The sequence below is a fragment of the Schistocerca serialis genome, chromosome 4 (genome assembly GCF_023864345.2).
Source record: "Schistocerca serialis cubense isolate TAMUIC-IGC-003099 chromosome 4, iqSchSeri2.2, whole genome shotgun sequence".
Taxonomy (NCBI): Eukaryota; Metazoa; Arthropoda; class Insecta; order Orthoptera; family Acrididae; genus Schistocerca; species Schistocerca serialis.
The window spans coordinates 858,113,620-858,185,708 of NC_064641.1; positions in this window are offsets into that span (position 1 = coordinate 858,113,620).

Genomic DNA, 72,089 nt, shown 5'->3' on the forward strand with positions numbered 1-72,089 from the left:
CGGACTTCTACCTATCATACACTGTCAGAGCAATTCAATGCCCAACCATGTTAGAGCCGATGCCAGAATTGGCAGCTCTACATACTAGTTCAGCACCCTGCACCCCCTTCCCCCCCCCCCCCCCAATCAATTGCAAATCAACTCATATTTTCTTCCTACGGTACTGTATAATCAAAACAAGAAAAATTTAATTATTTGCTGTACTTCCTGGTGTCGCATTTCTATTGACTACCAGTGTATTTTTACTCCATAACATCTGGTCAAATACACACTCTGTGTGCCGACTACTGTGGGTGTCAGCACGGGCAAAAACAAAGAAGGGTAAAAGTTGCGATGGCCAGTGGCAGAAATCCAAAATGATCCATACATAACACTTTTAGATTAGTAGAACACTTTATTTCTAAGAAGGAAAGAAACATAACTTCTTGTCATGAAGTGGCTTGATGTGCTTCCTGTGCCTGCTACATGAAATTACATTTACTCTCTATTACTACTCGCAGTAACGTCTCCCTATTACTCAGTACTGACGCTCTCGAAGTCTGTGACCGAAGTGGGCCCAACTAGCTATGGGCGGCTGGTTAAGTCAGTGTTGAAGGAAGCGCTGAACTCTATCTTCCTGGAGGTGTGGCACTGCCCATGCTTTCCATTGGTGTGTGGGTCAGCACCTCCCTGATGACATTTCACAGAGCTACACTGGTCGGTGTGCAGGTGATACTTTAGGACTGCACACACTCTACAATCAGATGTATACGGATATGACTGCGTAGTGCGGTATGGGCCACTAGATGTCATGAAAGGTGGATTGACCATTATAAATGGAGGTGGGGCGTGTTATTTTAGTACAGAAGCAGCAGCAGCAGAATGCGAGAGATCAGTGATCTCGAACATGGAGACCAGTCATTGGTTGTCACCAGAGTCGCAAATCCGCCAATGATATTTCCAGCCTTCTAAAGCTACCAAAGTCGACTATTGGTAGCGTAATTGTGGAGTGGAAACATGAAGGGTCAACCACAGTTAAACCAAGACCAGAAATATCTCATGTACTGATGGACAGGGACCATTGAGCATTATGCAGGGTTATTGGAAGGGATCGCATGAAATCAGTGGAAAGAATCACTCATCAGTTCCAAGTGCTTCCAGCAGCCCAGCTGGTTCACTGAAAAGAAGGTTGAGTAGCAACTCGTAAGCCACACGTTTCTGTGGTCATCGATAAGCGGCAGTTGAGGAGGTGTAAAGAGCGACGCCAATGGACAGTGGACGACTGAAAACGAGTGATTAACATTGAATCACGCTGTATCTCGTGGCAACCTCAAGGAACAGTTTGGGGTTGGCGAATGATCAGAAAACAGCGGCTACTTTCATGTGCGGTGCCAACAGTGAACTGCAGAGTGGGTGTTCTTTTGTGGTCAGGATGTGCTCACTTTACTGTGCTTAATAAAATTTTAGATGTGGAAGGATATGAACACATTTTACTGCATTATGTACTGCGGGCAGCAGAGGAACAGTTCTGGGATAGTAAATGTATAAGCATGGCAATGTAGCCTGTAACAAAGCCTCATGTATGAGACAATGGTTTATGGACGATACCATTCCTCAAATGTATTTGGCTTGCCCAGGGTCCCGATCTGAACCAAATTGGAACACCTTTGCGATGAGTCAGAACATCGTCTTCGCTGCAGACTCCAGTGCCCAATATCAGTGCTCTCTCTGTTTTCGGCCTTTGAGGAATAATGGGTTGTCATTGCTCCACAGGGATGTCGGGACTGCAGCCGGTCTTTGTAAGCTTCATTCCACGATATTTAGACTGGACACCTGGCAGTCGTCTTTAGGTGAGCCATCGAAGACTAACCAAGGCGTTTTTTTCTTTTTCTTTATAGTAATTTCATTCCCCGGCCCCATATGGCCAGGGGAGGGCTGTCAGTGGGACAGTCTGTCACTCTTCAGCTGAGTGGCAGTACAAATAAAAAGATGAAAATCGTGGGAGATGATGGGATTAAAATATACACTTACTCGGAGATTTTCATTGTAGAATAGATAAAAAAAGTCCACAAAAAGATAAAAATCACATTTGGCGGTATGTGTAGCACATAAAAATTCACAGAAGTCACACACACAAGTTAAAAGTAGGTCACAGTACTAAAACACACCAAAACGACGACACTTTAAAAACCACTGCACCAGACAGAGCACACATGATGAAGAGTTAAAACTGCCAGGAGGGACCTGCCAAGGTAGGGGAGGCCTGAGAGGAGGGAAAAGAGAGGTGAGGAGGGGGTGGTGGGGAAGGGGGGCTCGAAAGTGTGAGATGAAAAGAAAGGGGACAGCAGCCTCACCAAGAGGCAGGAGATGGGCAGGGTCGGAGATGGAGAGGGAAGGCAAGTCAGGAGTGAGTGCTGGGACACTGAAGGGGTGCACTGGAAAGGGAGGGGAGTGGAGGTGGGAGGAAAAAACCACTCAGGGGAAGGGAAGAGGAGGGGAGTGGGAGCTGTGAGGAGTGAGAGGGGGGAGAAATTGGGATTAGAGTTGGCAGGAGGGGATCAGGGTGAAGTTCATCATCCGGGAGCGGTAGGTGCTGGAAGTTGTGATTGGAAAGGAGGTGGAGGGTGTTGAGATGGAGGCATGGCAATGGGCTGAGTGTAGGAATGAGAAAAGACACCAGGGGATGGGGGGGCATCGATTCTGCGGACAAAGTACAGGGGGGAGATGTGTTGGAGGGAAAAACCACTCAGGGGAAGATGTGGGAAGGCGAAGAGGTCGTAGAGCATCTGCATGGGGGATGGGAGGCAGATACAGAAAGCGAGGCAGAGTGCATGGCGTTCAAGGATTTGGAGGGCTTTATAGAGCCTGGGAGGTCGGAACACATGCACACACACACACACACACAATCCAGGCCACACTGGCATAACAAAGAATTGGGTGGATCAAGGATTTGTAGCTGTGAATGATGGTGGGAGAATGCAGTCGCCATGTCCAGCTGGAGACGAGTTTCAGGAATCAGGTAGCAGAGTCGATTGTGGGCTTTGTGCTGGAGTGTAAGGGAATGGGGAGTCCAGGTGAGGTGACGGTCGAGGGTGAGGCCAAGGTATCTCAGGGTAGGAGTGAGGTGGATAGGACCACCATAAATGGTGAGTTAAAATTGAGGAGCCAGAAGGAGCGGGTGGTACAACTTATGATGATTACCTGGGTCTTTGAAGAGTTGATGCGAAGGAGTTATCATTCGCACTAGACACTGAATTGGTCCAGGTGGTTGTAAGGGTAACGAAGACTTTTTTTCCTTTCCTGTAATTTCATGCCCCTGTCGCATATGGGCAGGGGAGGACTGGCAGCAGCACAGGCCGCAGCTCTTCAGCTGAGCAGCTTTACAAAAAATATAAAAAGGGGAACTCATACATAAAAAGTGCGAAAAAAGGGGATATAAAAACATAGTAAATGGAGAAAGTGGAAGTTAAAATATACACTAACATGGAGACAATCACTGGGAGTCAGTTAAAAAAGTCAACATAAGGCTTAAAGACAACAGCTGTTAATTTGTGGGCCACTTAAAATAATCTGGAGTCACACACAAGTTAAAAGCTGGTCACAGTATAAAAACACACAGAGCAAGAGACACTTAAAAAACCACTGTAAATGATGGAGCACACAAAAAGAGCAAAAACCGCTGGTAGAGATCTGCCGATGGACAGGAGGCCAGAGAGGAGGAAAAAAGAGGGGAAAGGTCCAGTGGGGTGGGGGCTGGGGGGAGGAAGAGGAAAAAGGCCGACAGGGGGCGCACCAAGAGGCAGGAGATGAAGAGGGAAGACAAGGCAGGAGGGAGTGCAAAGATACAGAAAGGGTGTAAGAGAATGGGAGGGGATTATAGGAGGGAGGAAAACCGCTCAAGGGAAGCGGAGGGGAGGGGAGAAGGAGCCCTGAGGAATGGAGGGGAAGTTGGGGTTAGAGTTGGTAGGAGGAGTGGATGTCAGGGGTAGCTGCTTGGAGTTGCATTGAGAAAGGAGGTGGAGGGTGAGGAGATGGAGAGAGTGTGGGATACAACAGTAAAGGCGTGGAAATGGGGTGTAGATGAAGGGGAACACAAGGGGTTGGGGATGATCGAGTCAGCGGCTGATCTACAGGAGGCAGATGTGTTCAAGGAAAAGAAGAAGGTGTGGGATGTAGAGGATGTACGTGGGGGATGGTAGGCGGATATGGAAGGTGAGGTGGAGTGCATGGCGTTCCAGGATTTGGAAAGCGATGCTGTTTAGCTGATACCACGGCGACGTCTTGCTCTCACGCGTTGTTGAATATTTTTCGGAACTACTGAATGGTGAAGATATCCCACGTGTGAAGCAAATAAAGGCATTTGCGCCGTACTAAGGTACCTTTTTATTCTGCTTAAATCTGTGTCAGTTATATGTGCATTTACATGCCCTTCTTTAGTTGTAGAAGTTATAGGAGTGTGTAAGCAGAGAGCTATGTGGAAAGGGATGTAAAGTTGAAACCCCTCCAATAAGTGAATACACTCGAACTCTGTATTACTAAAGGTGCCTTTCGATACCAGCACCTACCTTGGGTAATAAGTGTTATTCCGAGGTTGTGATGGTACTGTAAGTAATTATTATACACAAAATTGTTTATTCTGATTATACTAAATTGGAGATGTAAGGCCGGTTGTGTGCCGCTATAAATTGCTATTGTCTCCTCTGTGTGGCAACCTAGCATTGTCAGTGGTTTCAATCATTATTCCTGTCATATTTCGAGTTTTGTATTCGCGGGTTTGCTTAAGCTGACACTGTTAAGTTGAGTTGTAAGACCTATAAACAGGCAAGTCAGACTGAGTATTCCATCAGCTCAAGGCGATATTCTACTACGTGGTACCTTAGTTTATTATAGGTTAGAAGTATTTTACGTGTTATTAATAGTCTGCTGTTTGCTTTGTCTAAAGAGGAGCTAGTTCTGAGATTAGTCGTTTATATTTTATTAGTGTGTTACGCGTTGGGCCTTTTCATGTTTATTGTTTTCAAGAAGCTACAAATGACTCTGTGTATGTTCCAGGTAGCTGAAACTGGCGTGTTCACGGGGGTCGCGTCCTGACGGGGTTGATAGTGGCCCTTTCAACTACGGCACATCCGGCTATCCTCCTTCAGTACATTTGTGCCGCTTATATCGTTACTAAGTTTGTCGAGTGGAATTAGGGCTTACTGTAATCACCTTATATGTTGAAGTTAAGTATCTCTCTTGCGAGGGCGCGAACCTTCGTGGGTATAGTCGTATTCTCATCTGCAAAGATTGATAGTGTTACTCATTTGTTCTCGTCACATGTATGATTATTTATCTTGTTATATTTAATGTCAGTAAAATGTAAATGTTAGCGAGGTCCGAATTGGGACGTTATATTCTCCTCTTGTGGAAACAAATTTAAGTGATTCTATTCCTTTTTTAAGTAGTCTTTAGATGCGTACATTTTGCCTCGATGATTGGTGTTTTTATGGCTTCCAGGTTAATTAAAATTACAATAAAGGTAAATTTGGCAACGGAGGGTTTCGTGTATTTATTAGTTGCTAAGTGGATACTAAGTTACGTCCAGGAACCCTACCACACATATTACGCTGGATTAAGTGCGTGTGTGCACCAACTAATTTTTTTGCCTTTTGTATACGCTAATGTCACCTGTGTTTTACTATTTGACAAGGGATGTTTGTTTCCCCCTACCCTATATGCCAGAGGTTATTTACTAATAACATTATATTTCAATATAACATTATGGTTACCGCAGACATTATTTCATCCGCCCATGACGTGACCGTCCAGACAGGGGTTTTATCTGTTCTTTAGTAGCATAGTGTCATTAATTTTACGCTCATGATAGCCATCAGGTTGCATTATACGAGTATGAGGGCAAACAACCGTAACGGTAGTACAGCTCTTACTTCATAAATTTCTGTAACATTGCACTACTGATATCGCATTCTGGATGTGACATTAATTTTGACGAGATGTCTTTTAATTAAAATTTTAATGGTAACAGTAACTTACGAGCATACCACTTACCCGTACCATGTACTGATCGACCTTTGTTGGGTCTCCCTGGCAACCTTAGAGCGACCAGGACGCTTTCCCCACAGATAGCCTCTTTGGCCCTTGTAAGACGAGTAAGTAGCCATGGTTACTAGAGTGGCGTCCTTGTTATCATCTTTGCTTTGGTCGATAACAGTACGTGATGAAGGGCCACACTATTTATGTGGCAGTAATGACCTTTTCTCACTATATTTTATAAGCTATAAGATTTTAACGTGTTTTATAAGTTCTGCAGATGGTAATAATGACTTAATAGCAACTACCACGTTACTTTCTTCAGCGGCACCTGCTTGGTTATCCATGAAGCTATGCAGAGGACAGTGGGCGGGGCTTCAAGTATTTAATTACCAGCTGCAGTACACCACCAGCCACAAGCTAGAGGGTAGCCATGCACCACCGCCACCGGCAGACGTATATGGTATATCAGCGTTATTTACTGTTCTATCAATATACGATCTCGTCCTTTATACGTTTATGAGGATTCTCGTTCACTGTAGGTCTGGAGATGATCTTATAATAAGATCGAAACCGGTCACCACATTAAACATTTTTGCGATCCAGTTTATTTATAATAATTATAGATCGCTGTTTCCTATAATAAGAACGATGTTCTTTAAAATGTCAAATTTAAAGAGATGCAAAATCCCAAGATTGGCGATCTTTTATAGAAGCTCGAAATTTAGCGCGGACTTCAGTGTAAGATGCTTATAACAGTTTCCACAACGAGACTTTGTCTCGAAACCTGGCAGAAAATCCCAAGAGATTCTGGTCGTATGCAAAATACGTTAGCGGCAAGAAACAGTCAATGTGTTATCGGCGCGATAGCAATGGAGATACTATCGAAGACAGTGCTGCCAAAGCAGAGTTACAAAACACAGCCTTCCGAAATGCCTTCACAAAAGAAGACGAAGAAAATATTCCAGAATTCGAATCAAGAACAAGTGCCAACATGAGTAACGTAGAAGTAAATATACTGGGAGCAGTGAAACAACTTAAATCAATAAAAGCAAGTCTTCTGGTCCAGACTGTATACCAATTTGGTTCCTTTCCGAGTATGCTGACGCACTAGCTCCATACTTAAAAATCATATACAACCGTTCGCTCGACGAAAGATCCGTAAGCAAAGACTGGAAAGTTGCACAGGTCACACCAATATTCAAGAAAGGTAGTGGGAGTAATGCACTAAATTAACGTGGATATGCAACAGGATTTTAGAACATCTATTGTGTTCGGACATTATGAAATACCTGTAAGAAAACGGTATACTGACACACAGTCAACATGGTTCAAATGGCTCTAAACACTACGGGACTTAACATCTGAGGTCATCAGTCCCCTAGACTTAGAACAACTTATACCTAACTAACCTAAGGGCATCACACACCGCCATGCCCGAGGCAGGATTCGAACCTACGACCGAAGCAGCAGTGCGGTTCCGAGCTGAAGCGCCTAGAACCGCTCGGCCACAGCGGCCGGCGCAGTCAACATGGGTTTACAAAACAGCGTTCTTGTGGAATACAACTAGCTCTGTATTCGCATGAAGTGTAGAGTGCTATTGGCAAGGGATTTCAGATCTGTTCTGTATTTCTGGATGTCCAGAAGACTTTTGACACTGTACCACACAAGCGGCTTGTAGTGAAATTGCGTGCTTATGGAATATCGTCTCAGTTATGTGACTGGATTAGTGATTTCCTGTCAGAGAGGTCACAGTTCGTAGTAATTGACGGAAAGTCATCGAGTAAAGCAGAAGTGATTTCTGCCCTTTGGTGTTTCTTATCTATATAAACGATTTGGGAGACAATCTGAGCAGCCGTCTTAGGATGTTTACAGATGACGCTGTCGGTTATCGACTAATAAAGTCATCAGAAGACCAAAACAAACTACAAAACGATTCAGAAAAGATATGTGAATGGTGTGAAAATTGGCTGTTGAGCTTAAATAACGAAAAGTGTGACGTCATCCACATGAGTGCTAGAAGGGATCCGTTAAACTTCTGTTACACGATAAGTCAGTCAAAATGAAGGCCGTAAATTCAACTAAATACCTAGAATTAAAATTACGATTAACTTAAATTGGAATCAAAACATAGGAAATGTTGTGGGGAAGGCTAACCAAAGACTGCATTTTATTGGCAGGACACTTAGAAAATGTAACAGATTTACTAAGGAGACTGCCTACACTAGGCTTGTCCGTCCTCTTTTAGAATACTGCTGCGCGGTGTGGGATCCTTACCAGATAGGACTGACGGAGTACATCGAAAATGTTCAAAGAAGGCCAGCACGTTTTGTATTATCGCGAAATATGGGAGAGAGTGTCACTGAAATGATACAGTATTTGGGCTGGACATCATTAAAAGAAAGGCGTTTTTCGTTGCGACAGAATTCCAATCACCAACTTTCTCCTCCGAATGCGAAAATATTTTGTTGACACCGACCTACGTAGGGAGAAACGATGACCACGATAAATAAGATGTTCGTTCTTTCCGCACCCTATACGAGATTAGAATAACAGAGAATTGTGGAGGTGGTGCGATGAACCCTCTGCCAGGCACTTGAATGTGATTTGCAGAGTATCCACGTAGATGTAGATGCTTGTACGTGGTGGACAGTTGATCACTGGTCCTTGGTAGTTGCTTTTATAACTTAGAACAGTGGAAATGGGCGGGACATGTAGCCTGGTGGAAGAGTGAGAGGTGGACCAAAGGAGTTCTCTACTGGATTCAAATAGGTACGGAAGGATGAAGGTGGCTACTTACTAGCAATTGAGCAGACAACACTTGAAAACTTGGAGGGAAACGTGGATCCGTATAGTTGAAGTATTGATTGGAGAAGTCTGCAAGAGACTTTTGCTTGTCAGTGGACGGGAAATAGCCGACGATGATTGTCGCTATATTGTACAAAGTACTGGACAGTTAGAGAAAACGACAGAGGATTGTTTTGCTCCGTCCATATAGTCCATGGGAACGTAACTTGGTAACGTGTTGTGTTCAGCCTGTTCACTTGCCATGATTCACTTCCGACGGGCACTTTGACTGTTCAACAAACGACTAGAGTTAACGAAGCAGATAGTTCATTATTCTGTAACGTAAACGGAACTTGCTGTATACTAATGGGGTTTTAATGAGAAGCATATATTTGCCTGGCTAATTGTCGATGCATCCAATGAGAACCTCTGCTGCTCTGTTCTGCGCCTGCCTATGCAGCTAAGCAAATACAGCTGTTTCCCCCTGCAGGGCGCAAGTTAAGTCAGCGAGCCGCTACTGCTGATAAACACTAGTATGTATTAAACAATAAGACTATGTTTCTAACAGTTACTAGAACACTGCACACAAACGCTTTCATTCGTTTCACTTAGCATTTTCGTTTTAAGATTAAAAACGTATCTCATTGTACAAGGAATAACGCCAGTTATTTACTTTTTCAAAATAATTTCTATGTCACTAAGTGAAACCTTCAGCCTTAAAATAAAAATCTTTCATTGCATTATTCCTTAAATTTTCCTGACGCGTCTAGAAATCTAAACGGTACTAGATCGTTTTATTCCCAGTTACTATACTGACAATGTGTCTGTTGTAAAATTTGAAATTTTCCCTGCGAATTAACTGCTCAAAATGATTTTGGGCTTGCAGCCGGTCGTCGTAAACTTCATTCCAAAATATTTCGGCACGACAACTGCCAGACATTTTCAGGTGAGCCTCGTTCGGGTCACCTGAAGATGCCTGGCAGAAATACCGTGCAATGAAGTTTACGACGACCGGCTGCAAGCCCGAAATCTTTTTGAACAGTGCGTCTGCGTTTTATAGACTTGAAGGTAATATATACTTGCTTAATCAAAATACGATATCATTTGCTGGATATGGTAAGCGAGCACTACACGCGATTTAATCCATATTTGGAACACGTACGACGCACTAAGTAAAAAATAATCAGTGATTCTAATACAGCCTTGGCTGCCAAAAGAGAGGACTAGAAATGGAAACAGAGTGAAACGAAGTACATATCAATTTTGTTGTAATTTTCTGGTGTCAAGAATAAATCTCTAAAATTTCTTTGACATGCTTTTATACACCATGTATGCGGATATAAAAGTAACTTTTGCTTAGGAATTTCCTGTAGTCCTCTTATGCAGGAACGCACACTTGTTAAACATCGCTTACACAATCCACAGTCCGCAGTACACGTTAAAAACAGAAATTTACATTAATGAAAAGTCACAAAGCTCTTATTTTCAACAGAGATATACACAAACATACACAGGGTGTTTGAAAAGTAAGCGCATCTCTTTTGATGAATGATGACATCGTGCTGAACAGGATTACACCAGTATTTGGCGGCCGCTGTGGTCGAACGGTTCTAGGCGCTTCAGTCCGGAACCGCGATGCTGTTGCGGTCGGAGGTTCGAATTCTGCCTCGGGCATGGATGTGTGTGATGTCCTTGGGTTAATTCTAAGTCTAGGGGACTGATGACCTCAGATGTTAAGTCCCATAGTGCCTACAGCCATTTGAACCATTTTTACACCGATATTTACTTCGTTTGCAGACTAATAATTCTAGCCATTACGAGTAGTAAGTTTTTAGGTTGGTTGTACCTCCAAGTATGCACGGCACAAGCAAGCCATTAACGTTTTTTTTTTTCCCCCTGGGTAGCAGGTAAGGTATTGACGTGTGGACGCAAAACGGACAGCCTGCACTTGACAGGTATAGCCCACTTCGCAGTGCGGTTACGACCACGCAGACAAAAATTAGGCAGTAAATTGTTAGGCTGGTGCGTAACTTTGTAGCGCATTTGATTTGTATGTTTGTATTCCCATTCTAGGGATTTATTTGTCGATTGTCATTTTTTATTTGTAGTTCACGGTTGCTATTTGAGTTTACATACTGTCATTTTGTCATTTGGAGATAGTGAGTGGAGCTGCGGACGCTAGAAAATGGAGTATCAAGTGGAGAATTCGGAACGTTTCCGGCATATTCTACTGTTTGTGTTCAGTCGAGGGGTGACAGCATCGGAGGCAGCCAGAAACATTTGCGCCGTGATTGGGAGTCATGCCATTGGACAGAGCACGTCAAGAACATCGTTTTCTCGGTTTAAGGAGGATCGTTTCTGTTGTGGATTGGCAAGAGAGCCAACCCACTATGAGAGGAAGCCGAAAGGCACGCGTTTTAGCTCACGCAGGCTGGCGTGAGGTCTGGAACAGGACAAGGAAATTAGACATTAGCAAAAAAGGACGTAGCTGTTGGAATACTTAACTTTAATCCGTAAATGGTGAACATCGCTCTTGACGGTACATGTTTTACAGCATCAATAGTAACTGGTAGTGGCGCTTTGCTAGGTCGTAGCAAATGACGCAGCTGAAGGCTATGCTAACTATCGTCTCGGCAAATGAGAGCGTAATTTGTCAGTGAACCATCGCTAGCAAAGTCGGCTGTACAACTGGGGCGAGTGCTAGGAAGTCTCTCTAGACCTGCCGTGTGGCGGCGCTCGGTCTGCAATCTCTGATAGTGGCGACACGCGGGTCCGACGTATGCTAACGGATCGCGGCCGATTTAAAGGCTACCACCTAGCAAGTGTGGTGTCTGGCGGTGACACCACAGTTTCGACATTAGTGAGTCTCCATCTTCAGGACGACATTTCAGGATTGATGAAGCTCGTTTAAACGCACTAATTAAAATGATGCACGTCAGTGTAGTCGGGAACTGGCAAATGAACTGTGATGATTGCACCATCGTGTGACATTTGCAGGCATGGGGGAAAGGGTCAAAAATCGGGGGTATGAGTACCGCTTGCTCTAAGGCAGCGAGCGACTTCTGGATACGCGACACTCCATCGACAAGCAGCAGCATCGGGCGAAAAGCTCGGGTGTTTGCGTGCGAGCGACCATGTCGCGCTACAAGATGGCTGCTTAGAGCCAACCAGCTATTTCTATAAAACGGCGTCCCTAACCTGTGGAATACTGTAGACGGAGAGTAAAACTACAGAATTAGGTTTATTTAAGAAAACAAAGCGAAAAGGAGTGCTGTGCATGACATTTACAAAGGGAGGAATCTCCATGGAGAATTTCCATAAATGTTATCAACTACGAAGATCACCAAATTCTTCGAATACACGTGGAGGAGCAGAGGAGCATTCGACTGTCTTGTCTACAAATTAAATACGATTTTTTTTTACATGATCAAGAACTTTTAATAGCCAATAAATGTGGAGGGATGACTACTACATGACTAAACTACGCTAAATATAAGTACACAGATACACCACTGTGATGTAGGCGTAGTGTATACAGTTTATGATGAGATGCTAGAAAAAGTCCTGGGTTCGATTCCAGGCCGTTCTTATATTTTTGCTGACTTAGTTACAACTCTGTATATTAAGTTTTATGCATACTGTTTACACTGCATAGCTAAGTATATTTTTAAGGTCTTGCCAAAGAACTTGATCTTCACACCTATCCCTCCCAGTATACCACACACATTTAATTCCTAATAAATTACAATGAACCATGAATTGTTACAGGTATTTGATATTGCGAACCTGATTCATCAGCATTCAGTGTTAAGTCCAAGCGTTTCAATTACTCTAAATAGTCTGTAAAAGTAAAGCCTACAAAATTTTTGGAAAGAAAGTCAAACATTTTGTGTAATGATTTGTCTAAAAGTATGAAATAAAAAATATTAGGGAAACGTTTGGTGCACCTCATTTTCTGTTCATGATTTCCAGCATCATTCAGTGGCACATAGAACGTTTCTCTGATCCACTTATTTCTTTTACACAAATCATTTCATAAAATATTTGACTGATTTCTTTCATTTTTTTAAATTTCAAGTTTTATTCACAAAGCATGATCTTGCTGACTCCTAGTTTGCCTTCGTAACGTACTTGATTCGAAGGAAGCCTTTTTGACATTTATATAAAATACCAATGTATCTTTTTATGTGCAAAATAGCTAAGTCTTGAACAGATGAAATTTATGACACTTCATTTACAACAGCTTTTCGTGAAATATTTCAGTTTCTCCTCAGCGTATTAATTAAGTTTTCGTTAATTACCCTGATTATTTTCAAGCAGTTAAATATTTTCATACCAAACTAGACCTCGTGCTGGTCGCTTTGGTATCCTGTTTACTTGTTTCTCTCCCTTTGTTTGGCTATGAAATTTGGACAAAACCTCATGATGTAAGTTATGGGGAGTCTTGTTTTCGCTCTGCTCTCGCATTTACAAAAACGTATCGAGTGTTAATCATATGATAAAATTGTCCTTTCTCCGTGCTGTCATGTCCAAAATTCGTCGTTTCGAAATCTTGAACCTTTTATGAGATACGATGATTTTTACGACCACTTGATTCCCGAAGCGCAGGAAAGGTTCGGACGCGTCGCAAGCGACTCGTCCGCGGATATAACAACCAAAATCTGAAGAATGAAAAGAGATATCATTCCGGTCTCAACTTTAAATACCATTTAGATGTATTGGTTACATTTCATACGCAATAATGTACGGCCTTAAATGAACTATACGGAAAGTACACACAATGTGATTTTACCTCTGCAAATTCTTAAAAATTTGTTGGAGCCATGTACTCAATTTCGTGCAGGAAGGTAACCACGACGAATAACGAAAATAAATTCAGACCTTTTTCGTTTAAAGATATCAAGCTATAGGTTGAGGAAGAATCAAATTCTTTCACCGAATAGTTTCCTTGAAATCGGATGTTAAGTAATTCATAGCTGCCATCGCGTCCGCTCCACTGCTTTGCGCAGAAGACATGTGGTTGTAGCTTTCTCTAGTGCGTGCTGCAGCGACAAGATTCAAACACGTTTGAATTCAAACGTCACCAGTTGCAGCGGGAGACAGGCAGCGACACAAATGTCGCTCACGTAGGACACTTCCGTAACCACACCAGAGGTTGTGTTTTGTCGCCTGAAGCTGACGCGCGCTGTCGCTCTCTTCTGTCGCTCACGTAGGACACGGCCTAAAGGCCTGGCCAGACAGAATCCGGCCTGTCGCTGCGACGGACGGCGCAGCGGGTGGCCGGGCCAGTCAGCGGCCAGGGACGCCACACAGGTAACAGCCGGCCGCAGCGACTCTTGATGCGTCAGCTGTTAACACTGTGGAAACGGCCGATCCCCATTATTAAGCTTGCATGCGTAGCGCGATTGTCTTGGCGTTAGACGATTTGGAAGCTTCACGAGGGACACGTTACCTTTGTGCGAGTCTTTTTTTATTTTTTTTAAGTGCAGAAATGAGTAGCTCGCACTAGCGATACGAAATGGCACCAAGAAGAGGAGATTTTGGGTGCACGAAATTAGTAGCAAGAGAGAAAGCTTCGGAGAATACCATCGTCTGTGTATTGATCTAGAGTCTGACGCAGATAGGTGCTTCAAATATTTTCGTATGCGGCGAGAATGTTTCGAGGAACTGCATCGCCTGATAAAACGGTAGCACCGAGAAGTGCACAACGAACTGGAGAAAGCCGATTGATACAAGGCACAGACTAGCCATTTGTTTGAGGTAAGTTTTACCGTTTGTGGCCTCTTTGTGCTTCAAACAGAAGTCATAAATTATTCCATTTCAGTTTTGCTGTATCATATGAAAGGTTCGACGGAAGAAAGTGCTATCGCATTACGTAGTTACGAGTGGAGTGATAAATTTAAATGCAGTGTTTTCGAATACTGCAAACGATAGTAACATCTAGTTCCGCATGTCCCGCTAGAGAGAACTTTCTACTTAATAGATTGTTTTGTTTCATTGTATTCATAACATTGTCATTGTATTTAAACAAACTTATCTTTGGTCGTTAACTTATATATTCGTTCTATCGGCATAATTTATTTTAATCTTTTCCAGATACTTGACTACAAGCGACAGTCACCAGAACATAGCTTTTTCTGTTCGGTTATGTCGTTTAACAGTCTCAGAAATTGTGAACAAGTGTGCCAAGCAATATGGACTGTTCTACAGCCCAAGTACTTACCTACTCCTACAACAGAGATGTGGAAGAAATCTGAAGAAGGATTTCTAGAACTTTGGGGGTTTCCGAACTGCCTTGGAAGCATAGACGGAAAGCATTTCAGCTTAAAATGCCCGAAGGATAGAGGATCCCAGTTCTTCTGTTACAAGCAATTCTTTTAGCTGCTTCTCCTGGCGATAGTTGATCCATACTACGAGCTTACAGTAGTTGATATTGGAAGTTATGGACGTCACAGTGACAATACTCTTTCTGAGAATTCAGCTTTCTATCAAGAGTATATCGAGGGCAAAAGTATTCTATCTCCAAATCAGGATCCCGCGTGTCATACAAAAAGTTGTATTGTCTCACCTCCTCTGTAAGTCTTTCTGTGTCCATGATGCATGCACTACGAGCTGAAAGACAAAAACCGCCTCACGCCGCCGCTTCCAGTGTGACAGCAAAGCAGTTTAGTGCGCCAACAGAGGCAAGCAGCCGCTCCGGCTTGCGGCGAATCTGTAATCTGTGACAACCCGGCGGCGGTCGGTGCGGCAGGCCGGCTGCCAGTGCGTCAGAGCCGCACTCCGTGTGACCGCCACCGTACAATAACGAGCGATTCAACAGTGCGGCCTGCCGGCTGCGGTTCAAGGCCACAGGCCGGACGGCCAGGCCGCGTTCTGTCTGGCCAGGCCTTAAGCCAAAATAAAAAAAATCTGCGGGTGGTCATATTGAAAGGGTACAGTACCGCCTGACATTGAAAATAGGTACAACATACTTCATTATTTTTGTCAGAACAACACATTTTTTTTGTAAAATATCTCAATTTCAATTAATACAGCGAAGCCGGATACCAGTGTGGGAAAGAATGACAATTTATTTAATTGATCACATGTGCACTCCCACAAAGTAAATCTCTACATCCAGTTTGGTGAGATCTGTGAAATGAATGAATGAATGTATGGTCGTCTGCTAACCGCAGATAGTGAATGTGAATATATGATCATCCTTGAGTCGATCCTTTGGCCACCTTTGGTGGGACCAAAGAGATGAAATTTACCAGAGCTTTGAGCGTCTGAAATGTGGCTGACCAATATGATAGCAAGGTGCTTCCCCCACCTCGACACAGATGGGAGGGGACCTAGAGAACGGCCATGTTTCAGCACTCTGCCGCTGGATCTTGTGCTGTTAAGACCTGTTTTAGTTGTGCTCCGTAATGACGAAGGAGTGGAGACATGGTATACATGTGGAATATTTAAGAGTAGTTTGAAATAATAATTTCTCTATTTCAGGAGAATTAAATGTCAGGCAGGTAATATTAAAGGGATTGTAGTAATCTTCAGAAGTGACCAATATGATAGCAAGGTGCTTCCCCCACCTCGACACAGATGGGAGGGGACCTAGAGAACGGCCATGTTTCAGCACTCTGCCGCTGGATCTTGTGCTGTTAAGACCTGTTTTAGTTGTGCTCCGTAATGACGAAGGAGTGGAGACATGGTATACATGTGGAATATTTAAGAGTAGTTTGAAATAATAATTTCTCTATTTCAGGAGAATTAAATGTCAGGCAGGTAATATTAAAGGGATTGTAGTAATCTTCAGAAGTGACCAACGGTCACAATGAAACCACATGTAGCAATAAGTTGAAATACTTCCGTGTGCTTAAGTTAAGCTGAATTACTAGCGTGTGTACAATAAGTTGAAATATTTAAGAAATAGCGTGTGTACCATAAGTTGAAATATTTAAGAAATGGCGTGTGCAGGACTTGAAATTAGAGACGAGTACTTCCATGTGGTGAGTACTGTGTGAGTCTCAATCTGTGTATGAGACAAAGGATAAAGAGAAGTACTCGTCCATGGTATCAGTTGAGGACTCGCGTGTGTGATGAATACGTTCTTAATATTACTTTGCGTGATATGATTCCGTGTGACGCTAGATTCAAACTCTGAGAGAGAAGCAAGGTGAGTTGGCCGTCTATCCAGCAATGCCACTTGGCTTGCATTGCACAGGAAGACGTGCATATATCTCCAGAGTTCATAGTAGGAAAGTGGAATTATGAAGTGGGGCAGTGTCGTGTGAAACTGGGATAAATATTAATTGAAGTGGGAAAGCTGAAAGTGATAATGTTGTGACTATTCTCTGTGTAGTATTTCATGTTGTAGTGTGGTGTATGTCATGTAATTTGGGTATGTGTGGTTTGCATGGGAGAGTAGCGAGGTAGTTTCAAAAGATTAGTGGGTTATGCTTGTTCCTTCGGTACCGCTCGGTCTGGAGGAATGTTTAGTGATGATGATTGTGAGAGTCGAAGCGTGAGGTATAATTAAAGATTCACCATCCTATCCAGAAAGTGCACTGTAGCGTTAAAAATAATTACGAGACCATAATATAGAGATTCACCATTGTAAAGCCATGCCCACTGGGCGGAATTTCTTATGTGTTATTGTTGTAGGTTGTAGAATTTGTGTGTTTAGGTTAGAGAATTTATCGGAATAAATAAGATAGTGAAAAGAAAAAGATTGGTGGACTTTTCCTTCGAATTGTATGTTGTCATAATGTCCCGAATTTATAGTGTGTGCGCCATTCATATTCAGTGCAGTGGCCACGTGTTGACAAAAGCCGTTAAATAAAAGACGAAAAGAAAGTGTGGTATTGCCAGTGCGTAGTGTACAGTCAGAGTTCTGTAAATTACTGATAGTCAGATGCGTGTTTCTGTTGCGTATTAATCATATAGGAGGATAACTTGTAACTTAAGTGTGAGTACTAGAGTTCATGTTACTCGATAAGTAAGAATGAATCCATTCGCTTGGCAGACCACTCATCTTGCAGGCCTGACTGCTTGATACCACAGTATGAGCAAGGCATGTGGGTGCCTCTCAATATGTGCGTCTCTGCTTGCTCCGCATCAAACAATTGCTTCCCCGAGGTCAATGTAACCATCACTGCTGGCATTTATTGTCAACAACTGAGACGAGCTGCAGGCGCACTCGAAGAACAAACACCAGGAACACTGTGTGAAGAGGTGTTACCACACGATAACGCCCGCCCACCTTCTGCCAGACTGACAAAAAACACTGTACTGGAGTTGGTTTGGGAAGTCATTCCGCAGCCACCTCATTCACTTGATCTCGCGCTCTCAGATTTTCAACTTTTCCGATCTCTATCGAACGACCTTCAAGGAACTTGCATTTCCGCACGAAAACGCGTTTGGAACATGGCTTGGAGACTTCTTCGCCTCAAAACTTCGTGATTTCTACGGTCGCGGAATCGAAAATTACCCCAGCGTTGGCAGTGTGTTGTAAATAGTAACGGAGAATAAACGATTGATGAGAAAAGTGTTATGTGTATCTGTTGTGTTTATTAAACTTACGGATAAACGCTACGAACTTTTGCTCCAACCCAATATGTCATGTTACAGTGAAATGAATACCCCTAGCTGCATACAGGAGTTGATATAAATCAACGGTGACAGTTGAAAATGTGTGCCCCGACGAGGACTCGAACCTGGGTCCTGCTTACATGGCAGACGCTCAATCAATCTGAGCCACCGAGGACACAGAATATAGTGTGATTGCAGGGACTTATCTCTGGCACGCCTCCCGTGAGACCCATATTCCCAACTTTTGTCCCGCACTATACTCACACTCCCCTGCCCATTATACTCATTACTCGCAGCTTTTTGCTGATTCCCGTAAGAGTTCGGGCACTGTTTATGCATCCGCACAGAAGAAGATGGTCAAATAGCCTGTGAGCATATATACACTCCTGGAAATTGAAATAAGAACACCGTGAATTTATTGTCCCAGGAAAGGGAAACTTTATTGACACATTCCTGGGGTCAGATACATCACATGATCACACTGGCAGAACCACAGGCACATAGACACAGGCAACAGAGCATGCACAATGTCGGCAATAGTACAGTGTATATCCACCTTTCGCAGCAATGCAGGCTGCTATTCTCCCATGGAGACGATCGTAGAGATGCTGGATGTAATCCTGTGGAACGGCTTGCCATGCCATTTCCACCTGGCGCCTCAGTTGGACCAGCGTTCGTGCTGGACGTGCAGACGGCGTGAGACGACGCTTCATCCAGTCCCAAACATGCTCAATGGGGGACAGATCCGGAGATCTTGCTGGCCAGGGTAGTTGACTTACACCTTCTAGAGCACGTTGGGTGGCACGGGATACATGCGGACGTGCATTGTCCTGTTGTAACTGCAAGTTCCCTTGCCGGTCTAGGAATGGTAGAACGATGGGTTCGATGACGGTTTGGATGTATCGTGCACTATTCAGTGTCCACTCGACGATCACCAGTGGTGTACGGCCAGTGTAGGAGATCGCTCCCCACACCATGATGCCGGGTGTTGGCCCTGTGTGCCTCGGTCGTATGCAGTCCTGATTGTGGCGCTCACCTGCACGGCGCCAAACACGCATACGACCATCATTGGCACCAAGGCAGAAGCGACTCTCATCGCTGAAGACGACACGTCTCCATTCGTCCCTCCATTCACGCCTGTCGCGACACCACTGGAGGCGGGCTGCACGATGTTGGGGCGTGAGCGGAAGACGGCCTAACGGTGTGCGGGACCGTAGCCCAGCTTCATGGAGACGGTTGCGAATGGTCCTCGCCGATACCCCAGGAGCAACAGTGTCCCTAATTTGCTGGGAAGTGGCGGTGCGGTCCCCTACGGCACTGCGTAGGATCCTAAGGTCTTGGCGTGCATCCGTGCGTCGCTGCGGTCCGGTCCCAGGTCGACGGGCACGTGCACCTTCCGCCGACCACTGGCGACAACATCGATGTACTGTGGAGACCTCACGCCCCACGTGTTGAGCAATTCGGCGGTACGTCCACCCGGCCTCCCGCATCCCCACTATACGCCCTCGCTCAAAGTCCGTCAACTGCACATACGGTTCACGTCCACGCTGTCGCGGCATGCTACCAGTGTTAAAGACTGCGATGGAGCTCCGTATGCCACGGCAAACTGGCTGACACTGACGGCGGCGGTGAACAAATGCTGCGCAGCTAGCGCCATTCGACGGCCAACACCGCGGTTCCTGGTGTGTCCGCTGTGCCGTGCGTGTGATCATTGCTTGTACAGCCCTCTCGCAGTGTCCGGAGCAAGTATGGTGGGTCTGACACACCGGTGTCAATGTGTTCTTTTTTCCATTTCCAGGAGTGTTTTAAGGTACCAATATCTGTACCTATACTCCTAACGACCTATATGTGTCCACAGACTATGTTTATTATTTTTATAACAAACATAACGATTCTAGTACGATGAAACACAGGTCTTAATTAGAGAAACACTTTCTTTTCGAGAATGGACATTTGGGGCATAACACTGTACACAACTGACTTGTGGACTGTAAGAAACTCGGAAAAGAAGAGATTCGAAGTGTTTGTTTCAATATCCTCATGTAACATTAAAATTTGCAGTGAACTGATAACATCAGAAATAAGGAGGTATTCTGTAGAGTCGGTGAGGGAACAAATGTTTGCAAATCTCCGACCACAGGAAGGGATAGATTGATAGAACATTGTTATGACGTCAGGGAATTAGTCACATGGCACTAGTCAGCTGTAGAGGGCAAAAACTGCGGCGGAAGACACAGATCGGCATGTGTACAACAAATAGTAGAAGAAATTGGTTGAAATTGGTATAGCAAGCTGAAAATATTTCCCAGCAGTAGCAAATCTAGGGGAGTACATCAAAACAATCAGAATACGCCGTAGACATTCTTTTACCTAAGGCAATCACAATGTACAATGCTGAATTGTATGCAATGTTGGGCGCATTGGAATATATGAGGTATTATCCTGCCAACAAGTTCATCTTCCACGCTGACTCCCTAAGTCCCCTTGAGTATGTCTGTCACATACAATCAACAGACAGTCCAGATAATCCACTACCTTCTTTTCCAACCACAGAGGCGGAACAACGAAACTTCATTCCGATGGGCACCAGGGCACGTGCGAATAGAGAGTAATGAAGCAGCAGGAGAAGCACCTAAGGACGGAAATGCAGTTTCCCAACATGCTGCCACCTACAAATGCTGTTCCCTTGCTGTTGAAACACAGGATCAGGTGCCTGTGGGAGAAAGACCGGTTAGGGTTCAGAAACAGCGAGCTGTAGCCAGTAAAAGAAGTGACCCGCATCTGGCGTCCCTCCTTCATGCTTCTGACGCTAGATGAAGCATCCTTAACGCGCCTCCGGATAGAGCACTTTCGTCAGATACATGGATTACTCCACCACAGAGCAATGTGCAAATTATACATGACATTTTAACTGAATATGTTCCATGTCACAGCCAGTGAATCCAGCAAGGCTACGCTACTGCTAGATACGCAGGGGTGACAAAAGTCATGGGACACCTTGTAAGTAGGCTGTATAGGTTTTTATGTTGGTAACGCCACGTAGCGCTCTGTATGAAAATCACTGGCTGTGCTGTGTGCAGTCTGTGGCTGGTTACCATTGTTGTAATATTCGCTATTGTAGTGTTGGACAGCTGGATGTGAACAGCGCGTAGCGTTGCGCAGTTGGAGGTGAGCCGCCAGCAGTGGTGGATGTGGGGAGAGAGATGGCGAGTTTTGAGAGCGGATGATCTGGACGTGTGTCCATCAGAGACAGCAAATTTGTAAGACTGGATGTCATGAACTGATTTTTTATATATATATATATATATATATATATATATATATATATATATAATATATATATATATATAATGACTTTTGAACACTATTAAGGTAAATACATTGTTTGTTCTTCATCAAAGTCTTTCATTTGCTAACTATGCCTATCAGTAGTTAGTGACTTCAGTAGTTAGAATCTTTTATTTAGCTGGCAGTAGTGGCGCTCGCTGTATTGCAGTAGTTTGAATAACGAAGATTTTTGTGAGGTAAGTGATTCATGAAAGATATATGTTATTGTTAGTCAGGGCCATTCTTTTGTAGGGATTATTAAGTCAGATTGCGTTGCGCTAAAAATATTGTGTGTCAGTTTAGTGTTGATCAGAATAAGTAAAGAGAGTATGGTCTGAGTACGTTCAGTTTTGCTCAGCTGTTTGAAAAGCAAATAATGTAAGAGGTTTATCAGCACAGTCATTCAATAATTTTTTTAAGGGGAAGTTTCATATGTCGACCCTTAGCTGAGGATACCTCACTGGAATCTTCTGATTTTTTCTTGTAGTCTGTGTAATTAGTGTAGCTTTTGTTTATTGCTAGCACGTAATTTTAGAGAGAATCTCCTTTGTAGTTGCCGTCTTTCATTGTTGTACAGTAAAACAGTTGTGGCATGCATGTAGATTTGCAACAAGTATTTCGCAGCTGGGCTTGCGATTAACTAGATATTATTTTCAGTTCTATGTTAATGTGTTTTCTTATTTTTGCTCTTCAAATTGTGCTTTTCTGTGTTATCGTGTGAAATATTGTGAGAATTATGGCGTGTGAAAAACGTAATACTAGTCTCCAAAGTAAACTGAGAAATGACAGTGAAGATGAAAGCGGTGTGTTAGCGCCACCGTGTAACGAATTTATTAATGTTCAACATAGCAATTTGGTAGTTGTGCATAGGGAAATGGAGCAAGCGGCAAACAATGGTGTAGACAGTGAAACAATTAGTGAACAGGGAAGCATTATAGATCTATCGGTCGGCAACAACTCGCCTCAGGAATCCGGAATGACAGGACACAATCTTGCAAATACTGCAGATTCAGGTTTTGGGTCCTCACCGTTTTCTTAAATGAGTCAAGACACATTTTATGCTTGTCAAAATGTGAATGTTGCTGGTGCAAATGCACTGCCGAAAGGCATAGGGGAACAGATTCCAGACACTAATACATTATTATTGCAATTAATGCAACAAATGAAACAAAATCAGAGACAAACACAGCAAAAGTTAGACACAATGGAACAACACCAGAGACAATCACAGCAACAGCTTCAAAAGTTAGACTGAATGGAACAAACACTTGAACAAACACGTGAAGATTTAACTGCAGAGTTACTTAAAATCGATTCGAAATGTCAAAAAGTCTGTAATGACGTAAAAACACCAATTAGTGAGCATTTTCAACTTATTTTTTCACGTCATGAAAATACATTACAGAATCACGAAGCAGCCATAAAATAACTGCAAACTATTGTTCATGAAAATCACGACACCTTGCAAGCTAAAATTGACTCAGTTGCATCTACAGATTCGGTTATGCAACTTGCAAAAACTCATGAAAACTTAAAGGACACAGTAGATACGATTTCAACGCAAATGGACACTCTGAAACTTGGTTCAGAAAAACACACTGAGGATATCAGTTCACTATCAGAGAAAGTAGCCGAACAGTCTTTTGAAATATTTTAAAGACATGTTGCACAAGAATCAGTACCTGTCAAACCCATACAGCCCCTCAGAACTCATCCGCATTTGCTTAATCAAATTGCCTGAACATTTACGACATATTATTTTGGCAGGACGTTGCAAAGACGACATTGAAGCTTTTCAGGGACTGTTACAAGAATTGGAAATTGACACTTACAATAGCGGAACTCGAAAACAGGAGCACAACAATTACAGGTCACATCCGTCACAATTCTGCGATGACAGAAATAATAACTGGACATGACAAGGCTATTCTTACAATGCAAATCGTGACCAGAACAGACGCCACTCATATGACAACCGTTGGCAGAATAATACTTACAGAGAAAGATCGCATTTCCGTAGTAATGAATATGACAGAGATAACAATATAAACAGACAATATGAGAAACAAAACAGTTATCACGGGAGACAGACTAACTTCAGACACAACGGTCCTCCGCGCTGTTACGACTCAGGGAGAAGTTCTCCACCATGTGACCAACAAGAAATTAATTACAGAAATTACCGACATGACGACAGACGATATAATCGTAACGACAGACCTCAATTTCATCAGAACTGGCGAGTTTCAACTAGGGCAGGGCCCTCTCGACAAGGTGAATTTGTAGAAGTTAGGTCTCCTAATCCTAATAACGACGCGCGCCAACAGAGAGACAGACAATGACTCGCACCACAGGCAGCCACGTGTGCCGGCTGGCTCAGAGAAAAATAACACAGACGCTAACCTTGAGAAAAATTCCAGTATTCTTTACCGACGTAAACCGCATGATAATTGCATTCAAGTTGAAACTCTGAATACTACGAAGAGTAAAGGATTGCACCACATTTCACATATAAAACCGTTTATTGAATGAAAATCTGCTTTTTAACTTAGTCTTTGCTATAAAATTTTTCACTTCACGTTACTAGTACTCTTTGTCACACTTAGAAACTGCAACTATGTTTTAAAATTAACTATCCAGTCTAGAACCTAGGGAACATAATTAGACAGTAATTACGAATGCATTGTTAAGTGAACAGACGACGCAGTGTTATTGTGTGTGTGCATTCTTGCTTGTTAGTTGTACGATTACGTAACGACTATAAGGCTTACATACTTAGAACATATACTGGTACTGCTAATGAGATATTAATGCAAAATTTTGGTTTACTTGAAAATACATTCTGGATTTAAAGTACTTTCTGTGAGATACCAGATGACACAGTGGTTAGTTTACTTGACAGCGACACAACTATATCACGACACTACTAATGTGTGACACAGTTTACATTGTTGCTTTTGTGGTGTATCCGTTTTATATCTGCGCCGTTTTTCTGAATTCTTCTGGAAAGGAAAACATGTTTTAGTAGTAACTTTTATGGTATAGCTACAATGAGACAGCCTTTTCTGTAGCACAACAATACGTTACAGTACAGTACTTACTTCACCATAGCAATAAGCGTAACAACTACGATATCTATACCCATAGCAATTCACTTTGTTTATTACGAGGTAAGTACATTGACTTCCACAGATCTTTGCTTACGGACGACGATAATTACGACACTTGGCACATTTTTTACTCTTAAGTAATGACAGAGATTGTTACAGCAAGACGCACAATTTAGCGCGGCATTACACGTATTTGAGTGATTAATTTTGTACTTAAAACATTTAGTTTTAAAGATTTTTGAATTACAAAGATACTAAGGTTTCCCGTGATACATTTCATTCCATTTCTGTAATCTGTAACACCTGAGGGTATAATTACATTAATCCTCAGAGGGTTGGTACAGGCCTACTTTGTGTACCATGTGTTTAGCAAGCACAAGGAGCCGTAGCTGATATGGTATTTGCTTATACAACTTTACACATCGGTACCATATTTCTCTAACACAGAATTACACAGCTATCTGATCATTTGACTCAGAGAGACATTTGTTTTTACTACATCAGTGACAGATGTTTACGTAATTACACAGTTCGATAACTTCACACTTATGAAATTGTATTTTGTCTGTACTGTGTGAACTGTTCATATTTCTTCTGAACCATTGTGATACTATGAGAGCTTTGAATGATGTATTTGGTTTGGGATCATGATTTTTAAAGTACGTTTGAGGTAGATGACACTATTGAAATGATCAGAGAATTTTTTTTTGGGTCTTGAAATTATTGAACGAAGCTGCGACGATTTTGAGATGTGATTGGTCTGTTATGATATTATTACGACAACGATGTATATTATGCTGTTGAGGTATGTTTATGATCAATGAAATGATGCTATATGAGGTATCTGATTATGTTATGTATTTATTATGATGAAATATTGAAGGCATGTTGATGAATATGTATATGTCTAATAAGGTAAGGAGTAAGGAGTAGTGGTTAGAGACTCCGATTTATGAAAAGGATGTTGGAAACCAAGAATCATACTTTAAGAGTTATGAAATATGTGTACATACGTGAATGTTAGTTACTAAAATGCCGGCAAAAATTTTTTGGACACTGTTGTATTTATAGGATTTTGTTTCTAAACTTTTGTAAAGCAAGTTCTCGACCTGTGAAATTTTTTATGAGACTGTCACTGCTGTCGTAAATATTTCGGTAAGAAAGTTAAGTGACCTTCACGTAATGCGTCGTGGGCACCCAGCTGAGCGACGGTCACCTGAAAAAAAAAAGCCATTAGTGTGTGCCTTTCAGAGGCACAGGTGGAGAAAAAAGGAGGCCACTATCCTTGCTATTGACATTCCTTTGTAGAAAGCATCGCAAATACGACACTTTCTGATATTTACTGAAATGACTAATGAAACGATGAGAAACGTTTCACGGCTATTGTCTTGCTAGTTGAGAGATTTTTTTACTGCCTTATGAAATGCCATATGGCTAGTGAATGACGTTTCACCCCTTGCTTTATGTATATATTTGCTAATTTTGTTTAATATCTAGTTTCTAGTCGCACTGCAGCATTGGTTAAAATAAAATTTAATAGATGTACTAATATCACTATTTTCTGTCTACAGACACAGTAAAGAATAATTTTATGATGTACTTTCTTAGAAAAGGGAGCATAAATAGACATTTCCCTTCACAAGAATTACATACATAATTTTTGTCAATGACTGGGTAACTTGTTTCGTAGAGTAAGTCAAGGTGATGCATCACTCTAGTATTAAGATGTGACATAGTTGTTAGACATTTCCTATCTTTACTGTAATATTTTTTCTGCTTGGGCTTTGACATGTTTAGATATAAGTTATAGCATTTGCTGCTGTTGTTTGCCAGGTATAGTTCTACTGAATTTTACATTGTATTACGCCAGTTTTACTACTGATTTATTTTGTTTTTGATGCACGTTGGCTCATATTAGTGATACTGTTGCATTTGCTTTGCTAATTTAGATATGCTACTGCTTGTTTTGCCAATTTGCATTTTTTTGTCATTGCTGTTTGTGTTAATTGCCTCGTCCCTTAGTATGTATATCTAAGCTCAGTAGATTTAAGTTAGCTTAAGAGGGGGTAGACTATATAAGAAACTAACTGTGATGAATTGGAATAAATGTATTGAGAAGCTATAAGAAAATGGTTTGCCCAAAAAAGTAGTATAAAGAGGAGAATAACTATTTTGACAGAGAATGTGAATAAAATACAGAAAGCATGCTTGGATAGGATTTTTTTTTGTGGAAACAAATGTTGAAATAAGAGAAAAGATCTATGAAATGATGTTTTGGGTTGGACTGCAGTACTAGACGTCTCACTGAAAACAAACCCTGTCCTTTCCTTTTGTGTTATTCCGTTATGTGTTTCTGTACCCTTGTGTATTTGTGTTTTTCTTGTCTTTATGTGTTTAGCTGATAAGAGTTATGTTGTAGAATTTTTCCAATAATATGTTATTTATTTTGTAAAAATGTTTGGACATTATTTTCGAAAGCTATAATGATCTTTTATGTATTTACTTATTTCATAATTCCTGCAACACTGATGTATATGTCTATTTCTATTCTTTTGTAAAGCCCGTATTACCACAAATGTTATTTGTATTGTTATGTTTGTAACCTCCCCCTCACTTACCGACCTTAATGACAGTGAAAAATGAAACCGCGTGTACCTAATGGGAGTTTTGGAAAAGCAATCGTCACCGAAGTTAACCTGTCGGTAAAGAGGGAGGAAAGGGTTACATCTAAATGAAAGGAAATGTGCTAATGAAACTGGTGGAAATTAATTTTGAAAAGGGGTAAAGTTAATAAAGAAAGTAAATGTGCAGCCGTTACATTAACAATTAACTAGCGGTAATTAGGTATTTGAGATTTGGGGAAATCACGGTCGCCAGTCCTAAGGACAATTACTATAGTAACTGAAAAAGAAAGATTATTACACATATAATTAGCACTAGAAGCGTGGCAACTGAAGGTTGACACGTGTAGTGTGAAAACTGAAAGTTTGTCAGAAGTAATAAATTTCGCTACACCCTGACTTAATTTAGCAAAAGAATTAATAAAACCGGAAAATCGAAAGTTAATTTAGTGACTGAAGTTAATAGTGAGCTTTCTTTCTGAAGCACATCGAAATTCAGTAAAATACAGTTAGTCTTGGACTACCTCAACAATCGTTTCAAAAGCTACTTGAATCTACGCAATTTAGAAATAAGAGATTTAACTTTGAACTTGAATTAAATGATTCTGAACAATTAACAATAGTAAAATTTAGTACGTACCAAGCTGAGCTGCAGTCACAGGTAAGCTAAAATACGGTAACAAAACTCGCACTCTAAATTTGTGCTCGTGTAACCTAAATATTGTAGCCAGCTACTGAACTTTGAAATTAAAGCAGTGAAATCTAATTATATTATTTTAATGCTGGCGTTTGAATTTCAACGACACTCGGGTTCATTTCGGAAAAGGAAGGGACCCTGCTTGGCAATGCAATTGGGACAATGAGCAACAAAGGTTCATGCTAAGTTGGTGTAATTTTGCGAGGCAAATGGAACAATTCGAAAAGCTGAGGTCTGCCATACAGTTCTGAAACTTTACGTGCTTTTAGTCTTCCTTGTTGGTTGATTGAAGGTTTGAAGCCGTCGATCGAGGAGGTGGCGACAGTCACTCATTGTCGGCCGTCGCTGTTGCAGAAGCTGGATGTTGGCGCGCCTTCTTCTCGACACGGTCACCAGGCGAAATGGGCTCTTGATGTGCGCCAGCTAATGCTTCCCGTCCGCGACACCATGTCAGAAACTATCATCGCGAGTCGAGCGCAATTACATGCTGCCAAACCCCGAAAGCGCGGCAACTCGCGGGAGCGTCACACAACACACCTGCTCCACTCGCTACTCCAGCCAGACTCCCACTGTTCTGCCCGCGCTTCACGCGGCAGAGTTAACACTACCAAAGATCCTACACACTTTGAGTCTTCACACGACCTATCGATGTAATCGTTCGATAGCAGTTTTCCCTAGGCAAGACCCAGCGTAAAAATACAAATAATATTTACGAAACAAACCAATTATACAACGACATAAATGCATAAATATATATACAAACAGTAAAGCAATTACAATATATAAAGAGACAGAAATGTCATATCTTGAGGTAACAAAACAAGGAAAAAAATAATAGTACAATAGATGGAAATAGGAGGATATGCATTTCCGGCGTTACATGTTCTTTAATGATGTATTTTGTACCTTTGTAGTTATGTTCTTATGCTGTAAATTTATAATTGTATAGACACCAGTTCTTCAAAATAAGTTACATTTCACTGCAGACGTTTCTGTTTGGTCATAATATATGCACAGTATGTGAGAAGTTGGGACTGTTAGTGCTTACACGTGTGTTAATAATTCAGCAAGGGCCTGGTTAACGGCAGTGCTGGTTCTAAGGACAATTCCAAAAACTTTGTGAGTGCACAAGTGGTAGTGGACTTTCTATATTGTCCGCAAGACTCTTTGATGGTGATAGTGCACCTGCACAGTCGCAACAGATGGCTGCTGGCCGTCTCTACAAGAACTGCAGTGGGTCTGCACCTTTGATGACCTACCAATACCATAACCTCTACCAGGACTACAGTGGATCTGCTCTGTGATGACCTATCTACCAATAGTCTTCAAAACTTCGACTGACTCTGCTGTGGGTTTGCTCTATTGTGGCCCATTACCTGTCTGCATGTCAAAAGTCAGCACTGTCTTTCCATTGGAAGGACAACACTACTTCTTCAAGACTGCATGGAAATTCACAACTTCCGTGTGCATTTTCTTCTACTGCTCAGACTTTGAGAAAAAAAAACACTGAAATTTTACTGTGATGAATGATCAGGACTGTCTTTATTGACTGTGAGAAAATTGTAGCTGTTGACCAACATTGTATCAATAAGTGTGTGCATTGGATATCTTTGTTATTGTAATTATGAAAAATTTCTTCAAATATGTATTGGCCACTGCCCAAAACAATTTGTAACATTTTTTGTGGGGAGCATGGAAGCTATGTAAGTAGGCTGTTTAGGTTTTTATATTGGTAACGCCACGTAGCGCTCTGTATGAATATCACTGGCTGTGCTGTGTGCAGTCTGTGGCTGGTTGGCATTGTTGGAATATTCGCTTGTGTACTGTTGGACAGTTGGATGTGAACAGCGCATAGCGTTGAGCAGTTGGAGGTGAGCCGCCAGCAGTGGTGAATGTGGGGAGAGAGATGGTGGAGTTTTGAGAGTGGATGATCTGGACGTGTGTCCATCAGCGACAGTAAATTTGTAAGACTGGATGTCACGAACTGATATATATATATTATGACTTTTGAACACTATTAAGGTAAATACATTGTTTGTTCTTCATCAAAATCTTTCATTTGCTAACTATGCCTATCAGCAGATAGTGACTTCAGTAGTTAGAATCTTTTATTTAGCTGGCACTATTGGCACTCGCTGTATTGCAGTAGTTTGAGCAACGAAGATTTTTGCGGTAAGTGATTCATGAAAGGTATAGGTTATTGTTAGTCAGGGCCATTCTTTTGTAGGGATTATTAAAAGTCAGATTGCGTTGCGATAAAAATATTGTGTGTCAGTTTAGTGTTGATCGGAATAAGTAAAGAGAGTAATGTCTGAGTACGTTCAGTTTTGCTCAGCTGTTTGAAAAGCAAATAATGTAAGAGGTTTATCAGCACAGTCATTCAATAATTTTTCTAAGGGGCCATTTCAACCTCCTCACATTGCGTCAGACCTCCTTTTTCCCGGCATAGTGCAGCAACTCGACGTGGCATGGACTCAATCAGTCAGTTCAAATCCGTTGCAAAATAATGGGGCAAGTTGCCTCTGTAGCCATCTTTAATCGCGAAAGTGTTGTCAGTGCAAGATTTTGTGCACCAATTCGCCTTTCGATTATGTTCCATAAACGTTCAAAGGGCCTCATGTAGGGCGATCTAGGTGGACAAATCTATTCTATTCTATCGCTTGAACCTTGTCCCGCAGCTATGCAGAGTCAGCCATCGTTAATCGGATTTGGCACGTTAATGTTTAAGGGGTGGCCTGATGCCATTCCTGCCGCCATCCCATATCTCCTAGGACAGAATTAGTGTACCCCAACTGTCTGCATCGAGTGTAATCCATGGAATAGTGCGAATGTGTTCATATGTCTGCGAGCCGTCGAACTGAGGCGGAAAATGGGGACCAGCCCGGTATTCACCTAGCAGGATGTGGAAAACCGCCTAAAAACCACATCCAGGTTGGCTGGCACATCGGTCCTCATGGTTAATCCGCTGGGCGGATTCGATCCAAGGCCAGCGCACCTACACCGAGTCCAGGAAGCAGCTCGTTAGCACTCTCGGCTACCCTGGCAGGTCCTAGGTGGCCAAATCATTTGCTCGTCCAGAATGTTCTTCAAATCAATCACGAACAGTTGTGGCCCGGTGATATGGGGCATTGTCATTGTATAAATTTCATCGTTGTTCAGGAACATGAATTCTATGATTCTCTGCAGATGGCCTCCAAGTAGCCGAACATAAAGATTTTCAGTCAGTTATGGATTCACTTGGTCTGGAAGACTCAGTCCATTCCATGTAAACACAGCCAACACCATTTAAGGAGCCACTACCAGCTTGCCTCGTCAACACCTTGGGTCCACAGCATCGTGGGGTCTGCACCACACTCAAACCCTATTATCAGCTCTCACCAACTGAAAAAGGGATTCATCTGACCAGGCCATGGTTTTCCAGTTGTCCAGGGTAATAATGATATTGTCACGAGCCCAGGAGAGGCACTTCAAAAGATATCGTTCTGCTAGCTAAGGCAGTAGCGTCGGTCGTCTGCTGCCGTAGCCCAGTAATGACAACTTTGGCCGCACTGTCCTAATGGATATGTTTGTCGTAGTCTCACATTGATTTCTGTGGTTATTTGACGCAGTGTTGCGTATCTGTTAGCACTGACAAATCTATACAAATGCTGCTGCTCTCGGTCGTTAAGTGAAAGCCGTCGGCCACTGCATTGTTTGTGGTGAGATGTAATGCCTCAAATGTGGCAGTATTCTCGGCACACTCTTGACGCTGTGGATCTCGAAATATTTTTCGCTAACGATTTCGGAAATGGAAAGTCCCCTGTGCCATAGCTCCAAAGACCAAACAGCCTTCAGACTCTGTTAATTACCATCGTGCAGCCGTAATCATGTCCGAACTACAGGTTGCAACCCTGGAAGTGCTGTTGCACAAGCGCACTCTATGCCGCATCATTGCATCCTTCACCGCAAATCAGTACCGCTTACCTGTCCCTTCGGCGTTGGTATTTCGTAACTTTTGGCCCAGATTAGTGTGGAAAGCCCTTAGTGTGCACAACACGTGCTGGGCCCCCAGCTACACCAGGCAGACTCGCGTCTACCATGGAGGAGTCCACGGAGCAACCCCTGCAGCTCTCTGACCCCCCCTCTTCCACTGCCGCCCCACGGGGCGAATAGTGCCGGAAACGCCACTCACCCCAGCCCCCCAGACATGCCCGACCCTCTGCCCACCTCGCAATGGGCGAAGGATCGCTTGAATCGCGCCAACCGCCACAAATCGCTGGTGGATACCACCGGCACTGAAACCAATCACCGTGACGACTCTCCACTGTCCCGTGTCAGGGTCTACTCTTCCGTGTCATCGTAGTCGGATGACTCACCTGACCGCTTAGTATTTGATCTTTCTCTTAGTGAGGGGGCAAATGCTTCGGCTGTCTGGCCACCACTCGGCTGAACCTATGTCTGCACCTCTTCCTACCCTGCCCCGCCACCATGGTGAGCCTTCTGGGCACCCTGACCCAGTCAGAAAGTCCTCTGGCCATCGCTCCAGACGCTCCTCCACCCATGCAGGCTGTGGTGACAGCAGATCAAGCCCCAATACCTCTTTCCCATGGGATGCCACACCAGATGGTCCTGTGGATGAGGAAATCCCTCCTGCTCTTGCTCCCAACTCTCCTTCTCAAGAGACCCCATCAAGCCTTCTGAACAAAGAGAAGATACCCCTGTTGTGGTGTATGTCACTAATTATACAAAACTAAACACTGAGTTCCAAAGCTTTTGGCCAATTGCGAGCTGTTTACCAAAAAGATCACTTGAAATACCTGCTCAACAGTAGAGACGACCATCTTACCATTCTCGACTTTGTCAAATCAAAGGCAATGCCTTACTTTACCCACCAGACGTCAGGTAATTGCTGGACCAAAATAGTCATCAAGGACTTGCCATCAGAAGTTATGGTGGATGAGGTCGAGAAGGAACTGCTTTGGCTCCGTTTCAAAGACCCTTTGGTCCCCCAGTATAGCAAGAGGAATCCTGAGACCTGGAAGTTGATTCCCTGCCCTACCCACGTCGTCTCCCTTTCCCGGAGGGAGGACATAGAGCGGATTTACCAAATCCGGTATCTTCTGTACACAACGGGCCAGTCATGTCACAAATGCCAATGTTAATGACATACTGGGAATTGTTGCTCCCTGCCATTACAGTGTGTTAAGTGTGCCAGCCCACATTTAGTGGAGAATGGCACGCTACCAACTTTGGAGAAACCTACCTTTGCCAGGTGCTTGGGCACAACCCACAATTCCCACAACATGGCATCCTGTTTACCAGAAGGCACTGAAGTCTTCCCGTCCTCCCAAAAAGAGACCAAGAACAAATTGACTTCCCCCACAGCAACGGGACATGACCAACTTTCCTGTTTTGCAGGGCCAGCCTGGTGGGCCACCCTCAGCAGCTGTACTGGTACCAGCCACTCAGGAACTGGATGGTCCTGTGGCTCCTCTGCCCCTTCTGCCCAGACTCCTGTGACATCCTCTGCTGCTTCAGCCTGGTCTCCTCCTCATTCTCCACCTTCCATGACAGCTTCCATTGGTCACCGACTACAGGAGCCAGCTGCAGCCCCCTCCAGTCCACCTGCGGCCAGATCCTGGACTTCTGCCCCTACCCCCACTCAGCCTGTTACTACACCTGCCCCTGCCCGCCACAGGGGTAAGTAGCCTACCTGGGACCCAGTGGTGGAGACTGATGTGTCCTTTCAGGAGGACATGCAGAAATTCTCCATGTCACCTTCTTTTTCATGAAACCCCACCTCTGGACTGTTATTCGTGACACTGCACACAAAATACAAAGGACAAGCTCTCCAAGGTCATCGCCCTTGTAGAAGGGCTTATCAAATACTGTTATAATGGAGAATCGACCACCACACCACTACCAGCCTTCTCGGGATCTTGTCACCTGCATTTTTAATGCCAATGGCATAAAACAGATGAAGACAGAGTTGAACGCCTTCCTCCATGACCATTGTGTGGATGTTTTACTGGTCACAGAAACAAACTGGCGTACCTTTGGAACATGGTGTGTTACGTCTCGAACTGCCTCGGCCACCGTGGTGGAGGCACACCAGTGTTCCTCAACAAAGCTCTCGTCCATACCCAAGACTCTCCAGCCAAAGGAACACAGAAGCCACAGCGGTTACTGTCTCCACACATCTTTGTGCCATTACCTTTCCAGCAGCGTATTTGAGCCCAAACAAGCCACTGCTGGAAGTGGACCTCGACACATTGACGTCCTTTAACAGGCTCATCAATGGGGCGGATCTCAATGCCAAGCACCCGGCTTGGCATTCTCGAGTCCCTAACCCCAAAAGCTGGCTCCACCTTGACCTGGAGGATACTTAAGCGCTATCGGTCTATGGCCCCTACGAATGTACCCATGTCTCAGTCCGTTCTAACTGCCAGCCAGACGTTCCGGATGTGGCCATATTCTAAAACATCGCTGCTCGGTTTTCACTAGAAGTTCTACCCGAACTGGCCTCCGACCATGACCCAGTACTCCTGCACCTCAGCGATGCTGCTTTTCATTTGATGTTCGTTCCACTGTGACCCTCGCCGATTGGGACAAGTTTGCCAAGGTACTTAATAACACCACTCAATACGACATCGACTAGACAACACTGGCCAATATAGTCCATGCTGTGTATTACCTTACTGCCAAAATACAGAAAGCAGTGAAACTCTCCACCTCCACTGTACCTCGGGCTTTAATTCCCCTGGACGATTTGCTTCCCCAGTTACAGACCTGAAGGTGCAAAAGAACTGATACCGCTGGCGGTGGAAGCAGTTTCGCCATCCTCAGGACCTACGCCAAATGAGACGCCTCCAGGGTGAATTCTGCATCAGGCTCGCCGACTGGAGGTCCAAACAATGGGAGGACAGGATGTCCGCTTTCCTCCTCCACCATAAGTCTGACTAGGCTGTCATTTGCACCCCTCTTGCTGGGTGGGGGTGTGGCCATGTACGTAAGAAACAATATTCCATTTGAGTCCACAGATGTATCATGGCACCGGACTGAACAGATATTTAAATGTTGAACAGGGGCAGTTGAATTTATTGAAACTATCCTTCTGATTGTTGTTGTTTATAGGTACCCTAACTCTGACTTCTGAGAATTTGGTAGATCTCCTGAATTCATATGATCTGATATAGATTGTTTTTTCCAACTAGGGTGCAGGGGAACAGTAGCACAGCCATAGATAATATTTTTATTCATTCTTCATTGTTGGATGGGAATTCTGTTAGTAAAAGAGTGAATGGCCTTTCAGGCCATGATCCACAAATTTTAACACTAAAAGGCTTTTGTACTCAAACAAATGTCACATATGATTTCAATGGAAAGTTAATCCAACAGCAATAGAGTTTTTTAAACCTTGTCAAGGAGCAGGATGTTTATAGTGCCGATAACATAGACGATAAATATAATGCTTTCCTTCACACATTTCTCATGGTATTTGAGAGTTTTTCCATTAGAACGTTTTAAATGAGGTACTAGGCAGCCTGCGTGGCTGACTAGTGGAATCATCTATCATGTAGAACAAAGCAGTAATTCTATAAAATTTTTAGAAGTAGTCAGAATGAAACTACAGTAGCTCATTACAAAAAGTATTGTAAGGTGCTGAAAATTATTAGAAAAGCAGAGTATGTGGTAAACAAATAGAATAGCTAATATACAGGATAAAATTAAAAACATATGGTCAGTTGCGGAGGAAGTGTTCTGGTCAGTAGCACGAGGTCGACGATATAGTCTATTCATAGTAAAAATATCTCTGTTACTGATAAATCAGATATATGTACAGTATTTAACAATCATTTTCTGAGCATTGCTAGTGAATTAAATAAAAATTTAGTTTCTACAGGGAATCATTTAAGTTTCCTGGTAAATGCCTTTACGAGATTGATGTCTAAAACACGCCTCTGTGATACAGACAAGAGGAAAATTGAGTCAATAATTAAATCACTGAAGACTAAGGACTCTCATGGTTATGATAAAGTGTCTAGCAGAATATTAAAGTACATGTGCTGCCCTGTATTTAGCCGTATTTGTAATTTCTCCTTTAGAAATGGTCACTTTCCTGAACAATTAAAGTACTCAGTAATAAAGTCGCTTTATAAAAAGGGATAGAGGGATAATGTAAACAATTTTAGAGATATTTCAATGCCATCAGTTTTTGCTAAAGTTATTGAAAAGGCTGTGTATGTAAGGATAATTGATCATTTTATATCACATGATTTGCTATCATATGTACAGTCCGGCTTTAGAAGTCGTTCATCAACTAAAAATGCTATATTCTCTTTCCTCTGAAGTACTGGATGGGTTAAACAATAGGTTTCGACAGCTAGACATATTTTTTGATTTAACTAAGGCATTTGATTGTGTTGATCACAAAATATTGCTCCAGAAGTTGGACCATTACGGAATACAGGGAGTAACTCACAATTCGTTCACCTCTTACTTTAGCAATACACAGCAAAATGTCTTATCAAAGATGTTGAGAATGACTGAGATGTGGGATCTGAGTAGAGTACAATCAAGTGGAGGATGCCCCAGTGATCAGTGTTGGGGCCACACCTGTTCCTTATTTGTATACATGGCATGCCCTATAGTATTACAGATAACTCTAAAATATTTCTGTTTGCTGATGACACTAGCTTGGCAGTAAAGAATGCTATGTGCAACATTGGCTATGTTTCACATAGTACAGCACATGACCCAATTTCATGGCTTGTACAAAATAAACTGACGCTAAATCACAGTAAGACTCAATTTTTACAGTTTCTAACACACAATTCAACAAAATCTGTCGTTTTAATTTCACAGAATGAGCATATGTTTAGTGAAACTGAACAGTTCAAATTTCTAGGTGTCCAGATAGATACTAAACTGTCGTTGAAAGCCCACGTTCAAGATCTTGTTCAAAGACTTAATACTGCCATTTTTACTATTTTAACGGTATCTGAGGTGAGTGATCGTACGACACGAAAATTAGTCTACTTTGCTAATTTTCATTCGCTTATGTCGTATCGTTTTATATTTTGGGTGTGCAGTATACTGCTCGCCGGCAGCGGTGGCCGAGAGGTTCTAGGCGCTCAGTCTGGAGCCGCGCGACTGCTACGGTTGCAGGTTCGAATCCTGCCTCGGGCATGGTTGTGTGTGATGTCCTTAGGTTAGTTAGGTTTAAGTCGTTCTAGGAGACTGATGACCACAGATGTTAAGTCCCACAGTGCTCAGAGCCATTTGAACCATTTCAGTATAACGCTGCATCCATTTTTAATAAGCTTCCATTCGAATTCAAAAACCTTAGCAGTAATCAAAGTGCTTTCAAATCTAAACGTAAGAGTTTCCTCATGGGTCACTCCTTCTATTCTGTTGAGGAGTTCCCTGAAAAATTAAGCTGATTGGTTATTGTATTGTTGATTGCGTTTACTTAAATTTATGGATTGACTTTTGCGGGTTCATAAACATTTTGTTTTTATCTGTTATTACTTTTATGTTGTAATTTCGTGCACTGACACGTTCTATAACCTTGGAGATTCCTACGGCACCTGAGGTGTAAATAAATAAATACGAACAATCCCCCAGTGTCCTTGGTGAAGTAACTGCAACACTTCTTTTTGCAAAGCTTTAGGTATCAACACACCAGACTGTCCACTGCCCTTTTGAACAATAATCACACCTATGCCGACGTGCAAATATGAATCAGCTTCCGTGGCCTCTGCAATTTTCCTATAGTTCAGCAGAAAATATTGAAGCAGTTCAGAATCCTGACCATCGATGTGACAACAAGATGCAGCAGAAGCGTCAAAGCCTGTATCGGGGCCAATCGGAAGAGGTGAAAGTGCGTCCACATTACCATGTTGAGCTGTCGGACAGCACACAATCTCGTACTGGTATTGAGACAACAATGAAGCCCATCTTTGCAATTTTTGGGCAGTTCCTACAGGAACCAGTTTCGTCGGATGAAACAAGGACTGCAAAGGCTTGTAATCCGTTACTAAGTAGAGTTTTCTGTCATACAAATAGTGGTGGAATTTGGTGAATATACAATAGCCAAAGCCTCTTTCTCAATTTATGAATGATTACACTGGACTTTGGACAACACTTTTGATGCGAAAGCGACAGGTCTGTATATACCACCAATTCTGTGCGAAAGCACTGCACCGATTCCGTAAGAGGAAGCGTCAACTTTCAATACAAATGGTTTGTCAGGATCAAAAGTGAACTAATCATCGATCACTGAGCAATGCTAAGTTTTTGAAAAGCTACTTGACACTCATCTGTCCAAGCAAAGGGGACGTTCTTGCGACGCAACCGATCCAATGGAGCTGTGATTTGTGCAACAATTGGTATGAACCGAATATAATAGTTCATTTTTCCTAAGACGGATTGCAATTCTGTGGTACTGCGAGGAAATGGGCAATCTCGTATGGCTAACAAATGCGACTTAAGAGGACGTACACCTTCATTGGTTCTGACATGACCAAGATACAGCAACTCAGGTTTTAAAAAAATCATACTTCTCCAGTCTATACTTTAGTCCTGCACCAGATAACACACGAAACAAAGAACGCAAATATGCAATATGATCTTCAGGTGTACTACCTGCTACGACAATATTGTCCAAATAGCTAGAACAGTTTGGCACTTGAGCAGTCACCTGTTCCCAATACCGTTGGAAAATGGCGGGTGCGGAAGCACTGACAAAAGGCAAACGCAAATATTTAAACAAGCCCAAACGAGTATTCACTACTCGCACTTTTTGAGATTCTTCATCTGCTGGTATTTGAAGATACGCATCGCGCAAATCAATTTTTGAAAAGTAGCGTCCAGTGCTATATCTGTCCATGAGATCCTCTGGGCGTGCCAAGGGGTGAGTATCAATCACAGTTTGTGGGTCCACCGAACACTTAAAGTCAACACAGAAGCGAATGCGACCTGAAGGTTTGGGGACCAAAACCAGTGGACTCGCCCACTGACTAGTTTGTATGGGCGCTATAGCTCCCCTATCTTGCAATTCCTTAAGTATGGGGACAGTTCTGGCCCGGCAAAATTTCGGCTGAGGATTGTCTTCCATAGTAATATGTGCAACAAAGTTGTTAGCCTTGCCTAAACCTTGAGAAATGAGTGCTGGGAATTCTTTCAGTAAGCTAGCTACACTGTCTTTGGCATAGAATGCAGACACTGACAAAAGATTGTCCAGAATGTTAAAGCTAAACAAATCAAATGAATCAAGACCATGTATGTTCTCACAATCACGTAATTGTAGCACTATAAAAGTCTCTGTTAGCGTATGCGAGCGATACATGGCAGGCAAAGTACTTTTTCCGAGAACGCTAATGTATTGTCCATTAGAAGCCGTCAGGTGTGTGCTAGTTTTAGACAAGCGTCGGGAGCCTTGAATTTCATATGTGTTACTATTCAGCAATGTAACAGAGGCACGCGTGTCCAGCTGAAATTCCACATGTTACTCACAAAGAAGCAAATGAACAAAATGTTTCTTGGACTGGCGTAGCACTGAAGAAACTACTCACTTGCTAGTTTTGCTAATGCCTGTTACACACTTTGAATATATTGCATTAATGTCATGGGCCTTGTGACTAGATTTTTTTGGAGGGGGCCGTTTTCTTATATTTGTTCTGTTGCAAACATATGGATTGTACATGTCCTTTCCGGCCACAAGCATAACTCTGTACCTGTCGGGAGGGGCAGTCTTGGCGTTTGTGCTGTGAATAACACCAAGGACATGACTCAATTCTGTTCGCCTACGTAGCCGCCTGATTAGCGAACTGGTTACGCGGCATGGAAGGTTATTTACTCGGTGTGACAAGCGTAAGCTGCCGCAGAATGTAAACAAGGAACTCAACCCGTAAAATAGCTGGCTGCTCAGATTTATCAGCCGACAGGTCACCTGAATCGTACTGATCTAGTATTTGCACTACCTGCTAAAACTATGGGTCGGACTGTTTCAGAATATGTTCTCTGAGTTTGATATCAGTTACATTGTACACGATCGCATCACGCAACATAACATCTGAATACAAAGCACCATAAGCACATTTGAATCTGCATTTCCTCGTCATACCCTGAGAATCTGCTACCCTCTCACGATGTTTGTTCTGACAGTTTTTTCGCAATTAAAAAATTGATATCTTGGTGCTACCACACTTACTTGTCGGTCATAATAGTTAGCGAATCTACAACCAGATCATACGAAAGTTGCCTCAGAGTGGCGTTAGGAAATAACTTCTGAGCGAGTCTGAACACTGCACTTCTTACGGTGGACAGTAAATAGGGGAGCTGCACAGTACCTGGTACGTTGTGAGCAATTACGTGGGCTTCAAACTGTAGAACCATTCGAGCCAATTCTCTTCTTGTTCATGAAACTGGCGAAAAGGCGTTACGGCACTTGGAGCTGCTGTCAATGTTGCTTGTGCTGCATTAGTAGTTTGGTTCGCCAGGAGCTGCTTTACCGTGTTTAGCAGCCAGGATATTTGCTGTCTGTGAAACTGAAACATCTGCATTAGCTGCATTGCATCTAACGCTGGTCCGGCCCGATAGCTGAGTGGTCAGCGCGGTGGTCTGTCTCGTCAAGTGGCCCGGGTTCGATTCCCAGCCTGGTCGGAGACACCCAGTGACTGGGTGTTGCGTTATCCTCATTATCATATCACCAGTGGAAGGCAATGGGAAACCACCACAGGAATCACTTCCCTAGGCGCTCATGCGGTGGATCTCTCTGACTTAAGGCCGAAATACTAAATGTTTTCCAAAACTGTTTCACAGAGGAAGACTGCACTGTAGTTCCTTCTCTAGATTGTCGCACAGATGGCAAAATGGTAGATATCGAAATAGATGACAGAGGGATAGAAAAACAATTAAAATCGCTCAAAAGAGGAAAGGCCGCTGAACCTGATGGGATACCAATTAAATTTTACACAGAGTACGCCAAGGATCTTGCCCTCCTTCTTGCAGCGGTGTACTGTAGGTCTCTGGAAGAGCGTAGCGTTTCAAAAGATTGGAAAATTGCACAGGTCATCCCCGTTTTCAGGAAGGGGGAACGTCGAACAGATGTGCGGAACTATAGACCTATATCTCTAACGTCGATCAGTTGTAGAATTCTGGAACACGTATTATGTTCGAGTATGACTTTCGAGACTAGAAATCTACTCTGTAGGAATCAGCATGGGTTTCGAAAAAGACGATCGCGTGAAACCCAGCTCGCGCTATTCGTCCACGAGACTCAGAGGGCCACAGACACGGGTTCCGAGGTAGATGCCGTGTTTCTTGACTTCCACAAGGCGTTTGATACAGTTCCCCACAGTCGTTTAACGAACAAAGAGCACATGGACTATCAGACCAATTGTGTGATTGGATTGAAGAGTTCCTACATAACAGAATGCAGCATGTCATTCTCAATGGAGAGAAGTCTTCCGAAGTAAGAGTGATTTCAGGTGTGCCGCAGGGGAGTGTCGTAGGACCGTTGCTATTCACAATATACATAAATGACCTTGTGGATGACATCGGAAGTTCACTGAGGTTTTTTGCGGACGATGCTTTGGTATATCGAGAGGATGTAACAATGGAAAATTGTACTGAAATGCAGGAGTATCTGCAAGGAATTGACGTATGGTGCAGGGAATGGCAGTTGAATCTCAATGTAGACAAGTGTAATGTGCTGCGAATGCATAGAGAGTTCCTTTACCATTTAGCTACAATATAGCAAGTCAGCAACTGGAAGCGCTTAATTCCATAAATTATCTGGGAGTAGGCATTAGGAATGATTTAAAATGGAGTGACCACATAAAATTAATCGTCGGTAAAGCAGATGCCAGACTGAGATTCATTGGAAGAATCCTAAAGAAATGCAGTCCGAAAAAAAAGGAAGTAGGTTACAGTACACTTGTTCACCCACTGCTTGAATACTGCTCACTGGTGTGGGATCCGTACCAGATAGGGTTGATAGAAGAGATTGAGAAGATCCAACGGAGAGTAACGCGCTTCGTTACAGGATCATTTAGTAATCGCGAAAGCGTTACGGAGATGATAGATAAACTCCAGTGGAAGACTCTGCAAGAGAGACGCCCAGTAGCTCGGTACGGGCTTTTGTTGAAGTTTCGAGAACATACCTTCACCGAGGAGTCAAGCAGTATATTGCTCCCTCCTACGCATATCTCGCGAAGAGACCATGAGGATAAAATCAGAGAGATTAGAGCGCACGCAGAGGCGTACCGACAATCTTTCTTTCCTCTAACAATACGAGACTGGAATAGAAGGGAGAACCGATAGAGGTACTGATGGAACCCTCCACCACACACCGTAAGGTGGCTTGCGGAGTATGGCTGTAGATGTAGGTGAGGCTTCCCCCATGACAAGAACACAAAGTTTTAACGCTGGCAGCTGCGGCGCATGAGCAGGGGTTGGGATAGGTGGGATGGACATGTTGGAAGAGAGAAATGCAAGAAATAGACAAGGCAAGCAAGAAAAATAAGTACAAAAGCAAAAAAAAAAACTTCTGAAATGCCACCTGAAAACACTGATTAGCAAAAACACGATACGAGACTCTTAAATCAATAAACACTCCTGCAAAGAAAAAACAAGAGAGAATTAAGACGCTAGCAAATCAAAAGAAAATTCCGTGGCTGTGAGGTGCGGCGTTGTTTTTGAATCCTCGTAGCCAGTGTTGTGTAATGCCCACTCGTCTAATGTAGGGTGCCTAGGAAGCTTTTCTCTCAGATCGATAGATATAACAATTCAAGCAAATCGTAGTTAATAGAGTTTATTATAGTAAGTTAAACTGAAATTGTAAGTAGGCCGTCTAGGTTTTTATATTGGTAACGCCACGTAACGCTCTGTATGAAAATCACTGGCTGTGCTGTGTGCAGTCTGTGGCTGGGTGGCATTGTTGTAATATTCGCTATTGTAGTGTTGGGCTGTTGGCTGTTAACAGCGCGTAGCGTTGCGCAGTTGGAGGTGAGCCGCCAGCAGTGGTGGATGTGGGGAGTGAGTGGCGGAGTTTTGGACAGAGACAGTAAATTTTTAAGACTGGATGCCATGAACTGATGTATATATTATGACTTTTGACAATATTGAGGTAAATACATTGTTTGTTCTCTATCAAAATCTTTCATTTGTTAACTATACCTATCAGTAGTTAGTGCCTTCAGTAGTTTGAATCTTTCATTTAGCTGGCAGTAGTGGCGCTCGCTGTACTGCAGTAGTTCGAGTAACGAACATTTTTGTGAGGTAAGTGATTTGTGAAAAGTACAGGTTAATGTTAGTCAGGGCCATTCTTTTGTAAGGATTTTTGAAACTCAGATTGCGTTGCGCCAAAAAATATTGTGTGTCAGTTTAAACACAGTCATGTATAATTGTTCTAAGAGGACGTTTCATATGTCGACCCTTAGCCGAGGATACCTCACTGGAATCTTCTGATTTTTTCTTGTAGCTTGTGTAATTAGTGTGGCTTTTGTATATTGCTAGCGCGTAATTGTAGAGAGAATCTCCTTTGTAGTTGCAGTCTTTCATTGTTGTACAGTAAAACAGTTGTGGCATGCATGTAGATTTGCACCAAGTATTTCGCAGCTGCGCTTGCAATTAACTAGATATTATTTTCAGTGCTATGTTAACGTGTTTTCTTATTTTTGCTCTTCAAGTTGTGCTTTTGTGTGTTATCGTGTGAAATATTGTGACATTTATGACGTGTGAAAAACGTAATACTAGGCTCGAAAGTAAACTGAGAAATGACAGTGAAGACGAAAGCAGTGTGTTAGCTCCACCGTGTAATGAATTAACTAATGTTCAACATAGTAATTTGGTAATTGTGTATAGCGAAATGGAGTGGGCGGCAAACAATGGTGTAGACAGTTGAGGAGGAGGAGGAGATTAGTGTTTAACGTGCCGTCGACAACGAGGTCATTAGAGACGATGCGCAAGCTCGGGTGAGGGAAGGATGGGGAAGGAAATCGGCCGTGCCCTTTCAAAGGAACCATCCCGGCACTTGTCTGAAGCGATTTAGGGAAATCACGGAAAACCTAAATCAGGATGGCCGGAGACGGGATTGAACCGTCGTCCTCCCGAATGCGAGTCCAGTGTGCTAACCACTGCGCCACTTTGCTCGGTGATGTAGACAGTGAAACAATTTGTGAGCAGGGAAACATTATCGATCGATCGGTCGGCAACAGCCCGCCTCAGGAATCGGGAATGACAGGACACAATCTTGCAAATACTGCAGATTCAGGTTTTGGGTCCTCACCGTTTTCTCAAATAAGTCATGACACATTTTCTGCTTGTCAAAATGTGAATGTTGCCGGTGCAACTTCACTGCCGAAATGCAGTGAGGAACATGTTTCAGACACCAGTGCATTGTTATTACAGTTAATGCAACAAATGGGACAAGGGCTACAAAAGTTAGACACAACGCTTGAACAAAATCAGAAACAAATGGGACAAAATCTTCAAAAGTTAGACACAATGGAACAACACCAGAGACAAACACAGAAACAGTTAGACGCAATGGAACAAGATCTTCAAAAGTTAGACACCACACTTGAACAAACACGTGAGGATTAAACTACTGAGTTACATAAAATCGAATCGAAATGTCAAGTCGGTAATGACATAAAAACACAAATTTGTGAGCATTTCCAACCTATTTTTTCGCGTCATGAAAATGCATTACAGAATCACGAAGCAGCCATAAAGGAACTGCAAACTATAGTTCATGAAAATCACGACACCTTGCAAGCTAAAATTGACTCAGCTGCATCTACCGATTCGGTTACGCAACTTGCAAAAAACTCAGGAAAACTTAAAGGACACAGTAGACACTCTGAAAATTGGTTCAGAAAGACGCATGGAGGAAATTAGTTCATTATCAGAGAAAGTAGTTGAACTTTCGGATCAGCTAAATAATTTATCTACAAAGGTAGATGATAATCTGAATGACACAAAACCGGTAGTCTTCAATGACACAGAAGAGTGTGAACAAACTAGGAAATTCAAACAAAATCAGAATCAAATTAATACGCAACACCAAAGAGAAATCCGAGAAGTACAAGATCAGTTGAGACAGGTAATACAGGAATTACATATTTTAGAGGACACTCGTGCTCCAATACGGGAAGAGGGACATAGAAATACGGAATAGCCACAAAATAATAACACAGCGCACTTCGGAAATTATGAAAGAAATTGGCAAGGTACACCGAATTTTGAGATGGAACCGTCGAAACGATGTAGCAATGACCGGTATGCGACTCGCCGACATGATGATTTTGACTATAAGCTGTTCATTACTACACGTAAATTCAAAACATTTAAGAATTCTGGCAACGACATTCATCGACAAGCATGGCTCCATCAATTCTCTCATTGTTTTCCTCCCAACTGGTCATTAGAACACAGATTAGAATTTATGTGTGGGTTTTTAGAGAATGAACCAGCTGTAAGAATGCGATCGGTCATTCACGATTGCCACAGTGAAGGAGAGTTTTACCATGCCTTCCTCTCAGCATATTGGTCTCAAGCTACACAAGACCGAGTAAAACATAGCATCATAATGATGAAACATTTCCAACAATCTGAATTTTCCAGTCTTGTGAAATATTTTGAAGACATGTTGCACAAGAATCAGTACCTGTCAAACCCATACAGCCCCTCAGAACTCATCCGCATTTGCTTAATCAAATTACCTGAACATTTAAGAAATACTATTTTGGCAGGACGTTGCAAAGACGACATTGAAGCTTTTCAGGGACTCTTACAAGAATTAGAAATTGACACTGACAATCGCGGAACGCGGAAATAGGAACACAACAATTACAGGTCACATCCGTCGCAATTCCGCTATGAAAGAATTAATAATTGGACACGACAAGGCTTTTCTCACAAGACAAATCGTGACCAAAACATAATTATTATCACGGGAGACAGAGTAACTTCAGACACAACGGTCCACTGTGTAGTGGTAATTCAGGGAGAACTTCTCCACCACTTAACCGACAAGAAAGAAACTACAGGAACTACCGACATGACGACAGACGATATAATCGTAACGACAGACTTGAATTGCATTAGAACTGGCGAGATTCAAACAGAGCAGGGTACAATCGACAAGGTGAATTTGTAGAAGTTAGGTCTCCTAATCCTAATAACGACGCGCGCCAACAAAGAGACAGACAATGACTCCCACCACAGGCAGCCACGTGCGCCGGCTGGCTAAGAGAAAAATAACATAGACGCTAACCTTGAGACAAATTTTAGCGTTCTTTAACGACGTATACCGCATGATAATTGCGTTCAAGTTAATTTGCTGCACACTGAGAAAAGGGTAAAAGATTGCACCACATTTCACAGGTAAAACCGTTTATTGAGAGATAATCTGCTTTTTAATTTTGTCTTTTCCATAAAACTTTTCACTTCACATTTCTAGTATGCTTTGTCAGACTTAAGAAACTGTTACCATTCAACAACGTTTGAAGTTACATATCCAGTCAAGAACCTGGGCAACTTATTTAGACAGTAATTACTAATGCATTGTTATAGTGAAGAGACGACACAGTGTTGTACATTCTTGCAACAAGTTGCACGATTACATAACGACTATCAGGCTTACGTACATAGAACTTATACTGCTAATGAGATTTTAATGCAACATTTTGGTTTACTCGAAAAGATACTCTTTACTTGAAGTACATTCGGTGAGATTAAAGATGACTTAGCATTTGGTTTCTTTGATAGCTACACGATTATATGACGATGCTATTAACATGTGACACATTTTACGAGGGCCGTTCAGAAAGCAACCTCCGGTTGATTTAAAAAAATACACCAAGTTAAATAAAAATATTTTAATATATACATCTTACAACTACATCTTTGCACTATTTTTCTACATAGTCTCCATAGCGATTGAGGCACTTATCGTATCTCTTCACAAGCTTTGAAATTCCCTCTGCATAAAAATCACCTGCTTGTGCCTGGAGCCAGCCTGTGACCACATCTTTGAGCTCTTCGTCGTCATCAAACCGCTGTGACCTGAGCCATTTCTTCAAATGCATGAAGAGGTGATAATCACTTGGCGCCAGGTCTGGGCTGTAAGGTGGATGGTTGATAACGTCCCACTTGAAGGACTCAAGAAGGGCCGTTGTTCTGCGAGCAGAGTGAGGACAGGCGTTATCGTGCAAAAAAACGATACCGGAAGTCAGCATACCACGGCGTTTGTTCTGTATAGCCCGTCGTAACTTTTTTATTGTTTCACAGTACACGTCTTGATTAATGGTCGTACCACGTTCCATGAATTCAACCAACAACACCCCTTTGGCATCCCAAAACACCGTTGCCATCAGTTTTCTGGCAGAAAAATCTTGCGAGGCTTTTCTTGGTTTGGTAGGCGAATTTGAATGTGCCCACATCTTTGATTGTTCTTTTGTCTCAGGGTTCATGTACTTAATCCAGGTTTCGTCACCGGTCACGATTCTGTTTAACAATGGTTCTCCTTCGTCCTCATAACGTGACAGAAAGTCTAATGCAGAGGCCATTCTTTGAGTTTTGTGGTGGTCGGTAAGAATTTTGGGCACCCATCGTGCACAGAACTTACGGTAACCCAATCTTGCTGTCACTATCTCGTACAAGAGAGTCTTAGAAATCTGTGGAAAACCAGTAGACAACTCCGACATTGAGAAACGTCGATTTTCACGAACTTTTGCATCAACTGTCTGAACGAGTTCGTCAGTCACCAATGATGGTCTACCACTCCTCTCTTCATCATGACCGTTTTCTCGTCCACTTTTAAATAAACGTACCCATTCACAGACAACTCCTTCACTCATAACTCTTGGTCCGTACACGGCACAAAGCTCACGATGAATTGCTGCTGCAGAATATCCTTTGGCTTTAAAAAACCTTATGACAGCACGCACTTCACATTTGGCGGGGTTTTCTATTGCAGCACACATTTCAAACTGCCACAAAAACTAAACTAGCGCAGGTACGACGTTCACTCGATCATGGCTTGATGCCGACTGACCTGCTGAGTGCGTGAGCGCACAGATGGCGTCGCTACTCCCCCCACAACCCGCACTGTGACCAATCGGAGGTTACTTTCTAAACCGCCCTCGTATATTGTTGCTTTTGCGGCGTATCTGTTTAATATCTGCACAGTTTTTCTGTATTGTTCTGGAAAGTAAAACATGTTTTAGTAGTAACTTTTGTGGTATAGCTACAATGAGACAGCCTTTTTTGTAGCACAACAATACGTCACATTATAGTACTTTCTTGATCATGGTAAGGTACGTAATAACTACGATATACATACGCAAAGTATTTCACTTTCGATTATGATGAGGTAAGTACATTGACTTCAGCAGAACTTTGCTTACAGAGGACGATAACTACGACACTTCCACAGAATTATCTTACAGCAAGACGCACATTTAGCGCTACAGGGCACGCATTTAAGTGATTAATTTTGTACTTAAACCATTTATTTTTCGAGTTTTTTGAATTAGAAAGAAAGTTTTCCATGATACATTTCATTCCATTGCTGTAATCTGTAACACCCGTACATTAATCCTCAGGGGGGTACACGCCTACATCATGTACTATGTGTCTGGCAAGCACAAGGAGCCCTAGCTAATTTGGTATTTGCTTATACAACTTTACACATCGGTAACATCTTTCTCTAACCCATAAATTACACAGCTATCTGATCATTTAACTGAGAGAGACAAACATTTATTTTACTACATCAGTGACAGATGTTTACGTAATTACACAGTTGGATTACTTCACATTTATGAAACTGTATTTTGTCTGTACTTTGTGAACTGTTCATATTTTTTCGGAACCATTGTGATGCTACGAGAGCTTTGAATGATGTATTTGGTATGGGATCATGGTTTTTAAAGTACGTTTGAGGTAGATGACATTATTGAAGTGGCAGAGATGTTTTTTAAGTTTTGAAATTATTGGAGGAAGCTATGACGATTTTGAGATTTGGTTGAGTTTTTATGATGTTATGATGACGATGTGTATTACGCTGTTGCGGTATGTTTATGATCAATAAGCTGATGCTATATGAGGAATTTGATTATGCAACGCATTTATTATGATCAAATATTGAAGAAGTGTCTGCGAATATGTATATGTATAATGAAGCAAGGAATAATGAGTAGTGGTTAGGGACTCTGGTTTGTGAAAAAGGATGTTGGAAACCGAGAATCGTACTTTAAGAGTTATGAAATGTGTGTAAATGCGTGAATGTATCACAATGCCAGCGAAAATTTTTTGGACACTGTTATATTTATAGGATTTTGTTTCTACAGATTTGCAACACAAATTCTCGAACTGTGAAGTTTTTATATGAGACTGTCACTGTAGTGCAAACTGGTGTCGTAAATATTTCGGTTAGAAAGTTAAGTGCCTACCTGCATGTAATGCGTCGTGGGAACCCAGCTGCGCGACAGTTGCCTGGAAAAAAGCCATTAGTGTGTGTCTTTCAGAGGCACAGGTAAAAAAAAAAAAGAGGCCATTATCCTCGCTATTGACATTCCTTTGTAGAAAGCACCGCAAATACGACATGCTCAAACTTGAAAACATATGATTATACTGTGGAGCTCTTAATTTATGATATTTACTAAATTGCCTAATGAAATGATGAGAAACATTTTACATCTATTGTCTTTGCAGTTGAGAGATTGCTCATTTTGTTTAATATCTGGTTTCCAGCTGTGTTGCAGCATTGGTTTTATAAAATAAAATTAAGTGCATTTGCTAATGTGAACACTTTCTGCCAACAGATCTATTAAATAATAATTTTATGATCCATATTCATCGAAAAAGGAGCACTTGAAATGGAAAGAACAATAAGAAGGGATTAATAGCAGTAACTGCATACGTAATTTGCTTTTCAACTACTTGGTAATTTTTTTGGTAGAGTAAGTTTTCGTGATGCATCACTCTAGTGTTGTGACATAGGTATTGAAGATGGCCATTTTTACTGTAATATTTTTCTGCTTGAGCTTTGCCATGTTTAGATATAAGTTATTGCATTTGCTGCTGCTGTTTGCCAGGCATAGTGCTACTAAATTTCACTTTGTATTACTCTGTTAAGCCAGTTTTACTACTGATTTATTTTTCTTGTTGCTGCACATTGGCTCATATTAGTTGTAATCTTGCATTTGATTGGTAATTTTTATTTACTGTAGCTTGCTTTGCCAGTATGCATTTTTTTCATTGCTGTTTGTATTAATTGTTTTGTGCTGCTGCATTGCCTCGTCCTTTAGTTTAGCATCTGAGCTCAGTAGATTTAAGTTAGCTTAAGAGGGGGTAGTCTATGTAAGAGAATGAGTTGTGATGCATTGGAAGAAATGCATTGAGAAGTTATACAAAAAAAGTACAGAAAGCAGGTATAGATAGGACTTTTTGGAAATAATGAAGAACAAAGGGAGATCTCCGAGAAGTAAAGAAAGTTTTGTTTGTAAAATACTGCAGTAAAATAAACCCTGTCCTTTCCTTGTGTTATCCCACTATGTGTTTTTGTAACCTTGGGTATTTGTGTTCTTCCTGTCTTTATGTGTTTATCTGATGAGAGTTACGTTGTAGAATTTTTCTGATAACATGTTATTTACTTTGTAAAGATCTTTAGACATTATTTATTCTGTTTTGTTTCAATGCTCATGTGTGAAGTTGATGTTTCAAAAGTAATTCTGATCTTTTATGTATTTACTTATGTCATAATTCCTGTGACACCGATGTATATGTTAGTTTCTATTCTTTTGCAAAGCCCCTATTACTATAAATGTTATCTGTATTGTTATGTTCTTTAATGATGTATTTTGTACTTTTGTTATTGTATTCTTATGTTATAAAATTGTAACTGACACCAGTTCATCAAATTAAGTAACTTGTAAGTTACAATTCACTGCACACGTTTCTGTTGGTCATAGTATATGGACAATATGTGAGAAGTAGGGACTGATAGTGTTTGCACGTGTGTTAATAATTCAGCAAGGGCATGGTTAATGGCAGTGCTGGTTCTAAGGACAAAAAAAAACTTTGTGAGTGCACAAGTGGTGGTTTATGGACTTGCTATATTCTCCGCAAGACTCTTTGATGGTGATTGTGCACCTGCACAGTCGCTACAGATGGCTGCTGGCCATCTCTACATGGACTACAGTGGTGTTGCATCTTAGATGGCCCACCAATACCATTATTTCTGCAAGGACTGCAGTGGGTTTGCACCTCTGGTGGCCCAACAATACCATAATCTCTACCAGGACTACAGTGGGTCTGCTCTGTGATGACCTACGTACCAGTATTCTTCAAAACTTCGAATGACTCTGCTGTGGGTTTGCTCTGTTGTGGCCCGTTACCTGTCTGCATGTCAAGAGTCAGCACTGTCTTTCCGTTGGAAGGACAACACTACTTCTTCAAGACTGCATGGAAATCCACTACTTCTATGTGCATTTTCTTTTACTGCTCAGACATCGAGAAAAAAAACACTGAAATTTTACTGTGATGAACGATCAGGACTGTCTTTATGGACTGTGAGAAAATTTTAGCTTTTGACCAATATTGCATCAATAAGTGTGTGCATTGGATATCTTTGTTCTTGTAATTATGAAAAATTTGTTCAAATCTGTATTGGCCACTGCCCAAAACAATTTGTAAAATTTTTTGTGGGGAGCATGGAAGCTATGTAAGTAGGCTGTTTAGGTTTTTATATTGGTAACGCCACGTAGCGCTCTGTATGAAAATCACTGGCTGTGCTGTGTGCAGTCTGTGGCCGGGTGGCATTGTTGTAATATTCGCTATTGTAGTGTTGGGCTGTTGGCTGTTAACAGCGCGTAGCGTTCCGCAGTTGGAGGTGAGCCGCCAGCAGTGGTGGACGTGGGGAGCGAGATGGCGGAGTTTTGGACAGAGACAGTAAATTTTTAAGACTGGATGCTATGAACTGATATATATATTATGACTTATGAACACTATTGAGGTAAATTCATTGTTTGTTCACTATCAAAATCTTTCATTTGCTAACTATACCTATCAGTAGTTAGTGCCTTCAGTAGTTTGAATTTTCATTTACAGGGTGTTTCAAAAACGACCGGTATATTTGAAACGGCAATAAAAACTAAACGAGCAGCGATAGAAATACACCGTTTGTTGCAATATGCTTGGGACAACAGTACATTTTCAGGCAGACAAACTTTCGAAATTACAGTAGTTACAATTTTCAACAACAGATGGCGCTGCGGTCTAGGAAACTCTCTAGTACGATATTTTGCACATATCCACCATGCGTAGCAATAATATGGTGTAGTCTCTGAATGAAATTACCCGAAACCTTTGACAACGTGTCTGGCGGAATGGCTTCACATGCAGATGAGATGTTCTGCTTCAGCTGTTCAATTGTTTCTGGATTCTGGCGGTACACCTGGTCTTTCAAGTGTCCCCACAGAAAGAAGTCACAGGGGTTCATGTCTGGCGAATAGGGAGGCCAATCCACGCCGCCTCCTGTATGTTTTGGATAGCCCAAAGCAATCACACGATCATCGAATTATTCATTCAGGAAATTAAAGACGTCGGCCGTGCGATGTGGCCGGGCACCATCTTGCATAAACCACGAGGTGTTCGCAGTGTCGTCTAAGGCAGTTTGTACCGCCACAAATTCACGAAGAATGTCCAGATAGCGTGATGCAGTAATCGTTTCGGATCTGAAAAATGGGCCAATGATTCCTTTGGAAGAAATGGCGGCCCAGACCAGTACTTTTTGAGGATGCAGGGACGATGGGACTGCAACATGGGGCTTTTCGGTTCCCCATATGCGCCAGTTCTGTTTATTGACGAAGCCGTCCACGTAAAAATAAGCTTCGTCAGTAAACTAAATGCTGCCCACATGCATATCGCCGTCATCATTCCTGTGCACTATATCGTTAGCGAATGTCTCTCGTGCAGCAATGGTAGCGGCGCTGAGGGGTTGCCGCGTTTGAACTTTGTATGGATAGAGGTGTAAACTCTGGCGCATGAGACGATACGTGGACGTTGGCGTCATTTGGACCGCAGCTGCAACACGGCGAACGGAAACCCGAGGCCGCTGTTGGATCACCTGCTGCACTAGCTGCGCGTCGCCCTCTGTGGTTGCCGTACGCGGTCGCCCTACCTTTCCAGCACGTTCATCCGTCACGTTCCCAGTCCGTTGAAATTTTTCAAACAGATCCTTTATTGTATCGCTTTTCGGTCCTTTGGTTACATTAAACCTCCGTTGAAAACTTCGTCTTGTTGCAACAACACTGCGTTCTAGGTGGTGGAATTCCAACACCAGAAAAATCCTCTGTTCTAAGGAATAAACCATGTCGTCTACAGCACACTTGCACGTTGTGAACAGCACACGCTTACAGCAGAATGACGACGTACAGAATGGCGCACCCACAGACTGCGTTGTCTTCTATATCTTTCACATCACTTGCAGCGCCATCTGTTGTTGAAAATTGTAACTACAGTAATTTCGAAAGTTTGTCCGCCTGAAAATGTACTGTTGTCCCAAGCATATTGCAACAAACGGTGTATTTCTATCGCTGCTCGTTTAGTTTTTATTGCCGTTTCAAATATACCGGTCATTTTTGAAACACCCTGTAGCTGGCAGTAGTGGCGCTCGCTGTACTGCAGTAGTTCGAGTAACGAACATTTTTGTGAGGTAAGTGATTCGTGAAAGGTATAGGTTATTGTTAGTCAGGGCCATTCTTTTGTAGGGATTTTTGAAAGTCAGATTGCGTTGCGCCAAAAAATATTGTGTGTCACTTTAAGCACAGTCATGTATAAATGTTCTAAGTGGCCGTTTAACAATACTTAACTTTGCGTATTCACAAAGGTGTGATACAAGCAAATGGCGACATGCACATAAACAATGCCCTTCGGTATACACAATTTCATTGCAATTAAAACAGTACAGTTCATAAGTCGGTGCTATAGCGTCTGTGCGACGGCTCGTATTCCATCCGCTCCTGTCTCGGTGTCGTCCTAGAGAGGGGGTTCGTCAGCGTGCTTATTGGCTGGCGTCGTCTCACAGCCCTCTCTGCTCCTCTGTTCTTGATCGTCGTGCCGGTGCTTGTCTTGGACAGAACATTAGAAGAATCTCTGGTATAATCTAGAGGCAAGCAGTCATAATGAAAATCTAACTGATTTTCTTTAACACAGATTTCATTACCACACCTTAAAAGAAATGGAAGATGTTACTAAAAAACAAGAGTCCAAGAAATGCGTGGGACCTCGTAGGACTAGGGTTGATTGCTTAAGTTTATAATTGCATTTCCTGTCGATATCTGTTGACTAAACACTAAAACGCCAGAAGACTGGGTTACACCAAAAGTGTTGCCACTATTTAGAAAAAAAGGATAGTACAAAAATTGCAAATTTTAGCGGTATCAGTATCTTCAACACTGCCTACAAAATGTATTCAAGTGTACTTAATAACAGATTAAAGACTATTGCAGAAGTGTTACTTCTAGAACATCAAAGTGGCTTCCTAAGAGGGATGTCATGCTGTGATAATATATCAGCTGTGCGACAGGTAATACGGAGAAAGAGAAAATTTAATTTACCAGTCTACCTGGTTTTCATACACTTTGAAAAAAGCATTCGACAGAGTGGATAGAGAGAATCTGTGGCAAAATGTGGCTACCCAAATCAGTTAATAACCTGCTTAAACAACCTCTACAATGGAACTTATATTACACCTTCAAATGGTTCAAATGGCACTAAGCACTATGGGACTTAACATCTGAGGTCATCAGTCCCCTAGACTTAGAACTACTTAAACCGAACTAACCTAAGGACATCACACACATCCATGTCCGAGGCAGGATTCGAACCTGCGGCCGTAGCAGCAGCGTGGTTCCGGACTGAAGCGCCTAGAATCGCTCGGCCACAGCGGCCAGCTTATATTACACCTGATGTCCCCAATTACACAAGGGAGGAGATTCTAACAAACAAAAGTGTGTGACGGACCTGTACTTTATCGCCATCTGTTTTTAATGTTTATATAGATGCCATCCGAAAACGGATGAAAGAGCACCAGGAGGGGTACATAACAGTGGTAATAAATACATTACCATGCTATTATTGCCGATGACATTGATTAATGGCAAATTCTGAACTTAACTGCAAAGGTTTATGATTTTAAAACAGTAATAAACAAACTAAGAATATGGGACTCAATGGGAAACAATAGGTACAAAACAAATTGTAATTGAAGATCACATTTTGAAACAAGCTCAGCTCTTCACTTAGATAGAGAGCTACACTGAAGCGCCAAAGAAACTGGTATAGGCATGCGTATTGAAATACAGGGATATGTAATCAGGAAGAATACTGCGCTGCGGTCGGCAACGCCTATGCAGGGTGTTACAAAAAGGTACGGCCAAACCTTCAGGAAACATTCCTTACACACAAATAAAGAAAAGATGTTATGTGGACATGTGTCCGGAAACGCTTAATTTCCGTGTTAGATCTCATTTTAGTTTCGTCAGTATGTACTGTACTTCCTCGATTCACCGCCAGTTGGCTCAATTGAAGGAAGGTATTGTTGACTTCGGTGCTTGTGTTGACATGCGACTCATTGCTCTACAGTACTAGCATCAAGTATATCAGTACGTAGCATCAACAGGTTACTGTTCATCATGAACGTGGTTTTGCAGTCAGTGCAATGTTTACAAATGCGGAGTTGGCAGATGCCCATTTGATGTATGGATTAGCACGGGGCAATAGCCGTGGCGCGGTACGTTTGTATCGAGACAGATTTCCAGAACGAAGGTGTCCCGACAGGAAGACGTTCGAAGCAATTGATCGGCGTCTTAGGGAGCACGGAACATTCCAGTCTATGACTCGCGACAGGGGAAGACCTAGAACGACGAGGACACCAGCAATGGACGAGGCAATTCTTCGTGCAGTTGACGATAACCCTAATGTCAGCGTCAGAGAAGTTGCTGCTGTACAAGGTAACGTTGACCACGTCACACTGTATGGAGAGTGCTACGGGAGAACCAGTTGTTTCCGTACCATGTATAGCGTGTGCAGGCACTATCAGCAGCTGATTGGCCTCCACGGGTACACTTCTGCGAATGGTTCATCCAACAATGTGTCAATGCTCATTTCAGTACAAATGTTCTCTTTACGGATGAGGCTTCATTCCAACGTGATCAAATTGTAAATTTTCACAATCAACATGTGTGGGCTGACGAGAATCCGCACGCAATTGTGCAATCACGTCATCAGCACAGATTTTCTGTGAGCGTTTGGGCAGGCATTGTTGGTGAAGTCTTGATTGGGCCCCATGTTCTTCCACCTACGCTCAATGGAGCACGTTATCATGATTTCATACGGGATACTCTACATGTGCTGATAGAACATGTGCCTTTACAAGTACGACACAACATGTGGTTCATGCACGATGGAACTCCTGCACGTTTCAGTCGAAGTGTTCGTACACTTCTCAACAACAGATTCGGTGACGGATGGATTGGTAGAGGCGGACCAATTCCATGGCCTCCCCGCTCTCCTGACCTCAACCCTCTTTCATTTATGGGGGCATTTGAAAGCTCTTGTCTTCGCAACCCCGGTACCAAATGTAGAGACTCTTCGTGCTCGTATTGTGGACGGCTGCATGAGCGCATCAGGGATTCCATGCGACGGAGGGTGGATGCATGTATCCTCGCTAACGGAGGACATTTTGAACAGTTCCTGTAACAAAGTGTTTGAAGTCACGATGGTACGTTCTGTTGCTGTGTGTTTCCATTCGATGATTAATGTGATTTGGAGAGAAGTAATAAAATGAGCTCTAACATGGAAAGTAAGCGTTTCCGGACACATGTCCACATAACATCTTTTCTTTATTTGTGTGTGAGGAATGTTTCCTGAAAGTTTGGCCGTACCTTTTTGTAACACCCTGTATAAGACAACTGTCTGGTGCAGTTGTCAGATCGGTTACTGGTGCCACAATGGCAGATTATCAAGATTTAAATGAGTTTGTACTTGGTGTTATAGTCGGCGCAAGAGCGATGGGACACAGCATATCCGAGGTTGCCATGAAGTGGGGATTTTCTCGTACGACCATTTTACGAGTGTACCGTGAATATCAGGAATTCGGTGAAGCATCAAATATCTGACGTCTCTGCCATCAAAAATAGATCCTGTAAGAACGGGACCAACGACGTCCGAAGAGAATCGTTCAACGTGACAGAGGTACAACCCTTCCGGAAATTGCTGCAGACTTCAATGCTAGGCCGTCAGAAAGTGTCAGCGTGCGAATCATTCAACTAAACATCATCGATATGGGCTTTCGGAGCCGAAGGCCCGCTGGTTTACCCTTGATGACTGCATAACAGAAAGCTTTACGCCACTCCTGGGCCCATCAACACCGACAATGGACTGTTGATGATTGGAAACATGTTGCCTGGTCGGATGAATCTCGTTTCAAATTGTATCGAGCGGATGGACGTGTCCGGGTACGAAGACAGCCTCATGAATGCATGGACCCTGCATGTCAGCAAGGGACTGTTCACGCTGGTTGAGGCTCTGCAGTGGTATAGGGGTGTCCAGTTGATGTGACATATCACGCCCTTATACATCTAGATATGACTGTGACAGGTGATCACCTACATGCATTCATGTCCATTGTGCATTCCGGCGGACTTGGGGGCAATTCCAGCAGGACAATGCGACACTCCACACGTCCAAAATCGCTACAGAGTGGCTCTAGGAACAGTCTTTTGAGTTACACATTTCCGCTGTCAACCAGACTTTCCAGACATGAACATTATTGATCATATCTAGGATGTCTTGCAACGTGCTGTTTAGATCTCCACCCACTCGTATTCACACGGACTAATGGACAGCCCTGCAGGATTCATGTTGTCAATTCCCTCCAATTCCCTCCAGCACTACTTCAGACATTAGTCGAGTCCATGCCACGTCGTGTTGCGTCACTTCTGCGCGCTCGCGGGGACCCTACGCGATATTAGGAAGGTGTACCAGGTTCTTTGGCTCTTCAGTGTATATTGCTTTCAACGAAGATAAGGAAGAAGATATTCAGTTGCAGAGGTACCAGTGTATACGTGAGACTATACATAAAAACACACAAAGAGACAAAAATTAAATTGTATAATGTGATGTCTTTACCTTTTCTACTGTTTGGCAGTGAAACCTGAGTTAGGAAGAGAAAAGTTGAGGCTGATAAAATGAAATTTTCGCGAGCACGCAAATGTTGCACTAAGGTGGACAGGACTAATAACGTTAATTTTAGACAGAAACTGAGTTTTTTGCAGTAAATGACAAAATATGTAACTGTTTCTGTCTTGCGTGTTCTTAGCTTTCGTGTGTGTGTGTGTGTGTGCGCGCGCACGCGCGTTTGTGTGTGTGTGTGTGTGTGTGTGTGTGTGTGTGTGTGTATGGTGTTCTAAAAAGTTTATTAGAAATAGTTAGAAAACATACCAGCACTGTATGAGCAAGCCAGCGTGACAAGGTAATTGAGATCTGAACTGAACGTCATCGAAACTGACCCTAATGATAATTTTGAAATGCAATGATTAAGTGTAAATGATCGTATTGTGTCCTGATTGACGTTAAACTCGCCCTAAGAATTCTCATGACTTACCTTCTCGTAATGGAAACTCGGTACTACTCGAAAGAGGTGAATATTAAAATGCAGCAAAGTAGCAAATCAGCTAAAGGAAACCCTTGCCAAGTGCACTGAAGGAAAAGCAACTGTGCTTTGCACATCATGCTTTAAGTTCTGATGTTTTGAGCAACTGTATGCTCGCCTTAAAAAAACAAAGACGGCCGCCCGCCCTCAGGAACTCAGTTCGTCAGCGCACCTGACGATGGCGACATGTCTGATCGCCGAAATATTGTGCCCGTTGGACACTGTGGACCGGCAGTAGACGCGTGGACTGTTCGAGAAAGATAAAAAAGTCCGAACATTCCTCGGAAGGCCCGACGGTACCCACCGACCGCCGTGTCATCCTCATGCGTTACGCGTCGCTGGACATCGATATGGAGGGACATTTAGTCAGCTTACGTGATCATAGCCGCTATTTCTCAATGAAGTAGCTCCTCAGTTGGACTCACAAGGGCTGAGTGAATCCCATTTGACAAGAGCACTCAGCACTCCCAGACGGCCACCCACCCTAGTTCTAGCCAAGCCCAACAGTGGCCAACTTCTTCGAGAGGAGGTGGTGGAAGAAACTAAAACTCTTGAGTGACTGAAAAGTAACTAGCATTGAGAAATGTATTATGAAGATTACTCCTTAACAATTACCACCATCTCCGTAAACATAATTTCTTATTAAAAATATGGCTCTGCCATGAAATTAGTTAATGGAATGTTAAATGAGTGGTGAATATATAAATCTAAGTCCAACCTATATGAGCGTATAACATTGTTCAGTCACGTCTCGATAATCAATCTAACAGACACGAAACAATAAAGAAAAAAAATGAGCTAAATATTTTCCTTTGTCGAACATGTGGTCAATTACATGTAGGTACAAATGGCTCTGAGCACTAAGAGACTACCGGCCGATGTGACCGAGCGGTTCTAGGCGCTTCAGTCTGGAACCGCTCGACCGCTACGGTCCCAGGTTCGAATCCTGCCTTGGGCATGGATGTGTGTGATGTCCTTAGGATAGTTAGGTTTTAAGTAGTTCTAAGATCTAGGGGACTGATGACCTCAGATGTTAAGTCCCATAATGCTCAGAGCCATTTGAACCATTTGAACTAAGGGACTTAACATCTGAGGTCATCAGTCCCCTAGATCTTAGAACTACTTAAAACAGAACTAACCTAAGGACATCACACACATCCATGGCTGGCTCTGAGCACTATGGGACTTAACATCTGAGGTCATCAGTCCCTTAGAACTTAGAACTACTTAAACCTAACTAACCTAAGGACATCACACACATCCATGCCCGAGGCAGGATTCGAACCTGCGACCGTAGCGGTCGCGCGGTTCCAGACAGTAGCGCCTAGAACCGCTCGGCCGCACCGGCCGACACATCCATGCTCGAGGCAGGATTCGAACATACGACAGTAGCGGTCGGGCGGTTATAGATTGAAGCGCTAGAACCGCTCGGTTACAACGGCCGGCCGTGTAGGTACACAATGCAGCGACAACATTACCTGATTATCTTCACATTTCTCAAATCAATATTTACAACATCATATTTCCAAAACTCAGCATCCTCTGCATTTGGATGTCTGTGCTCTGCTGGTTATTTCCAGACAGCTCAGCAGTGTGATCAGCACCTGCCCCCTCTTGCTTCTCACTGAATGCTTCACTGGCAACGACAATGCTACTGGCAACCAAAGCTCACACAGCTTGCACCCAAAACCTCTATAGCGTATCTTATCGACTGTTGAAGACTGCCGTTTGTAAAATATCTGCTGTACAGATATCAAGTATGACACTGCTGCTGCTGTTGTCTTCAGTCCTGAGACTGGTTTGATGCAGCTCTCCATGCTACTCTATCCTGTGCAAGCTTCTTCATTCCCAGTACCTACACCACCCTACATCCTTCTGTACCTGCTTAGTGTATTCATCTTTTGGTCTCTCTCTACGATTTTTACCCTCCACGCTGCCCTCCAATACTAAATTGGTGATCCCTTGATGTCTCAGAACATGTCCTACCAACAGATCCCTTCTTGTAGTCAAGTTGTGCCACAAACTCCTCCCCAATTCTATTCAATACCACCTCATTAGTTACGTGATCTACCCATCTAACCTTCAGCATTCTTCTGTAGCACCACATTTCGAAAGCTTCTATTCTCTTCTTGTCTAAACTATTTATCGTCCATGTTGCACTTCCATACATGGCTACACTCCATACAAATACTTTCAGAAACGACTTCCTGACACTTAAATCTATACTCGACGTCAACAAATTTCTCTTCTTCACAAACCCTTTCCTTGCCATTGCCAGTCTACATTTTATATCCTCTCTACTTCGACCATCATCAGTTATTTTGCTTCTCAAATAGCCAAATCCCCTACTTTAAGTGCCTCTTTTCCTAATCTAATTCCCTTAGCATCACCCTACTTAATTCGACTACATTCCATTATCCTGGTTTTGCTTTTGTTGATGTTCATCTTATATCCTCCTTTCAAGACACTGTCCATTCCGTTCAACTGCTCTTCCAAGTCCTTTGCTGTCTCTGACAGAATTACAATGTCATCGGCGAACGTCAAAGTTTTTATTTCTTCTCCACGGATTTTAATACCTAATCCGAATTTTTCTTTTGTTTCCTTCACTGCTTGCTCAATATACAGATTGAATAACATCGTGGATAGGGTACAGCCCTGTCTCACTCCCTTCCCAACCACTGCTTCCCTTTCATACCCCTCGACTCTTATAACTGCCATCTGGTTTCTGTAAAAATTGTAAATAGCCTTTCGCTCTCTGTGTTTTGCCCCTGCCACCTTCAGAATTTGAAAGAGAGTATTCCAATTAACAGTGTCAAAAGCTTTCTCTAAGTCTACAAATGCTAGAAACATAGGTTTGCCTTTCCTTAATCTTTCTTCTAAGATAAGTCGTAGGGTCAGTATTGCCTCACGTGTTCCAACATTTCTACCGAATCCAAACTGATCTTCCCCGAGGTCGGCTTCTATGAGTTTTTCCATTCGTCTGTAAAGAATTCGCGTTAGTATTTTGCAGCTGTGACTTATTAAACAGATAGTTCGGTAATTTTCACATCTATGAGCGCCTTCTTTTTTTGGGATTGGAATTACTACATTCTTCTTGAAGTCTGTGGGTATTTCGCCTGTCTCATACATCTTGCTCACCAGATGGAAGAATTTTGTCAGGACTGGCTCTACCAAGGCCGTCAGTAGTTCTAATGGAATGTTGTCTACTCCCGGGGCCTTGTTTCGTATGACACATAAAATAGAAAAAGGAGCTAACAGCACTTTTGTTAAATATCGAAAATAACTGGGAAACCTTGTAAACAGAACAACATAAAACTGAAGAGAACATTTGGAACGAATGGAGGAAACAAGGATTCCAAAAACGATCTTGCAGTATAAACCTAAAGGAAAGAGGGGCGTGGAATGGCCAGTTAAAAGACGGAACCGGGGCCAGAAAAGGTCGATAGGCCTAATCTGTGATAGGCGGCAGGAGAGGGAGAAGTTTAAGAGGAAGGAGAGATTGTAAGTAGCGTGAATGAAAGGACGCTATGTGCAAGAAGCATGAAGCGCCCTTTGAATGTATCCTGATAGCTAAAAGAGCGACGCGCACTTTCAATAAGAAAATGCTATTTGACACTGAAATCAATATAAAAGATAGGGTGGCCACCAACTCTAGCCAGACGACAAAGAAGAGGTAGCACTGAGTCGGAAAATTACTTAATTTATTAATAAGAAAAACTCACAAAAGAGCATTCATTGTAAAGTCATTGATAAAGAATGGGATGTAGTTATTAATATGATTCAGGCATTCTTCCCGTGAATCAAATATTGAGTAAAGTAAATAGGGCGTGAACACCATGCGTAAGTGCAGCCTGCAGCAAGATTCGTGAAAACACGATCTATTCCAGAGCATTTGTTTCAGATAAAAAAAGGGACACTAATCACTACACCTGTGCACATGGAAACGCTATAGGTGGGCCAACAAGGAAAACTACAAGGTAAATGGCGAAGGTAACGGCGACGTGACATCGGTACACAAGATAAAGTTGAAGGAAAAATTATTTATTCCTTAAAACATTGATGTAGTGCATCTATAGACTGCTGTTGCATGCTAACTATGTAAAATTGCTTGTGAAATACTATACGTTTCATAACAGACTCGCGTGCCCACTCGGTCCGCGGAGACAATTTCTATGGACCATGGCCAAATTTTAATCACATAAGACAAAGAAAATTCACAAATACACAAAAATTACCAAGATCCGGAAAAGATTAGAAGCATACACTCACAGTTGTAGGCACATAAACATTCACACTGAACCGAGGGCACTTCAACATATACAACTCCTTTGTGCTGCGTTCCTCTCACGGATCAAAGTCAAGACTGCATTGGGAATCAAACTGAAAGTCTACAAAAGCCTTGCATTCCCTGCTGCAACCCAGCAAGTAAATCTTTATAAGATGAAATTCGAGACCAAAAGCTAAAAGCTCTCCTCTCTATGTGACAACGCGCCACGCGGTCAGTCCAACTCATCCTTCTTCGTCTGGAGCACAGCTGTGTACCCTTCCCGTACCGGCGGCAGACTGCCTCCCGCGTCTCCAGCCTCTTCCACGCTCCGTGTGGACCGGAAAACCCCAGGATGCCATTTCCGCCACCAACCTAACGCAGGTGGATTTCTCACAAGAAGCGGAAACCTCTTTGCCGACTTGACCACTACGAGAGTTGGCAATGAAAGGCGGCTACAGGACCCTTTCAAGATTTTAAAACGTAATTTGAAAGATTTTGGGGACAATCGCCTAAAATTAGTGCAGTAAGGGTGCTGATGATGTCGCCGTTAAGCACCCTGTACATACAGTCAACCAACAAGAAGAGCTATGAGAAAAGAAACATGTGCAGGCCGGAAACAGCGGTGCTAACGGATTGTGCCGTAATGATGCGTCACTGTGTTGCCGCCCTTGGCTTCATCCTGTGGTCAAGGCCACAAAGCGGAGGGCGGTTTTGGAACTGCCCGTGACGTCAGTGGAGCGCCGGCGCCGGTGGACGCAGCAGCGCGGCTGAGTTGCACTCACGCGCCATCGCTCCGCTGCCCACAGCACACTGCCGCGTGACGTCAGCGGTCGCAGCTCTCCGCCTCAAAAGAGTCCGCTTTAGCAGCGTCCAGGCACCGCGCTGCGGCGGTCTAACATCCCAAAGCGGGCTCAGTTCCTGTGTCGTGATAGTGCGGCAGTAGTCGGAGGTCACGTTTAAGTTGGAGATCCTATGAACGACAAGGGCGGCGGTAATAGCGTAACGAAGAAAAGTGTAAAAGGTACTCCCGTAGCAGTGGGTAGACTGGGATGACAAAAGTCATGAGATAATTCCTAATATCGTGTCGGACCTCATTTTTCACAGCGTAGTGCAGCAACTCAATGGTGTGTGGACTTGACAACTCTTTGGATGTTCAAATGGTTCAAATGGCTCTGAGCACTATGGGACTTAACATCTGGGTCATCAGTCCCATAGAATTAGAACTACTTAAACCTAACTAAACTGAGGGCATCACACACATCCATGCCCGAAGCAGGATTCGAACCTGCGACCGTATCAGCAGCGCGGTTCCAGATTGAAGCGCCTAGAACCTCTCGGCCACAGCGGCCTGCTCTCTTTGGATGGACCCTGCAGAAATATTGAGCCATGCTACATCTATAGCCGGCTATAAATACTCAAGTGTTGCTGGTGGTGCAGGATATTGTGCACGAACTTACCTCTCGATTGCATTCCGCCAACGTTCGATGCGATTCAAGTCGCGCGAACTGTCGAGAATGTTCTTCAAACCAATCGCAAGCAACTGTGACTTGGTGACATGGCGCACTGTCATTCAAAAAAATACCATCGTTGTTCGGGAATCTGAATCCATGAATGGCTGCAGATGGCCTCAGCTGATTCAGTTGGACCAGAGGACCAAGTCCGTTCTATGTAAACACAGCTTGTAAGTAGGCTGTTTAGGTTTTTATGTTGGTAACGTCACTTAGCGCTCTGTATGAAAATTACTGGCTGTGCTGTGTGCAGTCTGTGGGTGGTTGGCATTGTTGGAATATTCGCTATTGTAATGTTGGGCAGCTGGATGTGAACAGAGCGTAAGCGTAGTGCAGTTGGAGGTGAGCTGCCACCAGTGGTGGATGTGGCGAGAGAGATGGTGGAGTCTTGAGAGCGGACGATCTGGACGTGTGTCCGTCAGAAAAACGAAATTTGTAAGACTGGATATCATAAATTTATATATATATTATGACTTTTGAACACTGTTAAGGTAAATACATTGTTTGTTCTCTATCAAAATCTTTCATTTGCTAACTATGCCTATCAGTAGTTAGTGCCTTCGGTAGTTAGAATCCTTTATTTAGCTGGCAGCATTGGCGCTCGCTGTATCGCAGTAGTTCGAGTAACGAAGATTTTTGTGAGGTAAGTGATTCATGAAAGGTATAGGTTATTGTTAGTCAGGGCCACTCTTTTGTAGGGATTATTGAAAGTCAGATTGCGTTGCGCTAAAAATATTGTGTGTGAGGTTAGTGATGATCAGAATAAGTAAAGAGAGAAATGCCTGAGTACGTACAACTGGTGGTTTATGGAGTTGCTATATTGTCCGCAAGACTCTTTAATGGTGATTGTGCACCCGCACAGTCGCAGCAGATGGGTGTTGGCCATCTCTACAAGAACTACAGTGGGTCTACACCAATATCATTATTTCTACAAGGAGCCGGCCGAAGTGGCCGTGCGGTTAAAGGCGCTGCAGTCTGGAACCGCAAGACCGCTACGGTCGCAGGTTCGAATCCTGCCTCGGGCATGGATGTTTGTGATGTCCTTAGGTTAGTTAGGTTTAACTAGTTCTAAGTTCTAGGGGACTAATTACCTCAGCAGTTGAGTCCCATAGTGCTCAGAGCCATTTGAACCATGTTCTACAAGGAATGCAGTGGGTCTGCACCTCTAGTGGCCCACCAATATCATAATCTCTACCAGGACTACAGTAGGTCTGCTCCGTCATGACCTACCTACCAATATACTCTGCTGTGGGTTTGCTCTGTTGTGGCCCATTACGTGTCTGCATGTAAAGAGTCAGCACTGTCTTTCCGTTGGAAGGGCAACACTACTTCTTCAAGACTGCATGGAAATCCACTACTTGCGTGTGGATTTTCTTTCTCTGATCAGACTTTGTGCAATCCAATTACTACTGTTATGAATGATCAGGAATGTCTTTATGAGAACAATTTTTGCTTTTGACCAACAGTGTATCAATAAGTGTGTGCATTTGATATCTTTGTTATTGTAATTATGAAAATTCTTTTTCAAATATTTATTGGCCACTGCCCAAAACAATTTGCAAAATTTTTGTGGGGAGCACGGGGGCTATGTAAGTAGGCTGTTTAAGTTTTTATGTTGGTAACGTCACGTAGCGCTCTGTATTAAAATCACTGGCTGTGCTGTGTGCAGTCTGTGGCTGGTTGGCATTGTTGGAATATTCGCTGTTGTAGTGTTGGGCAGTTGGATGTGAACAGCGCGTAAGCGTTGCACAGTTGAAATTCAGATTGCGTTGCGCTAAAAATATTGTGTGTCAGTTTAGTGATGATCAGATAGAGTGAAGAGAGAAATGTCTGAGTACGTTAATTTTTCTCAGCTGTTTGAAAATCAAATAACGTAAGGGGTTTACCAGCACAGTAATTCATAAATTTTTCTAAGGGGAGGTTTGAAGCTCACACCATTGTGGAGTGACCATCAGAAAAAGAACATTATGATTGTATATTTGAACATAGAGCCAGAACGAGCAATGCAAATAATTGGAATACATTTTCCATCTACACTTCCTAAGCAGCTAAAAGATTAGAGTTATTGTTGCACACATTGACTACTACTTTTTTAAAAGTATTTGACGTCTGTAAGTTTTATTTCTAACAGTCTTCTGACACAGCTTCGGTTACCTCTCTTAAGATTTTTCCAACAACAACGAAACGAAAACACTAGGCTGATAAAACGGACAATATGTGACAAATCGGAATTTAGTTTGAAAAATAAAGAAAACCGCAGGCAGTTGCTTAACTCACAGTCTTTTATTGGGTGCAGTTGAAGTTCATTCATCTGGTGTGAAAAATAGAATCACTTAATCATCTGAGCTCGTCGTCACCCCAGTGTTGTCGTGGGACGGAAAGTTCCTTGTCAAAAGAGTAAAACGGACAAAAGTTCCATGACCAGCGTTCCCCCGTGCTGTGCGATCGGGAACACAAGCACAAAATATGTATGAAGATGGTATCTGTTCTTTCGGACATGTCCGAAAGAACAGGTACCACACACACACACACACACACACACACACACACACACACACACACATCTAATCGGCCATTTGACCATCTTCTTTGCGGATGCACAAATAGTGCCCGAACTCCTACGGGAATCGGCAAAAAGCCGCGAGTAATGAGTATAATGGGCAGAGGCACTATGAATATAGTGCGGGAATGTGGGTCTCACGGGAGGCGTGCCAGAGATAAGTCCCTGCTGTCGCACTATCCTCTGTGTCCTCAGTGGCTCAGATGGACGCCGGCACGGTAGCTCGCGTGTTCTGTCAGAGGGTTTGCTGCCCTCTGTAATAAAAAAAACTGAGTTAATCGATCAACGACGAACTTAAACGGGTGTCTTACGACGTCCGCCCTATGTAAGCAGGAGATCCCGGGTTCGAGTCCCGGTCGGGGCACACATTTTCAACTGTCCCCGTTGACTTATATAAACGACTGTATGCAGCTAGGGGTATTCATTTCATTATAGTACAAACAGAAAAACCATATAATATTAAATACCAGTTTAAGGTTAGTGAAAGACATGCATTTTTCCTGTTTATTCTGTTTTTGTGGTTATGCAGTGTAAATTACAAGAGTAAAATGCTGTTAGTCAAAAATCGTTTAGTTTTCTAGTAATTGCAGTACGAAATAAGTTTTCGCCTCAGAAAATACAGTACACATATAGTTAAGGTACGATCACACACAGACCAAAGTTAACACGATTTGAAGACAGGTGGCACACAAGACTTCACTGCCTGAGGTTACCTTGCCCTGCGGCGACAGGAAGAGCATACGGCCTCAAGGTAAAGATACATACATTTGCAAAACTTTGAGTGTAGCTGCTCTCGTACTACACTGGACTAACAGTAAGGAGAAGAAGGCTGTTATGACGAGAACGTTCACAAGAGTCGTAGTTACACATACAAAAAAAAGAAAAAAAAAAAACCGCACCATGAAGGAGTTATACAAACTGGTCACAAATTTATATTCAGGTAAGTATCGACGAAAAGAGAAAACTGTAAAGTCTGGTGGCCGATGGATGAATGTGTAACGCTGTAGTACAATTTCACCACGCAGCTTTGAAATTGTAAGTAGTTTATCTTAGATTTTAAAACTCCTTGGAAAGTTGTAAACGCCGGCCGAAGTGGCCGCGCGGTTCTGGCGCTGCAGTCTGGAACCGCGAGACCGCTACGGTCGCAGGTTCGAATCCTGCCTCGGGCATGGATGTGTGTGATGTCCTTAGGTTAGTCAGGTTTAACTAGTTCTAAGTTCTAGGGGACTAATGACCTCAGCAGTTGAGTCCCATAGTGCTCAGAGCCATTTTTGAAAGTTGTAAACACACGTTTGTGAAAATGCTAAGTTGTGATTTACCTGTTAGAGTCCTCTGTGTACCAGAAAACGAAATCGCCAATAAAAATGTATGTAAACATATTAATATATATTACCTAATCATGGTATTCACGTAATGTACACTGTAACACATTTATCCTTCCACACAGGTTTATTTTTCGATTCTTAACCCCAGTGGCACACACAGAGAATGCACATAACCTATAAGCTGATGTATAAGTAACTGTACAGTGCACCTGATGATGGTAGCATGCAGCCGAAATCCAATGTGATAATAAATTATTAGTAAAAAGTGACTGCAGCAGTATAACATTATTCCACATAAAAACTATTAACTTACCATGTTCTGAAAATTGACAATTTAAGCACTGAGAGAGTTTACTCGGATCTTTCCTTTTCTTCGAGAATTCGATTAGCAATGACTTCAATTATTTCACTATATCTATAATCAATAATGACGTATCTGGTCACAACAAAAATACGGCTATTACTCTTAGTGTACGCATACACAAATCTGACAAAACCCCTCCTGTGCGCAAGCAAGCAACAACTACACTCCTGGAAATTGAAATAAGAACACCGTGAATTCATTGTCCCAGGAAGGGGAAACTTTATTGACACATTCCTGGGGTCAGATACATCACATGATCACACTGACAGAACCACAGGCACATAGACACAGGCAACAGAGCATGCACAATGTCGGCACTAGTACAGTGTATATCCACCTTTCGCAGCAATGCAGGCTGCTATTCTCCCATGGAGACGATCGTAGAGATGCTGGATGTAGTCCTGTGGAACGGCTTGCCATGCCATTTCCACCTGGCGCCTCAGTTGGACCAGCGTTCGACCTGGACGTGCAGACCGCGTGAGACGACGCTTCATCCAGTCCCAAACATGCTCAATGGGGGACAGATCCGGAGATCTTGCTGGCCAGGGTAGTTGACTTACACCTTCTAGAGCACGTTGGGTGGCACGGGATACATGCGGACGTGCATTGTCCTGTTGGAACAGCAAGTTCCCTTGCCGGTCTAGGAATGGTAGAACGATGGGTTCGATGACGGTTTGGATGTACCGTGCACTATTCAGTGTCCCCTCGACGATCACCAGTGGTGTACGGCCAGTGTAGGAGATCGCTCCCCACACCATGATGCCGGGTGTTGGCCCTGTGTGCCTCGGTCGTATGCAGTCCTGATTGTGGCACTCACCTGCACGGCGCCAAACACGCATACGACCATCATTGGCACCAAGGCAGAAGCGACTCTCATCGCTGAAGACGACACGTCTCCATTCGTCCCTCCATTCACGCCTGTCGCGACACCACTGGAGGCGGGCTGCACGATGTTGGGGCGTGAGCGGAAGACGGCCTAACGGTGTGCGGGACCGTAGCCCAGCTTCATGGAGACGGTTGCGAATGGTCCTCGCCGATACCCCAGGAGCAACAGTGTCCCTAATTTGCTGGGAAGTGGCGGTGCGGTCCCCTACGGCACTGCGTAGGATCCTACGGTCTTGGCGTGCATCCGTGCGTCGCTGCGGTCCGGTCCCAGGTCGACGGGCACGTGCACCTTCCGCCGACCACTGGCGACAACATCGATGTACTGTGGAGACCTCACGCCCCACGTGTTGAGCAATTCGGCGGTACGTCCACCCGGCCTCCCGCATGCCCACTATACGCCCTCGCTCAAAGTCCGTCAACTGCACATACGGTTCACGTCCACGCTGTCGCGGCATGCTACCAGTGTTAAAGACTGCGATGGAGCTCCGTATGCCACGGCAAACTGGCTGACACTGACGGCGGCGGTGCACAAATGCTGCGCAGCTAGCGCCATTCGACGGCCAACACCGCGGTTCCTGGTGTGTCCGCTGTGCCGTGCGTGTGATCATTGCTTGTACAGCCCTCTCGCAGTGTCCGGAGCAAGTACGGTGGGTCTGACACAGCGGTGTGAATGTGTTCTTTTTTCCATTTCCAGGAGTGTATATTGTATATATTGGTCGTAATGGTAACGCATGCAGGAACTCGACTTAACCATTCAGTTAATTTTATTCACTTCTGGCCTTTTGTCTTTGTCTCCTCTCTGCATTTGTGTTACGTTTCCAATCCATTTGAACACCAAAGAAAAAGTCAGAAGAGCTAATAGGATGATTTAATAGTAATTTAATTTCAAAATAGAAATCTTAGAGATAAAACTGCCACTGTAAGCACATAAAACGATAAATAGTGAGTGGTACCTGTTGTAACGGCGGTTGAGGGTTGGCCGAGAAAGCGCGGTGGGACCAAACGGATAGCGGCCCCTCGAACAAACAAACAAACAAACAAACGGAAAGGACGGACACGAAACAGCAACGGACGATAGAGAGAGAGACCTTACGACGACAACACGCAAGAAGCAACGGGATGACAGACAACCAAACGAATCTAAGAGGTCCACTAGTAATGAAAACAAAGAACGGTAAACACGCTGTCTGTTGTCGAGGCGATATGTCAACACGCACGCAACGATAAGACGCACTGGCTGAACATTTTTTTCCCCCTTTATTGTCGTTTTCAAACCATTACAGGTAGGCCGGCAGCGGCAAAACTGCGCCGCTCTTCGGCGACAGATAATACAATCAGTACATAAAGAGACACAGAAAAACAAAACAAACACGGTGGATAATAAACAGCAGACAGACAAAGTAAAATACATGGAGCTGTTCACAGGCGCAGTGTCCGAATAGAAAACGTTCAGCACTTGTACACGAACATAGACGACAGAAATGACACATGTGAACGATGGAGCACAAACGGTGAAACACTAAAGCACTAACACGAAGGCAGACAAAAACCGTTGGCGATGATCTCTGGCACACGAATTGTCACTGTTCAGGTACAATTCCAGGGACCTGCCAAAGGGGGAAAGATGGGGGCAGGAGGGAAAGGGGGAGCGTGTAGATGTCAGTGGCAGAGGAGAGGGGAGGGGAGGAAAGAACGTAGGGGGGTAGGGTAAGCCTGTGGGGAAGAGGAGGGAGGGAGGAAGAGAGAAGGGAGAGAGGGTGCCCTTGGGAAAAACACAGGGGAGGAAGGGGAGGATCAAAGTTGATAGGAGGGGTAGATGGAGGGGATGAGGGCATCATCAGGGAGGGGAGTTGGCGGAAGCCACCTCGGGCAAGGGTATGGAGGGTGGAGAGTTGGAGAGCAGGTGCAATGTGGGAATGCAGGCGTGACAGGCGATGGGGGTGGGAAAGGATGGGATACACAAGTGGGTGAGGGGGATCAAGTTTGCAGGAGGTGTAGAGGATCTGTATCCATTTGAGGAAAAGGAGGAGGTGTGGGAACAGAATTAAATCATACAGGATCCGCATGGGGGAGGAGAGGGGGATGCGATAGGTGAGATGGAGTGCATGGCGTTCCAGGATTTGAAGGGATTTGTAGAAGGTAGGAGGGGCGGAGATCCAGCATAGCAGAGGATAGGGCAGATGAGGGATTTATAGGTGTGGAGGACGGTGGAGGGGTCCAGACTCCATGTGCGGCCAGAAAGGAGCTTGAGGAGGCAGAGGCGGGAGTATGCCTTGGCTTGGATTGTCTAGAGACGGGGGGGGGGGGGGGGGGGGGGAGGTCCAGGAGAAGCAGCGGTCAGGGTGAC